Source organism: Eurosta solidaginis, chromosome 1, assembly GCF_040869045.1.
Source record: "Eurosta solidaginis isolate ZX-2024a chromosome 1, ASM4086904v1, whole genome shotgun sequence".
In the NCBI taxonomy this organism is placed as follows: Eukaryota; Metazoa; Arthropoda; class Insecta; order Diptera; family Tephritidae; genus Eurosta; species Eurosta solidaginis.
This window is the reverse complement of record NC_090319.1, coordinates 106,684,700-106,756,788: the sequence shown is the minus strand read 5'-3', so window position 1 is coordinate 106,756,788 and position 72,089 is coordinate 106,684,700. Positions and strand designations below refer to the sequence as shown.

Sequence of the window (72,089 nt, the reverse complement as noted above, 5' to 3'; positions counted from 1 at the left end):
AGCTGGGAAAACTTGAGTAATGCGGCCTCGTTGCCACAATCTGCGAGGTAATGCCGAGTCGATCAAAATAACCAAGTATCCGAATTGAAGAGGAGGCACTGCTTCCTGCCACTTTGTTCGGCAAATCAACTGAGGTAAATACTCTCTGGTCCAACGTTTCCAAAGGCGATCTTTTAAGCTCTGCGCAATTCTCCATTGTTTCTTAAGGCATATCTTCTCATCAACGGTATGAGGCCTTTGAGTTGAATTGACACAACCTATCATAAAGTGATTCGGGGTAAGTGGTTCATCCTCTTCGTGTGAATTAACAATATTTTCTGCTTCAATTAAAACACTTTGCAACGTATGTTCCTTTGGGGCTACTTGCCGGAGGGTTTTATTAAGCAGCGATTTAACAACTCGTATTAAGCGTTCCCAACAGCCACCAGAACTAGGATTTGCAAGGCAGTTAAATATCCACTCGATTTGGTGCTTAGTGGCTTCGTCTCGGATGCGGTCGGTGTCTAACAGCTGTTCATCGGATGCCAGCTCTCGTTGTGCCCCTATGAAATTGGTGCCGTTGTCGCTTCTCAGCCTTACCGGGGTACCACGTCGATTCACAAAATTACGTAGGCACAAAATGAAAGCGTCGGTGGATAGATTTTCCGCCAGCTCGATGTGGACGGCTCGTATTGTTAGGCATGTAAATATAACGCCCCATCTCTTTTCTCTGCGTATACCGATTGAGACATCAAACGGCCCAAACAAATCAACGCCAGAGTAAGTAAACGGACGTACAAACGGCGTTACCCGGTCGGGAGGCAGCTGACCCATTAGAGGAGCTTTCGGTTTCGCTTTATCGATATAGCATACAAGACAGCTACTTTGAATTTTCTTGTGAAGCGACTTCAGTTTTGGTATCCAAAATTTTGGTCTAATAGCATTGATAGTTACTGCCACATTTTGATGATGATTCTTCTCATGATAATGTTGGACGATAAGCTTTGAAACAATATGTTGGTGTGGCAATAAAATAGGACGACGTGCTTGAATTGGTAAATATGCTGCCTCATCAATGCGACCACTCAGGCGCAAGATGCCACTATGATCCAGGTGCGGTGATAATTTGTACAGTGGACTTTGTTTTTTAAGCTTACGTGACGCGGACAGCTCGGCAATTTCATTTCCAAAATGTTCATGTTGTACCGCCTTACATATTGTATATTCGGCCTTTTCGATTTCTGCTGTTGTAAGCTGTGTTGGTAAACGCACTCTTTCCATACTTGCCCAGAACAGCTTCATTGCTCTAAGAACCCAGGCTACAGTGCGTTGTAACTTCCAATAAGAGCTAAATCTTTCAAACAGTATGATTTTGCTGGCCGGCTGTATGTGTAATATGCGATTCGGAACCTCTTCCTCAAGTAGTGACGGTGACGGCTTAATTGTTATGACAGGCCAGTATTGTTCGTCCAGCTTTAAAAAATCAGGGCCCTTAGCCCATCTACTATCACAATTAAATTTCGGTGGACTATACGGGCGTGTCGCAGCGTCTGCGGGGTTTTGGCATGTTGGCACCCATCGCCGCTGATTTTGTGAAGTTGAGTCGAGTATTTCAGCGATTCGATGACCTACAAATGGATTGTACTTTCGTTCGGCCGAATTCAACCAACTCAACACTGTCTGTGAATCGCTCCAAAAAACTACCCGTTCAGCTGTGAACTCATGGGCGTTTACCACCAATTTACAGAACCTAGTACCTAATACTGCCGCTTGTAACTCTAGTCTCGGGATGGACAAGAGTTTAATAGCTGCCGTACGCGTTTTTCCCATGACAAAACTGATATCAACTACATCTTTGTGAGCTACTCTTATGTACCCAACTGCGGCAAACGCATCCTGACTCGCATCGACAAATATGTGAAGTTCAATTTTACTGTTGTTCGAGATATGTGTAGAGTAGCATCGTGGCATCTTGAACAGGCTTACTTGACTGAATTCTTTCCACCAATGTAACCACTTTCTGTTCAGTTCCGCTGGCATCGCTTCATCCCACCCGATATCAAATCTCCACATATTTTGAATGAGAAGTTTAGAAAATATCAAAAAATCAAGCAACATACCGAACGGGTCGAACACCGCCATCACTATTTGTAACAACTCCCGCTTTGTAGGTGCCCGTGTTCCCTCCAATACATTCTTGGGAACTCCATGGAACTTAGTGTGGAACTCAAATGTGTCGTCGCAGGTATTCCAGTATAGACCTAGAACTTTATCTGTCGTTCCGCTACGCTCCATGTTGATCGTTTCTTGTTCTAATGATGACGATTTATTTAGCTCAATCTGTACTTCAGGGCAGTTGGACACGAAATTCCTAAGTTGGAACCTTGCTTCCTGATGAATTTTCACAATTTGTCGGCTGACTTCTTTTGCTTGCTCTGGCGAATTAAAACTAGCAACCATATCATCGACGTAGTGTTTATTTATTATGATTGATGACGCTTCAGGATACTCCAACTTAAAGAGATCTGCTTTTTTGTTTTTCACATACTCAGCAATAGAGGGCGAACAAACGGCGCAGAAGATCATCGAGGTCATCATATACTCTTGAATGGGTTGGTTGATGTCACCATTTCTCCAAAGATAACGCTGGGCATGTTGATCGATTGGACGTACTTTTATTTGCGAAAATATTTCCCGTATATCCGCTGCAAGTCCAATACGACCTTGTCGAAATTGTAGCAAAATTCGCATTAATGGCTGTGCCTGTTCGGGACCCTTCAGTAGCGATGAGTTTAGAGATGTACTATTTGCATTAGCTGCTGCGTCGAAAACGATACGAAGTTTGCTTGGCTTGTGTGGTTTGCAGACAGCAAAATGGGGCAGGTACCAAGTTTGAGCATACAACTCGGTGCCTTCTTTTTGCGTTACTTTTCTTGCATACCCTTTTTCCACGTACTTAGCCATTTCCTCTTTGTAGCGTTCGGCGAACTTCTCGTCTTTATGCATACGCTGCTCGATCGATAACAAACGTCGTTCTGCCATTTCTCTGCTGCTTGGAAGTTGCGGCGGAAACTTTTTCCAAAGCAGTCCTCCTTCATAATGTTTATCGGGTCGGAGTATTGTTGTTGTTTCTAGTATATGACGTGCTTGTTTATCTTCGTCCGACTCCAATCGTTCCGACGTTGGATTTACGCCGAAGCTATCAGCTTCAAAATAATCTGAGACCATCTTATGTAAATTTCATTCTTTTATGACCATAACTCGAGGACTTGACCTTGTTGACGATTTAGTTGGGCCATAGGCAACCCAACCCAGTGATGTTTTGGCGGCAATGGGGCTGTCGTTATCTGCTTGTATCCAAGTTGTAGTGACACCTAGATACGCTTGATTTAAACCAATTAACAGACTAGGCTTCGTGCTACTATAATTTTGTAAGGGTACATGCCCGAAGTGTTCGAAGTTTTCTTTCGTGAATGACTGTTCAGGCAGATTCAGGTGGTTCACGGTGTACACATCCTTAAGCGTGAACTTCTTGTCGTCAAAACGGCTTCCAATTTCTACGTTGACTTTAAACGATTGTTCCGTGACCACCCGGTCATCGTACCACTGAAGAGTCAGCGGGTGACTTTGACCTCGAACCCCAATCTTTCTAGCGATATCCTCCTCCAAAATAGTAATTGCAGAGCCTTCATCGAACATTGCTAGGATTTCGTATTTACCATTTGGCCCGTAAATGTCGATAGGTAGCATATTAAACAGTTGCTTAGGCGATTCATTGGCGAGGCGGCAGTTTAACATCGGTTGCACACTTCTATCCCGCTGACCAGTTTGGTATGGCATCTTCGATAAGATCTTGTCGTTGTGTAAAAGCGAATTGTGGTACCGCTGACACCCGTCTATACCACACATCTTTGATCGGCATTTACCTGTAATGTGACCTTTTTTCAGGCAAGAAAAACATAACTTATTATTCTTTACATAGTCCCACCTGGTTTGTACATCATCGGATTGGAATGAATCGCACTTGGTGACTATATGATCACCGCTGCAACGAAGGCACGTTGGTGTTTCTGATGATATTTCTTCTTGTATGTGCATTATACGTCGGGGATTGGAAGATGTGACATTACCTCTGATGCTGTGTGAACTTGTCGGCATCAAACACACAATTCTGGCCAACTCGCTCAGCCATTTACTGAAATCTTCTATTGTGGCGAACGGTGAAATGGTTACTGAATGTTTTGCCCACTAAAACTGCTTGTTTTGTGGTAGTTTGCTTACTGCTTGTTCTACCAAAGACACGTTTGCTAGCTGTTGGTGGCAATTGGCAGATTTCAGAAATGCGACTACGTTGCGCACTCTGGAAGAAAACGGCACCACCTGCTCAAGTTTTTGATCTGGAATTGGCGGGAACTGCTGTAGTTTTTGAAGCTGATGTTGTACCAGAATATCTGGCCGACCAAATCTAAACTCTAGCTCGCTTAGAACATTGGGCACGTCGTTTGGGTATATCAGCAAGGCAGCCACTACTTCTTTTGCGGGCCCTATAAGACACTTTTGCAGCCGCATTAAGTTTTGGCGATGGCTGTATCCAAATGCCTCCGTGGTATCGTTAAGGTTGGCAAAAAACAGCGGCCATTCTTCCGCATTACCGGAAAAGGTTGGCAAGTCGTAGAGTTTTATTGTAGAATCGGTCGACGGCGTTGTGACTAGGCTTGATTCACGTTGTACTGGCTGTGTTGCTACGCTTTGCTCACCCATATCCTTCGTACGAATATTCTCGCGCAATCTTACAATGTCCCTTTGACTTTCGACAGTGCTGTTCCTCAATTGCTCAACTGATGCTCTCAAGGCGTTTAACGTGGCGATTAAAGATTGAATTTGACCATCTCTGGCAGCATCCACTTGATTTGACTCTTCCATTTCCGTACTTTCAAAAGATGATTCGTTTTCACTATTGTTTAATATTTCAGGCGCACGGCTTCTCAAAAAATATTTGTCGGACTGCGACATGCGCTTAATAATTTTAAATCATGTACGTACGATCAGACAATCGCGTTTGCAATAAATTCCCGCACAATTTCAACAATACAAATACAACCGTATACGAACAAGCAAGACGTGCCAAAAAATTATAAAAACTGTTATGGCTATTATATTAAAATGAAAACGAGACTTTTGGTGCTATTAACTTTAATACAACTTCTAGAATGTTTGTTATATAATTGTGTTGCAAATCTAATGACACGTTATCCCTATATTGTGCCTTTTATATTTTCCAATCTTATGCTCAGATTCCGTTAGTTAAATATATATCAAGTTATACAGTAAAGTATATGGTCAATACAGCGTAAATTATATGGACAAATACAATGTAAAGTAAATGAACGAATACAATATAAACAAAGAATACAAAAATCATGAAATGTCACAGGGTGACCTAACAAGGTAGTTGTAGCTTTTTTGACAGCAAATCAAATTAACTTTGAATACAAATCTGCTCAAGTAAGATAGAATTCAACCCTCCAAAGCAATTCCAATCTTTTACCAATGCCGTGCAAATAGGCAAAGAGGTTAATGGTCCTTCTCAATCACTCGGGTGATATATTTATATTCCTTCAAACACTGTCAAAACATCAGCTGTAAAAAAAGTGTAGACCGATGGACCCATTCAATCTCTTCGTGGGGAAGGAAATTAATAACCTGTGAAATGAAATTTTTTTTGTGGCACAGATGAAGGAAAACTGGGAAGGTGACTCAGGTTAATAGAAAAAGCCTGAGTCGCTGTAGAACGATGCCATGGAAATAGACATATGTTTATCGAAATTCTTGGAACTAGGAAGCTCCAACGAAATCGTCGGTAGACCTATGTACTTTGATGCATTTGAATTTGAATGACTTAAGCTCAATTATCTGTTTCTGCTATATTATCGACAAAAAATATCCAGAATTTGCTCTATTTGGTCAATGCACAATGTGTTCATTTACAAAATCCATTTTACTACAATAGCAAAATAAGTAGGACATATGGAACCATTTTGACATATAGCAAGAAAGCAATAGATTGTCTTTGCAAAGTTTCATCCAATTTCGACTACATCTTCATGTCTTTGGAATACTTTATATAATCGAGAGCCCTATGCTTTTATGTTAGCAAGTTATCCGCGAGATATACCTAAAAAGGAAACCAGTCAACTCACAAGAGCCTCAAGTTTTTTGATCTTACACGATTAATGAAAGAAAAATCAACCAAATTACGAAGTATAAAAAATCTGCTATGAAGTACTATTTCTTGTATGTCTTATGTTCGGACACCATGAAAATGATTTAAGACTTTCTAAGGTTTATAATAATTTAATATTCATTTATCATGTCTGTTTAAGAGAAACTGAAAAGAAAGAAACATTTACTGGCATATTGCAATGAATTAAGGCAACTGCAGTTTCACCGTGTAATTCGCGGTTCGAATCTCGGTGAAACCTTTGATAACACTCGAAATTGCCTAATGATGATTACGTGGCGGTTTTCGAAATGGTACCATCGCAATATGCCAGTAAATGTTTCTTTCTTTTCAAACATCATGATTGAATATTCAATTATTATAAGCCGGTGTTAAGCTCATGAATTCTTGAATATTAAACTATTTTAATAATTAGAAGGCGGTTTTGTTTCTATTGATCAATTTTACGCCTTTTTTGCACACAACTCCTAAATTGATTTAACATATCTGATGGCAATGAAAGTATACAAAAATAACCTTGGTGTAAAGGTATTTAGTACTGAATGGAAAAAAAATTGTGCATTCATTTCAAGTTTACATTCATTAAAGATTGGGAATGGTTCCTACATTCACACTCTATATTGAATTATATTTTACCATTCAATAACACAAACACTTTAGATTTGTGCTAAAGTATTTAGAGCCATTCAGTAATGGGGATTTATAATATGCAACCAAAAATTCACAATTTTTTAAAAGAATGCTGAGAAAATGCACACTCAATTGATTCAATCTTTTTACCGCTCTGGTATGTACATACATATTTATGTCTGTTGCCAAGTTAATGTAACATAAATGGTTAAGAATGCATACATCACTTGAAAAATACTCTTTCGTTAAAAATATTGAACATTTCCTTGAAATTCTTAAACAAAAGTTTTATTTTTTGGTATGTTTGCATCTACATATATGCTAATATTTGTGCACTAAGAGGAGATTTAATTCTTCAATATATTTTTTATGCTAATTTGTATGCTGATCGTAAAGACAAATTAAGTGAGTGAGTGAGAATGTTTTTTATGGCAGCCCTAAAGGAGTTATTTTAGAGAGAACAGTTAGTTTTCACGAATTTTCTTATTAAAATTTCTAATTTGTTTAAGCTATGCTAATAATTTATTTTATTTTATTTAAAATCAAAAGCGAGATTGTTCATCAATATTTTTTTATCAATATTATTGCAAAGGTAAATGGCCAATTAATGATGGCTTATAACCATAAAACCATAACCAGATAAAACAGCTGATCGAACCTACCTTATGGAAATGTCGGTTAATGGTGCCATACCATAACGCTAACGCCATAACCATACCATAGCCAACCAATTGGTTTTTGGTTTTTCGCCATATCCATAGCCTGAAAATATTTGAGTTGGTGAATTTAATAACTTTTTGTAGATTTTATTCATTGTTTTGGATACGTTATGACTAAGAGACTTATTTTCTGTAGAATATGTCTGTAATTTTTTGCGTTTTCTTTCAGTTTTATTAAATTTTCACGAGGCACCATTAAGGCAACATTAATCGATCATATTGGAGATGGTTATGGATATGGGTATGGTTACGACTATGGCGTTAGGGTTAAGGAAGTTTAATTAGCCCTTAAGTACCATACAGGGCGATTTTCTATATTAAATGGAACGGAAAGGAAAGAATAGGAAGGGAAATAAAAGGAGAGGAAATTACAGGGTAGGAAAGAAGGGAGAAGACAGGACCGGACAGCGATCGAAACGACAGGAATTGAAAGAAAAGGAAACGGAAGAAAAGGAAAGGATAGGAGAAGAGGACAAGAGCGGAGAAGAAAGGAAAGGAACTGAAAGAGGGGAAAGAAAAGAAGAAAGGAAAAGAGAAAGGGAAAAGAAAGGAAAGTAAAGGAACGGAAGGAGAGGAAATGAAAACAAATAATTAAGATAATTTTTCCTAAACTTTCATCCATGCAGTTTAATATTTTAATAATATTTTATTGTTGCGATTTCACGAGGCACCATTAAGGCAACATTAATCGATCACATTGGAGATGGTTATGGATATGGGTATGGTTACGACTATGGCGTTAGGGTTAAGGAAGTTTAATTAGCCCTTAAGTACCATACAGGGCGATTTTCTATATTATTTAGTATAATTTTTTGAAAGGACAAATAAAAGAAAAGAAAGGGAAGTATAGGCGAGGAATGGAACGGAAAGGAAAGAATAGGAAAGGACAGGAAGGGAAATAAAAGGAGAGGAAATTACAGGGTAGGAAAGAAGGCAGAAGACAGGACCGGACAGCGAACGAAAGGACAGGAAATGAAAGAAAATTACGGGAAACGAAATAAAAGGGAAGGATAGGAGAAAAGAAGAGAAATTAAAGGATAGGAAATGAAATCAAAAGAAAGGAAGGAAGGGAAGGAAAAGGAAAGAAAATAGGGAAAGCAAGGAAAGGATATGAATTATCTTTATTTTTAATTGAACCATTAATTCAAAATGCAAAAACAAATTACCATTTTCCAACATTGCAACCTATGTGAACAAGGTGCGGGTTGCTAGTAAAATTATAAAAGCAAACAATAACTTAATTGATGTTCCGATAAAGATTCGTCAGTTTTTTATGCTTGGAATTCAAGTCATATAATTATGTATTAACAAAATAAATTATGGTTTGCTAAAATGAGCATTTGTGGCCATAAATTAAAACAGGGTATATTTGTTGTTCCCGACGTGTTTCGACGTTTACCTTACGTCTTCTTCTTTTGGGGATATTAATATTAACATTAATAATTATTTGGTTCAAGTGCTAATACAATTTGTTGCACAACATTATTCACGTAGGTACATTAAATGTTGGGTCGTGAATAATGTTGTGGAGCAAATTGTATTAGTACTTGAACCAAATAATTATTAATGTTAATATTAATATCCCCAAAGAAGAAGACGTAAGGTAAACGTCGAAACGCGTCGGGAACAACAAATATACCCTGTTTTAATTTATGGCCACAAATGCTCATTTTTGCAAACCAAACATTTATAAATTGGCCCAACCAACATAACAAAATAAATTATGTTTTTAAGATTTGTTATAAAAAACAAACCAATCAAAAATAAAAAAGTGTACCCAAATAACACATTTTTTCTGAAAAATATAACTGTTGAGTTTTACTTTGCGTTATTTTAACTTTTCAATTTACATATTTAGAACGTAGCAATCGATTTTCGTATGCATATTGTATATGATTCAATTACTAGAGGTTTATTCTCTAATGATGACAAAGCTTTGACAGTTCCAAATTTAAAAATCTTTAGGGTTGCTTTTACGAAGTTAGGAAACCGGGGAATAATCAAATGCTTTCAGCGAAAATTGAAGCAGAGAAGTACATGTACCCTACAAGACAGGTACCCGTTACCTAATCGATTACTTAATCGTTACCAATGACTTGGTCACCAATTATCGCCTTAATGACTTTTACATTGCTGTCGTGAAAAAGGTAACGCATGCGCTCTCTCAAAATAGTGTACGTGTGACTCGCTTTCTCGCTCTTACCTATTGTGTATTCGACATTCCTTCTCGCTCGATGTTATTTACATTTTTAAGTTACTTCATTAGGTATGTTTTCGTTATCGCTAACCAAAACATATGCAACAACAAAAACACGGGTAACTGGCCTATCGGTTACCCGTACCGGTTACCTTCTGCCAATTCGCTTTTTATATGAATGAAACGCGGCCCTTTTGTTTAAATAATATTTAATTAAGAATTAATTATGTATACAATGGTTTTTACAAATAATTTCCTTAATTTTCTAGTAAACCTTACATATGTGCATATTTATATGTACAAACTACATATGTAAAGACATAAACTCATTCGTAGTCGTGCCCTTTCTGAAACCATTTTGAGTTTCGAAGCTCACACTGATGGTGCTCAATTTTTCCTGCGCAGTTAGTGTTGCTAGTATCAGTTTGCATAGATATGAGTGTTGTAGATATAATACCGGAATATATGCAGCCCCATTTCGTGCTATCAAAGTCGATTTGCAGGTGATGTTGAGCCTTTGAACTTGACCCTTTCCCATAATATGCGTGGTAGGGCCTTATATGTGATACTAAAAATGCCGAGGGACAGTTGTCGCAGTTTTCTTGTAGTTTGAGCAAATGTACGTTCTTCTTACAGCCACAGCTGGAATATTGCTATGCCCACATCGTCAAATCGAATTACCTAGAATGAAAAAGAAACGAATATCAGTAAGGATAGATAATAAGTTTTTAATATAACCGGAAGTGCTTAATATATACAAGATACTCAAGGGGATTTCAGATAACCAGAATCAGGACCTGTAAAGTAAATTCAAGTGAACCTCCACCATGCCAATGCATCTTCCGGTAGCGGGGGTACCCGAAGATTATAACAAGGGATAATTGATAGATGTTGGGGTAATAGATAGTAAATTAGGCGTGCTACAAAAACAAAAACGAATAAATGCAGATGACTGTTTAATCCATTATGCGAAGTTCTTTGAATGGATGTGCAAATTGAAACGGGCAAAGTACTGCTAAAACTGCTTTCCCCGAGTAACCCGGGAACGAATTGATATGACTACGTCTATTCTTCTTTAGCAGCAGTGCCGAGTACCACTTCCCTTTTGGACAGGAAAGTAAACGTTTGGTTGTCTGCAAGTTTATCATATGCCAGTACAGAACATACTCGTTTGCTGGATCTGAGCAGTACACCTAATTTTCCCAGATTTTCTGGGCTCAGCGAGGGTGTCTTCCTGAATGGTGCATGTGTACCCTGCTGCATTGCCTGGCCGCTCACCCAACAACCCCAGGCACGACGGAACTTGCCTTGCGACACCCAAAGTGCACTCACGCTTCTCATGTCTCCAGCGGGTTAGTGGGCTTAGAGTATACCCGTGGTAGCTATGCCTGTCGTAAGAGGCGACTAAAATACCAAATTGATTCAAGGGGTTTTGTAGCGCAATCCTTTTAATGGGTTGCCAGCGCAATATATAGCCTCTCCAAACCAATTATCAACGTCACCTACCCGTGGCGAATCCTGTTTCTTTAACAGCCGAGGCTCTGGCGACCTCATGTTCCTTATGGATCTACATTTGAAGGCGCTTAGTTAGCTGACATCGCTTACTTAACCGGTAGATTCTAAAGTAAAAACCAAAACACAAAATATAGGTTAGGTTGAAGTGGCCGGTTCATGAGGATCTCACATAGACTGAATGAGTCCGTAGTGTTCCCAGAAGTTTGTTTTAACGACCAAGCTGAAAACCCTATCAAGAACCAGGACCTATGTTATAAAAAAACTCAATCCTCTTGACAAATACTAGAAGCTTCCTAGGACTTAAGCCACTTGTTGCTTCTAGTTCTGACAGCTTTATCACTCCTAATAGCTGGAGGCTTAGCCTGGCAAGCGCAGGGCACGATATTTCTCAGGGGCCCGGTATTTCTCGAGGGGGCCTGCGACTTAGAGGTACTAAGACATTTTTTTTAATTCAGGAGAGTCTTTAGTTGTTCCATGTGGAAATTTTAAGCCGAATTTCAAAAGCAACGAATATTGATAATGATGTTTTACCTGGTCCCTCGAACAGTGAGGAGACAATAAAAACATCAAACAAAAATATATGTTTACATGAATCCGAAATCGTAAAGTTTTCGTGGTAACACTGATGAAGGTTCATCTTCAAAAAGCCTTCCAACAATACCACCAACTCTGTATCAAAGTCTAGATTATTTAAACGACTTCGATATCGGTACCTTGAATATAGAGTTTTTGCGATCTGAAGAAGTCAACGAAATAATTCGTTGAGGTCATCAAAAGTGCCCTGTTATTTTTCCACGTGATTGTCATGACGAGACATTTCCTACCTCGTTGTTAAACAGAATCTTGCCAAATGGAGAGAAAGTGGAGCGTCACTGGTTGGTGTGGAGTGCCAGTAGCAATGCTTTTTATTGCCTACCATGTCGTTTGTTAAGCACCAATACTTTAAATCGACCTAAAATTTGTTGTCCTGGCGAATATTCGAAATTCCAGGTATGGAAGAAGCTATACGCTAAACTGCCATCACACGAAAATACTGAAGATCACATTAAATGTTATATTCAATGGCGATCTTTACAAAACCTAATTCGAAAGGAGGCTACAATTGATACACTTATCAATGAACAGCTAATCACTGAAACTCAAAAGTGGAAAGAAATTTTATATAGAATTTTGGACACTATTTTTTTTTTTTTCAAAAAGCGAAAGGATGGACATTTTTTGGGCATCTAAGATCTCATAAGCCATTATGATCCGATACTTAGAGATCATTTGGAGAAAGTTAGGATTTCACAATAGCAGCACAAACGTTTACAAGTTCACTATCTTTCCCCAGACATTCAGAACGAGTTTATAGAAATTTGTGCAAAGCATGTGAGGGAAACTATATTAGATCAAGGCAAGAAAGCTAAGTATTTTGCTATTATCGTTGATGCTATGCTTGATGCTAGTCACGTCGACTACGTTCATTTTGCGCTCACTCCATTTCAATTCGAAAGCAACAAATTTACAATTCCAGAACAGATTTTGGCTTTCGTGAATTGTAACCAAAAAAACTGCTCACAAAATCGCTGATCTAATTTGCCATACATGATTGAAGATTGTTGTGCACAAGGGTACGATAACGGCGCCAATATGAAAGGAGCTTACAACGGAGCACTACGTCACATTCTCGACAAAAACTCGAATGCTGATTACTCGCCTTGTGCAACCCGCAGCTATGATAGCGTTTTCTTTTCTGGATAAAGTGTTACGCAAGCGTTGTTGTTCTATTCTAAAAAACAGGCAACGCCTTTACGGGGTATTTCGTTCTTTTGTGAAAATTCTTGCCTGCTCGCAACGCAAAAGCGTTACACTTTTACCCTGTATAAAATGGCGGTGTGGCAGTGCAACTTTGTGAAACTCTCAATTCGCTCTTAAGTTCCACATATACTCTGTTAATATGAGTGAATTTGGTGAGTTGAAATGTTCTTTGTATGCACTATAAATGTTGACCATTTTCTGGGGTAGGAGTAACTCTATTGTTGTTGTTGTAGCGATAAGGTTGCTCCCCGAAGGCTTTGAGGAGTATTATCGATGTGATAGGTCCTTTGCCGGATACAGATCCGGTACGCTCCGGCACCACAGCACCATTAAGGTGCTATCCCGACCATCTCGGGAACGAATTATGTGACCACATTAAACCTTCAGGCCATCCCCTCCCTCCCCATCCCAAGTTCCATGAGGAGCTTGGGGTCGCCAGAGCCTCGTCTGTTAGTGAAACAGGATTCGCCGCGGATAGGTGAGGTTGACAATTAGGTTTGGGGAAGCTATATATTGCGCTGGCAACCTGCAGGGTTGCGCTACACAGCCCCTGGAATCTGATATTTTAGTCCCCTCTTACGCATACGACAGGCATACCTACCGCGGGTATATTCTGACCCCCTAACCCGATGGGGTAGAGTATTACCATTTACTTAGGCAACAATTTATTTCAGAAAAGAAAACGCTATCAATTTATGTGGTGTTGATGCTGCAGAATGTTGTACGGCTGCAATTATTTTCTTCGGCAGCACTCCACAACGATGTTACATCCTCAAAAAAATGTACCTAGCTCTCTTCATAGTCTTTCAGCCAAAAGCCAAATTTGACTGCGCAAGCATACGGCGATGTTACCGGCATTATCAAGTACATCAACAAGTTCGAATGTATCTTACTGTCCTCAATTTGGTTCAAAACCCTACCATTAATGAAAGAAGCGTGGTCCTCCAAGCGAGAGACGCCACCACAGATGTTGAGGTCCGACATCTAGATGCCTTATTAGCTGATTTGAAGTTGATCAGGAACCAATGGGAAACAATTTTAAACGAATGCAAAACAGTTGCTATTCAATTGAACATCTCGCCAAAGTTTCCGGACATTCGAAAGAGAAAACCCAAAAGGCGTTCTGAAGATAATTTAAATGAGATGATTACGGATGATTCAGAGTCTGATTTCAAAAACAATACATTCTTGGTGATCGTTGATTCGGTAATCACTGGCATTACTGAACGATTTGCTGCTATGAGAAATTTGAACGAAAAGTTTTCCTTTTTGTGGCAATTTAAGACTTGGATGAAACTACGGTTCGGGCGAGCGCAGCAAAATTTGTCGAAAAATACAAGTCGGATATTTCTCAAAGCTTAGAATGTGAAATAGTTCACTTGAAACACATTTACGAAGCAAATTTTGATAAAGGTCTGTCACCATTGGAATTGCTAAATGCCGTCTATTTTCAAAATATGTATACAACTTTTGTATTGGTTTACGTACCTTTTGCACTTTACCTGTCACTGTATCTAGTGCAGAACGTTCCTTCAGCGTCCTTTCAAGAATGAAAGACTTTCATAGATCGTTTTCATCTAAAGAGCGAGTTTTAGGCCTTGCCACGCTTTGTGTTGCATCCGTTTTGGCAAGACAGTTAAATTTTGATATTATTATAAAAAAATTTGCAGCGAAAAAAGCAAGTAAAGCCACTCTTTGATATCCGAACATTCTATATTGAATAATTAAAATTTATAATCATCATTAAATTTATCAGAAATGTATGAAAATGTTACCAAATAACTAGAAAAGATTATTTGAAATAATATGTGGCTGTTAAAAGAGAATTTTATTTCTACGTTACAATAAAATAAAACAAATAATAAATTTTCTGTGTTAATTTTATTGTCAGCTCTTAGCCAAAAATCATTTAGTTGATGTGGCAAACATTTTTTGTTTGTAATCCATCAATAATGATTTATGAATGAAACGTCATTAATTCACGTTAATCAAATGTATTAGTGGATTTTTTATAGGGGGCCCGTAAATTTTTTTAGTCCCGGGCCCGGATTTTCTCTCTACGGCCCTGGTTCGAAGACGCCAGAGGGGATTGAAGCCAGAGTCTCCGGACCCAGAGCCAAAATATCAGTACCTCTAAAAGCACATACGAGCAGCTTTCAAGCGGAAGTATTCGCCATATGTTGGTGCGCTAAGCTGATACTCCAATGAAACAATTGCCATACTCAGTCAGACAGTCAGGCCCCACTAAAGGCAATTGTGGCGTTCGAAATAAAGTCAGCACTGGTCCTTGGGTACACATCGTAGTACTGTTGCACTGGGTCCCAGGCCACAGGGGAGTACAGGGTAATGAGAAGGCGGACTCTACTGTTTAGTTTGTTGCGTCCCCCCCACAAATTATCATCCTCCCAGCATATCCATGCAGCGGGTCTGCGCCATACTCTCCTCCTCCGGGAAGGTATCGAACCCAATCCGTGTCCTTCTCCTGACCCCGGTCATGAGAAATGGTTTTGCTGCGTTTGCCGGAAAATAATCTTTTTAGGACGGTCATACTCTTGTCAGTGTGTCACGTGCAAGGGATGGTTGCATCGGACAGGTTGCTCTGGGCTTGATCCCAAAACCCGACGTCCTCGTAACTTTTACAAATCTTTTGTGGCTTCTTTTTGTTCACGCCCTCATTACATTATGAGAAAATACGGCACCTGAGAACACAGCCGGTTGAAGCTGAAAAACACAAGCAGGTCCTGAGTGAACTCCACAAACAGGCGTCGGACCTCTATGCCAGGAATTGCCCGGTGAATCCTGTACTCAAAGAAAAAAACTAGCAGAGTAGGAACGCACTCTCCCTAAGGAAACGGGAGTCACTCTAGCCGAACTTCGATTTGGATACTGTAACAGGTTAAACTCTTACCTATCCAGAATCAACCCCGACATACAAAACATATGTCCTGCTTATAATTTGTCCCCACATGACACCAACCATCTCTTTAGCTGTATTGCGGAATCAACGCCTCTAACACTCCTCTCATTATGGTCCACCCCTGTTGAAACTTTCTGTTTCCTTGGACTCCCGTTAGAGGACATTGATGACAATTTGTGATCTGTAGTACCTATTGGATGGGTCGAAGCACTGCTACAACAAGAGCAGGCGGATAACCCGGAAAGAGAGGCAGGAACTGCATGACCCATCGATCCCGAGCCGTTCCTGTCAGTTGGCTCACAGGGGCATTTATTAGGGAAAGGGGGGGGGGGGGGGGGGGTTTGGGGGGTTAGGTAGGAAGTTATAGCACAAGTCGCTACAGGGCAATAATAGACCTATCGAAAGATAACCGAAGAATCCCAAGGGCTATTCTTACAGGGCATTATAGGCCGAGCAGCCGTATGCAGAAAGTGGGCATACTATCGAATAACACATGCCGATTTTGTGATCGATCAGCAGACGGCGGACCATATCCTCCAAGAATGCGAAGCACTCAAAACGTAGGGCTAAGTTTATGGGCTCACCATGGCCAGTGCATTCCCACATTTAATCCCTCAAGCCAAGAACTCTGCTAGGGTTCATCAAAGAAGTCGGCTACGATAAGGTGCTGTGAAGGAGATGTGCAAGTCAGTGTGCAACCCTCAATAAATTATCTATCTACGTTCCGGTAACAAGCACCATTGAGGGACTAACCCGACCATCTCCGGACCTATTGATATGACTACATTGAACCTTCTAGGGATTGAATATTAATAATGAACGCAAAGCGAAAGTCTGCTAAAATTTACCATTATCCATGTAATGCTACATATATAATTTCCCACGTTTGGAATCAGTAATGAAAAGAGCAAAATTTACTAAAATTTTAACTGGTTGTGGGTAAGGTGTTGATGTCCTCTCTTAACGCAATGTAATGACAACGGCGACGCAGGGAAATTATCACTAACAAATTCATACATGTTGTTTATATATTTAATATGGTAGGCAATTTACTTACCCTTCGATGCGATGATCCTGGACAATCGGGCCTGGCTAGACGAGATTTATTTTGCTTTAACATAGCGTGCTTAACGCGAACCATATCATGTTAGGGCACAATTTCGATTATGCAACCAATCAAAGAAATGTCGTGCTTGTAATACTGCTATGATAGCAGCAGCAGCTCCCGGTGGCGACACATAAACAACAGTTGCATGCGGATCAGTTGCATTTTTTGCTTCGGCTACCTATTCAATTTTAATTCACATTACATTATCTACTATTGCAATTTTTAATCAATACAAATCAATATAAATTACCGAAGCAAATACTGGCAAACCAAGATGCGTAGTTCCACCCTTTTTTGGGAAAATATATCCAACCAATTTTGTACCGTATTGCAAAGCATGTTGGTTGTGGAAAGTACCTGGTTTACCGGTAAATCCTTGGCAAATGACACGTGAATCTGCATTTAATTGTAGGTTTCTTGTTGTTTTGGCATATCCTGAGCTGAATCGCCACCCCGGCAGAGATGATATATATTAGAATAATATAAAATTTTTTTTATTATTTAAAAATACACATACGTATGAATGAAAAGCAGAGAGTAAATAATGTTGCTTTGGTTGTAGCGATAAGGACACTCCCCGGGAGCGATTTAGTATGACCACCTGAAACCTTCTAGGCCATCCCGTCGATTCTATACAATTTTCAGATTCTAAAAACGGATCTCGACACGCGTCTTTTGATACCACCTTTGTTTAGGTTGTGCACTGTCTTGAAAACGTTACCTTTTTTGGTTTTGGAAATCGAATCTTCCAATTTCAATTGGTGGCAAGAGGACTTGGCTGCTTTAGGGTTATATTTATATTCAACTTTAAATGTACCTACTTTAAATAAATTGAATTTTTTTATTCTTGTTAATTTTTATTTTTCAATTGTAAAATATTGTCTTTCAAAAATTTTCATTCGGTTGAAATATTTAAAAACGTTTTGTAACATACTTTTAGGAGCGGTTAAATAAAAATATTTTATAAAAATAGATAGTGCTTATTATTAAATAGTGATTTATATATTAAATACCACATTGGCGATCTAGCCAGCCAAACATAAAAACCGTCCTTCAAAAACAACGAATCAAATTTTAATTCTTGTATGCTGTATGAAATAATAACGCCACCAGTTGATGTTCAGCAAAAATCGATTTATTCTCTTCCTAGTTATATATTATGCGAGTGGAAACCATATTGACTTCCGAAAACGATACCATAGTTCTGTTTACTATATCCAACTTATTACGTTTTTATCAGCAAATTCTTAAACAAATTGTTAAAGGTGGTGCACTTGAACAAACTTTAATTGATTTACAAAAGACCAGCGAAAAGATTTATTTAAATTCACTTTCAAATAAAGTGCGTAACATCTTGCAACGTCCAGCTCTAACTCGCTAAAAGTTTTGTAATTCGTACCTTTAAACTAGTGTGAAGTGTCCTCACTACTCGAAGAATTATCTGAAAAACAAGTTGAAAATATATACCAAATATATCGTGAACATCAAAAGAGCCCTCTCTAACGCGTATTTGACGTAGACGTGGTGGTCCAAAAACTAGATTCACTTCTATAAAATTAGTTTATTTTCAACTGCACGACGTCGTCTTCGTCCTATTTTTGGATTGTCATTATTTCAGACGTTACCGCTGCATCATTAACATCAACCTTTCAATCAAACATTGCAAGAGCAACAACAACAAAAGCTACAAATACAAAACAATTAAAGCCATTGCACAATACCTTGTCTAATTTCATCAATCAATTTTAAAGCCATTGCACATACATTATCCAATTTTATCACTAGTATGAATATTATTTATATGTATCTGTATATGTATCGAAATAGATTAATAATTTGGGTTTTGTAAACGCTCCTTTCCGGACATTTTTATTTCTTCCTATAATATAATTCTTGTAGTTATTTCTATTAACAAAGTTTCATTCACCATCAAATAATATACGTACATCTACACCACGAAATCAAGTAAGCGATTCACTTATTGATTTGGATAATGAAAATTATCAAAATGATTTACCAAATCCATATGTGAATCAAAATAATGAAATTTTTGCTACATCGGTAAAACTTCCTCAATTTTGGACTAATTGCCCTGAAGCATGGTTCATCCATGCTGAAATGCAATTTAGTCGAAAGAACATTACTCAGGAAGGGACAAAATATGAATATGTCATAACTGCACTTCCACAGGATGTAATTATGACAATTCTTGATTTTATTCAAAATCCTCCTGAAAATGACAAATTTTCTGCATTAAAGAAAATTTTAATTGAACGGCACTCATTAAGTGAGAATGCCAAATTAGATCGAGTGTTATCCGATTCAGAAATGGGAGATCGTAAACCTTCTGAGTTTTATCGGTCTCTAGTGCTACTCTCTGGAAACAATTTTAGCAAAGAAATTCTTAAAAAGCTTTGGATAAGGAAGTTGCCCAAAAATTTAAGTATTATTCTTACTAGTTCGAAATTGAATGAAATAAGTGAATTAGTTAAATTAGCCGATAATATTTGGGAAGTTTATAATAAAAATGAAATAGCCTCAGTTAGTAATTTTCCAAATTCTAAAAGCGAAAATGCAATTATTTCAAATTTGGTTCAAACAACTAACATGATGTGCAAAAATTTTGAAAAATTGTCATTAGAGATCAGTGAAATTAAAAATCAGATGAGTCAAAATTATTCAAGGTCCCGATCTTTTAGTAGGAATCGTTTTAGAAGTCCTTCTAGATATCGATCAAAGTCTCGTGACAACCCAAATTGGCTCTGTAGGTATCATTATAAGTTTGGTAATCAGGCTTTGAAGTGCGAACAACCATGCGCTTTTAAAAATAATAGTTCGTCAAACTAAAGTTATCCGTTGTTACGGCGACAAACAACGGACATTTAGACACCTTTACACGTCGCTTATTTATTTTTGATAAAACAAACAAACTTAATTTTTTAATAGATAGTGGAGCAGAAATTTCAGTGCTTCCGGTTTCAAAATCTTCAAGTTCGAAAAAGTCATCAGATATTATTTTAACTGCAGCTAACGGTTCAACGATTTCGACATACGGTAAAAAACTTTTAAATATTAATTTAGGACTGCGTCGCGAACTTCCGTTCACGTTTTTAATAGCGGATATAGCTAAACCAATTATCGGTGCTGATTTTTTGTGTAAATATGGTCTCTTAGTTGATGTTAAACGCAAATGCTTAGTAGATCCGATAACAAGTCTTTCAGTTAACACAATTTCATGTGTTTGTAATGTTTCGCTACCAAAAGTTTTCGCTGTTGATAACAAATTTACAAAGTTACTAAAAGAATTTCCTTCTTTATTTTCTAAACCAGATTATTCACAACCAGTTAGACATACAACAGTTCACAGATTAGTCACTGAAGGAAATTTGCCATTTTCTAAACCAAGACGTTTAGACCCCATTAAATTCAAAGTAGCTAAAACTGAATTCGATTTTTTAGTAAAGACAGGGATATGTAGACCTTCTAATTCAGCAGTAGCATCTCCTTTACATCTTGTACCCAAGAAGGTGTCAGGGGTGGGTGTTCCCCGCGTTGGGCTGACAGGTCGGTTTCTTCCCCGCAAAAATTAGGTGGACCGCTCTTGGGTGTGCCCATGAAGTATCAGATATGCCGGGATGCTGCCGATCAAACCCACGTATACAAATTAGGAGCTTTCTCAAAGGGAATATTCCCATGGAGTGCAAAAGATTCTCATTTAAAGTATCATAATCAATTGATAAGACCTGTAGTGATCTACACTTTTGCCATAAGGAAGTTTCGATGGTAAATATAGGGTAATACTAGGGTCAAATTTTATTGAAGCCAATGTCAGTTGCTGCAATGTTTCTGGTTTGTTTAGAGCTTTGAAAACATCTAAGCCATAATAGGTTAAAGCTTCGATTGCACCCAAATCTAAGATCAGGCATGGAAACTTTTTGCGATCTAAAAAACATCTTCCATGGCTCCACAAAACATTGTTCAATATCGATAAGATTATCTTCGCTTATATCGCCTGGTGGGACTAAGCTGACACTGTTAGTGTAAAAATGGAGCCCCTGCAAATTATCACAACGTGCAATCCTATAGAGATTACGTTTTATTTGTTTTGATATAAAAAAAAACATTAAGAAAATCAAAAATTAGTATAACTTCACTTGCCAGATTACAAAACGTTTGACAAAAAAATGTGCACTGTCGATCATTGTTTATATGCAATTTAAACTTGAAATTGTTGAAAAATCTCTCTTGGAAAGCACCCCACGCCAATGACGACATGTCTGCGATGCATTTAATCGATCCCGTGGCTCGAGATATTCATGAATATTACCCAAGATGAGAGTGGGCAGCTGTTCCTTGCTTAAATCGTGGTATTGTGTTTTTTTTTACTTGGTTTGTTTTGATTGTGTGCTCAAATGTCAAAATGATGGCGGACAACAAAACAAACAGAACTTAACGAAAGATAGAGCTTTTGATAGAGTTGCCGGACATAGCATAAAGAATGGTATAGAGACAGATTGCAGCAACAAAAAAATTGCTGCACTGGAATCGCCAACGATTAGCGGATAAGGAATAGAGTGATTAACGTTAGGCGAGTAGGGCGAAGAAAGAAGATATAAAAGGGGGTGACACAGGTTAAAACTAAGACAGTTTGAAGTGTTAAAGTTCTGGCATACGACTGCCTCCGCGCCACTGTGCTATAAAGTTTTTTTTTATTGTGAAACTTGTGTTGTGCGTTGTTTTTAAATAACTAATTTAAAAAAATAAATTTTTGTGGTTCCGGAGAACAAGGAGGTTCCGGCAAGGAGACAAGGATCGGAGTTCCAGGGCAGCGGTTAAAGGGAGCCGAGTTAGGTAGCTTGGAGAAGTAGGAGTATGTGCGTATATATGTGGATACATATATGAGTACATATAGGTGAATGTAGGGCTAATAGTAATTTTATAATAATTTCTTTTGCTTGGATGGGGGTAATTGGTAAATTTTTTTGTGCATAAATTTTGTTTATAGTTTTGTCGCGGTTTTAAGCGAAATTTTTGCGTAAAAAGTTAAAATAATTTTTATCCAAGAAAAGTTGTATGCCTGTAGCCTGTAGATTCAAATCGTCCTGCGTGTGATAGATTTTTTCTTATTTGAATCTTTAATCTCCTGAAAATTTATTGTAATTATTAGTAATTTATTTATTAGCTAAATTAAAAGCTCTGGTGGATTAGTTAAATTAAATAAACAGGGATACTGTAGATAGGACGTTGGGAATAATTGGGTTAAAATTTTGATATGCGCACATATCGGTACGTACATATATACGCACGTAGGAAGTTAGTTACTGTAATTTACGAAATCCTGAAATTTTAACTAAATCCTGTGTGTCATAGGAAAGAGGATTAGTGGCGATTTAGGAAAAGTGACTGGAGTGAGAATTGTGGTGGCGTAAAACGAACAGTGCGGCGACGTGTAAGTCCCAAAATAAATATTTTTTTGAAGTAATCGGTTTTGTGATAAAATCTTATTGTGTTATAGTGTGCCCGGAAATTTTGGCGTGGAGGGATTAGGCACAACTCGCCGTAAGTCTTTAGTTCCAAATTATCGTTTTTATGTATATACGTATGTCCAGTTATCTAATTTTGATGCACCCGATGAGAACAACAACAAAATAGGGAAACTGGGGAAGACGTCCCGTTTATATACATATGCGTGGTTACATACACATTTTTGTTTAATGCGCTAAGGTAGGAGAATACCGTTAATGGTGTGCTTCGTGATTATGCCAGAAAACCAAAGCGATCTTTGGTTTTAACAATCTCTCGGAGCACCTATTTTGTTATGTGGTGTACACTCGACACAGAGATCAAAATTTGAATTTTTCTACATATACCATTTTGCTGTAGTAGCCAATCACCAAAATCGAAAACTAATAATTTCGTGCATATCCAGTTTCCCGTAAGACTCCAATACAAGGCACAAAGGCCAGTAAGAAGCAGCACAAAATCACCCAAGAAGTGGTTTCGGATTTTACATATATTTACTCCTTATATGCATATATAAATTTTGTAGTTTTAATTTTTTTTTGTGTTTTTACGTTTTTTTTTTGTTGCGTACACGCATGCACACACGCATATATCAAAAAAAGAAATTATTAAATTTTTCTAAATTTTCATGATATACATATTTTTGGTACAATTAAGATTTTTTTTTGTACATTTTGTACACACCCTATTGAGGGTATGGTAACGAACCAAAAGCTTTTTATGTTTGTTTTATAGTGTGCGGGTTGTTGGACTTGCCAATTAAAGTGTAGCTATCTGCGTGTTTGCAAGCGAGCAAAGCAGTCACATTAGAGTGACCCAATTTCTTGTTTTTTGTTAAGCTGAAATTAATTGTTAAGAAAGTTATTGTGATCAGGTTAGGTGTATTGTATCGTTGTCCTATATATGGTAAGCGATTCTGCCCATAAGTAACATTAATATCGAACACTTTTTTTGAGAAATTCTTAAAATCTCATACATATCTACATACGTAGGTAGGGGTAAAACCAACTAAGAGAGCTCGATTAGGTAGGATCCATTACCCTTAACCGAGTAAAATTTTAAAATTAAATTTTTTTTGTTCTCGTTTTCTTATTGCATTGAATGATCGGCAGGACGTTTCATCATAGTGAAACATTTTTTGTTTAGCCTAAATAATAAGACTAGTTTTTTTATTATGATTCATTGTAATTCTTTTTATGATTTCAATATATTTTGAGTTTGGTGTTAAGAGTTGAAATGCGGAGTTAAGCACTTTTTGGGCGGGAGGTGAAGATGGCGTGGTGAAGAGGTAAGTGGAGGGGACGGAGCATGGCTAGAGGGAGACCGCTAAAGTTAGGGTGCATGAAACGAGCGGTCCAAGGTAGGGCGGGCTTCCTGAGGTGAGATGTGTGTGAGGCTGATAGGATGGATGATGAAGGGAATAAATATGCGTCCGTACGACTCCTTGGTGTTAGGGTTGAGGACCACTGCCCCTCTTATACTGAGCTAGTCCGGGTACCCCAAGGAGCCAAACAATACGTGTACGTGACATATTTATATGGCGCATAAATCTAAAATACAAGAAATGTACATATATTCGTATAGTTATATGCAGGTATATTGTACATAAAATTATAAAGTAACATCAGCGCAACAAACAAAAACAAAAAAAAATAAAAAGGTTTAAATTGGCGCCCATACAGCTTGTTTCAAAAAAAAAAACAATGAAACATTTTCATCTTTTTCGTTTTATTTTACAAATTTATTTAAACCTTTTTGATTTATATCGTTCATCGAAAAAGGGTTTGATGACCGCTGTCAGCCGTGCGGCTTAGTTGGCTTACTTATAAAGTTTTTTTTTGTAGTTTAATTGCACTAAGGCGTTAGGTGGTAGGACATCAATCCCCAAACAATAGCCAAACGGTGACATAGTTACCGAACATTAGGGTGATCTATCTGCACCGCCACAGTACAATGCAAAGATAATGTTCAAATTTCTTTTTTTTGGTATAACTTTTTTTACAGTTTTCTTTTTTGGATTAACAATATAAATCAGTTTAGTTTCTATGTATGGAGACCGAAATTGAAAGTTTAAATTTTGATGTTCCACGCATACATACATACATACATATTTACATAGAGTAGTTAGTGGCCGCAACATTCGTTTGGATACAAAGGTTGTGAAGCATAACTTTTTTCTGGATATACGCATTTATATTTTTTTTATTATTAAATAGTCAGTCCGCACACGAACTCATACAGGAACGATAAACTATGCTCCAAACCCTCTGTTTGGAAAAACCTCTTCGGGAGTCATGCCATCTGCACTCCCGCAAATTAGCACATTGGTAGAGTTTGAAGTTACAATAAGGATTTGTTTTACACAAGCATATTTGAAGATTTGTAAAAAAAAATTGGAAATTACAATAAGGGAAATTTTTTTAATTTGAAATTTTTTTTATTTGAAAATAATTTGGCGCTTAACATATATGCATACATACTAGGTATTTTAGGTGGTATACGAGTCTTTGAGTAAAATACAAGGGGGCCGAAAGACATTGCGTTTTTGATTAATTTTTTTGTGTGATACACGGAAACTAATTTTTTTATGAATAGTACACCACCTGCATTGAACACCAGAGCCAAAAAGAAGATTGCAGCCATGGCATCTAATGATCCAAACGGGAACGCATCGGTCGAACAGGATGCTTCGTTCATTGATTTATCGGAGCGTTTTGGAGGGACAAAGAGTAGTGGGGACAAAACGGGGGAAAACATTGAGAAAGAAGGTGCCAGTAGTGCGACACCTACGGCAGGCAGTAAAACAGGGACGTTGCCCAAGCAGGACACAGGTGCACAGGTAACGCAGTCCGTGCTCTTACGGCCACCCTCGTTATCTTTCCCGCGCCCTCCACCGTTCCACAATTTTTCCAATCAGGCCACAGCCCAGCGACCTAGAACCCATCAGATGCGAGACGAAATAGCACCTATGATCAAGGAAATGATGGGTGAAGCGAAAGAGGCGGTTTTATGTGAAATGAGAACAAATTTGCAGGAAATAATGAATGGTCTGCGAAGCTCAAACGGCGAGATGGGAGCGGGTGGTAGAGGAAATAGAGCGCGTACTCCATACAAGCGAAGGAGGCACGATATCAGCAGTGAATCCATGGAGTCGGGGCGGTCGATTCCCCAAAATGAATTTGTCAGTGAAAATGTTAATCGCAACGGCAATAGCAATGTAATAAGAGATGTCAACAGAAACAACCGTAACCCTATGAGGCCTTCAGCGGGTAACGTGCCGGCGTTCACGGCGCAAGTACATCAGCGCCACATCCAAACAGCACAACCAGCGGGGCACAATTCGTACTCGGAAAGCGTCCCAATTGAAAATCAAGGTAGAAATTCGGGTATGAGACCTGAACTTAATATAGAAAAGTGGGGAATTAGTTTCCAAGGATTCCGAGATTCCATGACCATTGAAGATTTTTTGTTTAGATTGGAATATTTAAAGGAGAAGTACGGTTGTTCATGGGGAGATATTTTAAGGGATTTTCATCGTCTTCTGGGTGGCGAAGCACGCGAGTGGTACTGGTTGTACATTCGCACGAACCGAAATGTAGACTGGCCAACCTTGCAGTTTGCACTACAAAGGCAGTTCGCCTCCCAGTTGACAGATTTCGAACTGATGAGGGAGATAAATGAACGTAAGCAGAAACCCGGGGAAAGCATTGATGAATACTTCCATGCTATTGGCATACTACGATCTCGTTTAAGGAACCCCATACCCGAATATGAAATGGTTCGACTAGTGAAAGGAAACTTGCGGGAATCGTTGGCAAAATTGGTTTATCCCATCGCGGTATACTCTGTCGAGCAGCTTAGGATGGAATGTAAGGAGGTGGAAAGATGTTTCCCTCGACGAGACCGTGTGCAGCAAAGTGGATTCGCGCCTCGTGCTTATCAGGTGCATGAGATCACGCCCACACCGACACATGAGCAGAAATCTCCCAGAGATGAGGGTCAAGTCTCTGTGGAAGAGGTCCGCTATCAACGCGTAACGAAGCATCCACCATCGCGCGATCAGACAAGCCGGAAAAACACATGCTGGAATTGCGGACTCGAGGGCCATCTTTTCACCGACTGCATGTCATTGCATAGGCGCATTTTCTGCTTTAAATGTGGAAAGCCGGAGGTCATCACGCCCAAGTGTCCCGTATGTAACCCGACGGGAAACGCCAATCGGAACGCGATGACAGCGGGGGTGTCGCGCTCCACTCAGTTCCCGCAAGAGCAGATGCATCAACCAGCACAACTTTAGATCTGGATATAAGATGTCGAACAGCCCGGATTAAAACCAAAAATCATTTTTGGAAGCCAATCACAATCAAAGGCTAACAAAAAAACTATTCTACACCGACCAGTTACCCTTTCTTTTGAAGAACGCATGATGAGATACCGCGAAGCCAGAGAACGAATTTTTGCCGACAGTGTGCTGCTAGGTCGTCGTATGGTATCAGTTAGGATACAAAAGGCAAGGGAGCGTTTTCGACGACGAAAGCTGCTTCGTCGAGAAGTTGTGGCAGCAGTAAAAAGGGCAGATAGAAGTGACCCGCGGGTATTCGCGGATATAGAGTTGAATGGGATTCAGACACGCGGACTATTAGACACGGGGGCATCGGTTAGTATTTTGGGGCGAGGCGGTCGTGAGTTAGTACAGGAATTAGGGTTACCAATAGAACGATTTATTTCATCCGTTACTACTGCCGGAGGTGGAGCGCATACGGTGTTAGGAAAAATCAAAATACCTGTGAAATACAAAAAATTAGTTAACGTTATAACTTTTTATCTATGTCCATACCTGGAGCAAAACCTATATCTAGGAATAGATTTTTGGCGCGCATTTGAGCTGGCTCCAAGCGTTGTAGGTTGTGGGGAAATTGACCTATCTAAGCTAGAACAGCAGATGGTGAAAGAAGAAGATAGGCACGAGCGTCGCCTGTTGCACGATCTGACGCCAGAGCAACAGCAAAGATTAGAGCAGGTCAAAAATAGCTTTAAAACATTTGAACAAGACGGTTTAGGTCGTACTCCACTGGAGAAACACTCCATTAAGTTAGTAGATGATGCCGTGCCAGTAAAAGATAGGCATTATCCCTTGTCTCCGGCAACGCAAGCCGTAGTGTATTCTGAAATAGACAAAATGTTAGAATTAGGAGTTATCGAAGAAAGCGAAAGCCCCTGGAGTAATAGAACCACGGTAGTTAGAAAACCCGGTAAAAACAGATTTTGCTTAGACGCGCGGAAATTGAATGCTCTGACCATCAAGGATGCATATCCCTTACAAAATATGGAAGGCATAATCAGTCGCATCGATGATACGCATTATATAAGTAGCGTGGATCTAAAATTCGCGTTCTGGCAAATAGAGCTGGAAGAAAGCAGCAAACCGTACACGGCTTTCACCGTCCCGGGGCGTCCCTTGTATCAATTTGCAGTCGTGCCATTCGGCTTATGCAATGCGGCACAACGGTTGTGTCGACTAATGGACCGCGTCATACCGCAGAGGTTAAAGTCAAACGTTTTTATATATCTTGATGATTTGCTCATCATTGCTCCAGATTTCGATACGCATCTGAAAATATTGGAAGAGGTGGCTATGTGTTTAAAAGAAGCAGGGTTAACGATCGGGTTAAAAAAATCAATGTTTTGCTTCAAGGAATTACCATATTTGGGTTATATTGTAGGCGGTGGGATGTTAAAGACGGATCCCGAAAAGGTGAAGGCTATTCTAAATATCCCCTTACCAAAAACAATGAAACAAGTAAGGAGTTTTCTGGGAACAGCTGGGTGGTACCGGCGATTCATAAAGGATTTTGCAACGGTGGCTGCACCACTTACAGAGACCTTAAAAAAATCAAGCAAGTTTGAAATGACACCTCAAGCTATTGAAGCCTTTAATAATTTAAAAAAAGCGCTTACCAGCGCACCTGTATTAAAACACCCGGATTTTTCGAAGCGTTTTTGGGTCCAATGTGACGCCTCTGACTATGGTGTTGGCGCGGTGCTATATCAAAGGACGGATGATAATGCGGAAAACCCTATCGCGTACTTCTCTCAGAAACTGAATGATTGTCAACGCAAATATACCACAACCGAAAAGGAATGTCTCGCGGCTGTGATGGCAGTGCAAAGATTCCGTCCATATATTGAACTTATGCCATTTACCGTAGTGACTGATCATGCAAGTCTAAAATGGCTTATGTCACTTAAAGATTTAAGCGGGAGACTAGCGAGATGGTCACTGCATCTTCAAGCATTCAATTTCCAAATCGAACATCGAAAAGGGTCCGAAAATATAGTTGCCGATACGTTATCTCGTTGTATCGACGACATAACACAATCTTTAATACCGGGCATAGATACTCTAGAGTTCGAATCTGAGGAATACGTAGGGTTGATAGGTACAATCGAGTCAAATGGGGAACGATTGCCGGATTTAAAGGTAGAGGATGGTTTTGTATATAAGAAAATGTTGGCAAGGGATGTCGAGTTAGAAGAGTCTGAATGGAAATTATGGGTACCGGCGGCATTGACATCAACGTTAATTGAAAATGCGCATTGTTCTGAGACAGCTGCACATGGGGGAATGACGAAAACATTGCATCGGTTACGGCGGATGTATTATTGGCCTAATATGGTTGTACAAGTCCGAAACTTCGTTCGTGATTGCCAAGTGTGCAAGGAAAATAAGCCAAGTAATGCCATTTTGTAACCGGGTATAGGATCAGAAGTTATCACTGAAAGACCTTTTCAAAAAATTTATATAGATTTTTTAGGCAAGTATCCCAGGTCTAAGAAAGGGAATACGGTTATATTTGTGGTGGTGGATCATTTTTCAAAATTTACCTTTTTAAAAGCAATGCGTGAAGCAACTGCAACCAATGTCGTGAAATTTCTAATAGAAGAATTTTTTTTGAAGTTTGGCGTACCGGAAATAATACATTCCGACAATGGGAAGCAGTTCACGTCAAAACAATTTGCCCATATGATGCAAACGTACCGCATTAAACACCTAAAAACCGCCTTTTATTCTCCTCAGTCAAATGCAGCGGAGAGGGTAAATCAATCGGTTTTGGCTGCCATCCGCTCGTATTTAAGAACCGACCACCGGGATTGGGATTTGTACTTGCCGGAAATCGAATGCGCATTGCGAAACGCCGTACATTCTGCCACAGGTGTATCGCCCTACTTTGCCCTATTCGGGATGAACATGTTTACCAGTGGCGCTGACTATGCTTTGGCCAGAAAACTAAGCGCCTTGGATGATAGCGAAACTCTTTTGCTGAGCAATAGTGACCGAATGAGAGTTATGAGGGAAAGGATTAAGGAGAATTTACATAACGCGTATAAAACGAATGCAACACGTTACAACAAAAGGATCCGCGAAGTGCGATTCGTACCCGGACAGGAAATTTACAAACGTAATTTTGTGCTAAGCGATTTCAAAAATAATATCAACGCGAAGTTTTGCAAAAAATTTACTAAGTGTAGGGTAACGAAAGCGTTGGGTAATAATATGTACCTGCTAGAAACTCTTTCTGGGCGTAGTTTGGGTGCTTGGCATGCAAAAGTCCTCAAGCAATAATTTACCATACACGTTGATGTGTCTCCGGCGATGAGGGTCAAGTCGTCCGGAGATGCACGTATGCCTCGTTGTCAGCGAACCTGTAAAAACAAATAGAAGAAACCAAAAAGTAAAATTCTCACATGGATATGACCTAATTATACTTCCCGTAAACTCACTGATTTTGCAAATTTTCCATCGGACATAGTTGACAAATTTTGCCCGGCGTAACTCGTGAAGCAGGAGACTGTGTCAGGGGTGGGTGTTCCCCGCGTTGGGCTGACAGGTCGGTTTCTTCCCCGCAAAAATTAGGTGGACCGCTCTTGGGTGTGCCCATGAAGTATCAGATATGCCGGGATGCTGCCGATCAAACCCACGTATACAGATTAGGAGCTTTCTCAAAGGGAATATTCCCATGGAGTGCAAAAGATTCTCATTTAAAGTATCATAATCAATTGATAAGACCTGTAGTGATCTACACTTTTGCCATAAGGAAGTTTCGATGGTAAATATAGGGTAATACTAGGGTCAAATTTTATTGAAGCCAATGTCAGTTGCTGCAATGTTTCTGGTTTGTTTAGAGCTTTGAAAACATCTAAGCCATAATAGGTTAAAGCTTCGATTGCACCCAAATCTAAGATCAGGCATGGAAACTTTTTGCGATCTAAAAAACATCTTCCATGGCTCCACAAAACATTGTTCAATATCGATAAGATTATCTTCGCTTATATCGCCTGGTGGGACTAAGCTGACACTGTTAGTGTAAAAATGGAGCCCCTGCAAATTATCACAACGTGCAATCCTATAGAGATTACGTTTTATTTGTTTTGATATAAAAAAAAACATTAAGAAAATCAAAAATTAGTGTAACTTCACTTGCCAGATTACAAAACGTTTGACAAAAAAATGTGCACTGTCGATCATTGTTTATATGCAATTTAAACTTGAAATTGTTGAAAAATCTCTTTTGGAAAGCACCCCACGCCAATGACGACATGTCTGCGATGCATTTAATCGATCCCGTGGCTCGAGATATTCATGAATATTACCCAAGATGAGAGTGGGCAGCTGTTCCTTGCTTAAATCGTGGTATTGTGTTTTTTTTACTTGGTTTGTTTTGATTGTGTGCTCAAATGTCAAAATGATGGCGGACAACAAAACAAACAGAACTTAACGAAAGATAGAGCTTTTGATAGAGTTGCCGGACATAGCATAAAGAATGGTATAGAGACAGATTGCAGCAACAAAAAAATTGCTGCACTGGAATCGCCAACGATTAGCGGATAAGGAATAGAGTGATTAACGTTAGGCGAGTAGGGCGAAGAAAGAAGATATAAAAGGGGGTGACACAGGTTAAAACTAAGACAGTTTGAAGTGTTAAAGTTCTGGCATACGACTGCCTCCGCGCCACTGTGCTATAAAGTTTTTTTTAATTGTGAAACTTGCGTTGTGCGTTGTTTTTAAATAACTAATTTAAAAAAATAATTTTTTGTGGTTCCGGAGAACAAGGAGGTTCCGGCAAGGAGACGAGGATCGGAGTTCCAGGGCAGCGGATTAAAGGTGAGCCGAGTTAGGTAGCTTAGAGAAGTAGGAGTATGTGCGTATATATGTGGATACATATATGAGTACATATAGGTGAATGTAGGGCTAATAGTAATTTTATAATAATTTCTTTTGCTTGGATGGGGGTAATTGGTAAATTTTTTTGTGCATAAATTTTGTTTATAGTTTTGTCGCGGTTTTAAGCGAAATTTTTGCGTAAAAAGTTAAAATAATTTTTATCCAAGAAAAGTTGTATGCCTGTAGCCTGTAGATTCAAATCGTCCTGCGTGTGATAGATTTTTTCTTATTTGAATCTTTAATCTCCTGAAAATTTATTGTAATTATTAGTAATTTATTTATTAGCTAAATTAAAAGCTCTGGTGGATTAGTTAAATTAAATAAACAGGGATACTGTAGATAGGACGTTGGGAATAATTGGGTTAAAATTTTGATATGCGCACATATCGGTACGTACATATATACGCACGTAGGAAGTTAGTTACTGTAATTTACGAAATCCTGAAATTTTAACTAAATCCTGTGTGTCATAGGAAAGAGGATTAGTGGCGATTTAGGAAAAGTGACTGGAGTGAGAATTGTGGTGGTAAAACGAACAGTGCGGCGACGTGTAAGTCCCAAAATAAATATTTTTTTGAAGTAATCGGTTTTGTGATAAAATCTTATTGTGTTATAGTGTGCCCGGAAATTTTGGCGTGGAGGGATTAGGCACAACTCGCCGTAAGTCTTTAGTTCCAAATTATCGTTTTTATGTATATACGTATGTCCAGTTATCTAATTTTGATGCACCCGATGAGAACAACAACAAAATAGGGAAACTGGGGAAGACGTCCCGTTTATATACATATGCGTGGTTACATACACATTTTTGTTTAATGCGCTAAGGTAGGAGAATACCGTTAATGGTGTGCTTCGTGATTATGCCAGAAAACCAAAGCGATCTTTGGTTTTAACAATCTCTCGGAGCACCTATTTTGTTATGTGGTGTACACTCGACACAGAGATCAAAATTTGAATTTTTCTACATATACCATTTTGCTGTAGTAGCCAATCACCAAAATCGAAAACTAATAATTTCGTGCATATCCAGTTTCCCGTAAGACTCCAATACAAGGCACAAAGGCCAGTAAGAAGCAGCACAAAATCACCCAAGAAGTGGTTTCGGATTTTACATATATTTACTCCTTATATGCATATATAAATTTTGTAGTTTTAATTTTTTTTTGTGTTTTTACGTTTTTTTTTTGTTGCGTACACGCATGCACACACGCATATATCAAAAAAAGAAATTATTAAATTTTTCTAAATTTTCATGATATACATATTTTTGGTACAATTAAGATTTTTTTTTGTACATTTTGTACACACCCTATTGAGGGTATGGTAACGAACCAAAAGCTTTTTATGTTTGTTTTATAGTGTGCGGGTTGTTGGACTTGCCAATTAAAGTGTAGCTATCTGCGTGTTTGCAAGCGAGCAAAGCAGTCACATTAGAGTGACCCAATTTCCTGTTTTTTGTTAAGCTGAAATTAATTGTTAAGAAAGTTATTGTGATCAGGTTAGGTGTATTGTATCGTTGTCCTATATATGGTAAGCGATTCTGCCCATAAGTAACATTAATATCGAACACTTTTTTGAGAAATTCTTAAAATCTCATACATATCTACATACGTAGGTAGGGGTAAAACCAACTAAGAGAGCTCGATTAGGTAGGATCCATTACCCTTAACCGAGTAAAATTTTAAAATTAAATTTTTTTTGTTCTCGTTTTCTTATTGCATTGAATGATCGGCAGGACGTTTCATCATAGTGAAACATTTTTTGTTTAGCCTAAATAATAAGACTAGTTTTTTTATTATGATTCATTGTAATTCTTTTTATGATTTCAATATATTTTGAGTTTGGTGTTAAGAGTTGAAATGCGGAGTTAAGCACTTTTTGGGCGGGAGGTGAAGATGGCGTGGTGAAGAGGTAAGTGGAGGGGACGGAGCATGGCTAGAGGGAGACCGCTAAAGTTAGGGTGCATGAAACGAGCGGTCCAAGGTAGGGCGGGCTTCCTGAGGTGAGATGTGTGTGAGGCTGATAGGATGGATGATGAAGGGAATAAATATGCGTCCGTACGACTCCTTGGTGTTAGGGTTGAGGACCACTGCCCCTCTTATACTGAGCTAGTCCGGGTACCCCAAGGAGCCAAACAATACGTGTACGTGACAAAGGAGTTAAATGACTGGCGTCCTTGTGGAGATTTTAGAAGATTAAATGTCGTAACAGTTCCTGATCGTTATCCTTTGCCCCATGTTCATGACTTTAACATGAATCTAAGAAATAAGAAAATATTTTCAAAATTAGATTTGGTAAGAGCTTATCACCAAATTCCAATGGCAGAAGAGGATATCTATAAAACTGCAATCACTACGCCTTTTGGCATGTTTGAATTTGTACGAATGCCTTTCGGGCTTAGGAACTCCGCGCAAACTTTTCAACGATTTATTAATGAAGTAGTCAATGATTTAGACTTTGTTTTTACATATATTGATGATCTCTTAGTGGCGAGCGAAAATGAGGAACAACATTTCAAAGATCTTCGCGTACTATTTCATCGTCTAACGGAGTACGGTTTAAATATAAAACCAAGTAAATGTACTTTTGGCGTAACAAATGTTGACTTTTTAGGACATAATATTTCTGAAACGGGAATTAGACCCTCAGAAGAAAAAGTTTTAGCCATTCGAAATTTTGATCGTCCAAAATCTATTAAGCAGGCACAAAAATTTATTGGTATGGTTAATTATTACCATCGATATATACCAAAATTAGCAGAGTTTACGACAGTTATCTATGATTTAATTAATAGAACAAATAAGAAGCGAGACAAGATTTTAATTTGGGACGATACATCTAATAAAGCTTTCGAATGCATTAAAGAAAAGTTTGCATCTGCGATATTGTTAAATCATTTTAACAAAGATGCAAACTTTCTTTAAATGTAGATGCATCCAATACGGCAATAGGTGGTGTCATACATCAAACGTTTAATAATAAGTCAGAACCACTTGCATTCTTTTCAAAGAAATTGTCTCCATCCGAAATTAAATATAGTGCATTTGATAGGGAACTATTAGCTATTTATTTGAACATTAAACATTTTCGTTACCTTATAGAAGGACGTGAATTTACAGTTTTCACAGATCACAAGCCTCTTGTATTTGCTTTAAATTCAAAAACAGAACGCAGTCCAAGACAGACTAGACATATGGAATTCATTGCTCAGTTTACAAATGACATTAGGTATATTAAAGGACAAGAAAATGTTGTAGCTGATACATTATCTCGTGCGTTTGAAGTACAAGCGATTAATAATTCGGACATTAATTTAAAAATTTTACAAAGTGAACAACTACAAGACAGTGAATTAAGCAAGCTTACCTCAGAGCAAACATTTTTAAATTTGAAACTAATAAAAATTCCTGTTCTTAATTTTAATATATGGTGCGAAGTGTCAGGAGAAAATCCTAGGCCTTTCATTCCAAACAATTTAAGAAAAATAATATTTTATATGTTACATGGGAGTTCACATCCTGGTAGTAGAGCTACACGTCGTTTGATAGTTAAGAAATATTTTTGGCGTAAAATGAATAAAGACATTAATACTTGGTCTAAATAATGTATAAGTTGTCAAAAATCGAAAGTACATCGTCATACAAAATCTCCAGTTATGAAAATTCCAATTCGAAAATCTAGATTTGAACACATTCACTTAGATATTGTTGGACCCTTACCTGTTTCAAAAGGATATCGTTACATATTAACTATAATTGATAGATTTACACGTTGGCCAGAGGCATTCGCACTAAGAGATATTTCTGCAGTTACGCTTGTAAATAAATTTTTTAAAGAATATATTTCACGTTTTGGAGTTCCATTAGAAATAACAACAGATCAGGGATCTCAATTTACTTCAAACTTGTTTTCAGAATTAACGAAACTTCTTGGAAGTCATCAAATAACATCTTCTCCTTATCATCCCCAAGCTAATGGAATGATAGAACGTTTTCATAGACAGCTTAAATCTTCAATAATGGCTAGGAATGGATCCAGAGATTGGTATGAAGAGTTACCAATAGTACTTATGGGTTTGCGATCAATTTTTAAAGAAGATATTTCAGCAACACCGGCTGAAATGGTTTATGGACAAAATTTAAGATTACCTGGTGAATTATTTGTTTCAACTACAGAGAATATAACTTCAACGGATGTTTTAAGTAGTTTGCGTGAACATTTTAAAAATTTTAAATCAAATTTGGAACATCATCAAAATTCTAGTGGTATTTTTGTTCCAAAAGATTTAAAAGATTGTCATTTTGTTTTTGTACGTGTAATAAACAAACATTCCTTGTAACATCCGTATGAAGGTCCTTATAGAGTTATTGAAAAAGATATTAAAAACTTTAAAATTGAAATAAACAATAAAATTAAATCTATTCCTATTGATCGTTTAAAGCCAGCAATGATTGATAAAATACAGATACCTAACACAAAAACAAAAAAGAAAGTTACTTTTAATTTATTTAACATTAAATCTCCGGAAGGGGGAGTATTTTAGGGTTATATTTATATTCAACTTTAAATGTACCTACTATAAATAAATTGAATTTTTTTGTTCTTGTTAATTTTTATTTTTCAATTGTAAAATATTGTCTTTCAAAAATTTTCATTCGGTTGAAATATTTAAAAACGTTTTGTAACATACTTTTAGGAGCGGTTAAATAAAAATATTTTATAAAAATAGATAGTGCTTATTATTAAATAGTGATTTATATATTAAATACCACAGCTGCCTCTAGTTAATGCGCCAGGTCAATTTAGAAGTGCCTAAACAGCTAACACACGTCACACTTAAAAGCTCGTAGCACAAGCACTTTTTTAGTTTAATTACCACAATTATATTTTTTCATCGTTTTAAAATGTTTCGCGGAATAATTAATAAATTGTCGTATTAAGATGACGCTGTCATTTCGATGACAGCAAGAAACGTCGATGTGTTAGTGGAGAGCGAAAAAAGCTTTGAATGTGTGGGCGAACTAGTTACCTCCGTCTTGTAGGGTAGTAGTATATTAGTAGTGATAATAAATTTGTAAATGCCAACAGGTTTTGGGGGAAATAATTCATTTTCTACTAAATATTTCGTGAATTGATAAAGAGTTATGTTGGTTTGGTTATTCTTTCAGAATTTGTTTGAAGAATGCAAAAACTTCCTATCTGCGCATAAGTTAAATGCATTTTGACATAAAAGGTAGTTAATGCTAATTAATCTGATATAGGGATTTTTCATGAAAAATCCTGAAATGGGAAATTTTTTAAAAGTATTTTGGCATAGGATGATTTCGAGCTAGCAGCCAACATGGGGTGATACTCTACTCAGCAACTGCAATGAACCGACAAAAAAAATTTAAGAAAATGGCTTATTGTCTTAGAATTTCACATTCCGGCCTGGACTTTGACAGAATAGATAAGCTTTTAGCGGTCCTGCTTCACAGGGAGTATTCATATTTTTATTTTGAAAATTTGGACGTTTTTCCATTTAAGTATTCATGGAAGTGTTCCAGATAAACCTCTAATTTAGATTATTCGGAACACGTTCGTTTTTTACTACCTTACGAGGAATATTCCAAATATAAAACGATTCCACAAATTCTTAAATGGAAACGAAAGTTTCGAACATATGGAATGAATAAGTTAACATGCTCAATGGGTAGGTAGTACATGTCGTTATGGCATATCCATTATTTACTAATTACTTTTATACGTGAAACGATTTACTAGTCGAGTTTTTGACGTTGAACAATGAATTTTAAATTGGTTTATTTTTTGTATGTTCATAGGTTTACGGAAGCGCACGATTCCTTGTTGTCCGTACTTTTCATAAAATTACCTATGTCAGCCACACTAATAGATCATGGCATAGTTAATAAATTCAACATATTCTAAGGAATTATTCAGTTAAGTACTTATCGGGTATTTTTAACCTGATTGCTTCCTATTTCTACTACTAATATTTTTCGAAAAGTCGCAAAGAAACAACACATCTAACGGATGTCAATCCTATATGGGAGCAAAATTGCTGCAATTGTCAAAAAATTTGTCAGCCGAGCAAACCTCTTCTGATTGAATCATGATTTTTCAAATGGAATTCCTCAATTCAAAGGAACTGGTTTTGATGAATGGCAGTTTTGAGTTAAAGTGGTTTTGATGAATGGCAAGTTCGAGTTAAAATTCAATTGGACTGGCTGAATGTTGGCCACGTCTTAACGAGCGATCCACCAACAGCGGAGGAGGCAGAATACGGGATAGGAAAGCTATGGAAGGACTGATGGCGTTTTTGCATAATGACTGTCGCAGCTACATAAGGGTGAAAAAATCAGCTAAACAAATGTGGCATGGTCTCAAGGAAACTTTGGCAAGAAGTCCGTTGTAGCATTGCGTAGAATTCACCTCACAAACACGCTTAACATTACAAATATACGTTCATATCTAGTTGACTCTGATAACTACCATGAGTTCATTTGCAGTTGCCAAGTCGCCCAATATATTGATGCGTCATACCAAACTGCTCAAGCGGGAATCATATTGACAATATGTAGGTCAATATAATAATTTGCTGACAAACCATTCCTCACTATTGAGTCATGCACCTTTAATATGTAAATATTAATGTAAGTATGTATATACCTATAGGTTAAGAACTTTTGTATAAATAGTAATGAATTTCGTCAATAAAGAACAATTGCTATCCAACACTACTCGTCAGCATTCGTCTCTTAATCATTTTTGTTTAACATTTATTATTACATGGCGATTCTGCCAGCCTAGATCAGAATTAGCAAAACTGCTAAAGATCTAGATCGTCAGAACAGCCTGTCGCGTTAATAACCAAGAAGGATTCGCCTTATTACATGGCGATCCTGCCAGTCTACATCAGAATTAGCAAAACTGCCAAAGATCTAGCTGGAGGAAGATCCTGCCATGCTAGATTTAAAATTGGCAAAACTGCTAAAAAATCTAGTTGGAGGAAAATCCTGCCAGTTCGACCCTTAAAACATAAAATTTGCCTAACAAGCGAAAATTGTTTGAAGAATCTGACTGATCAGAGATCCTGCAAAGCTTTTTTGTTTGTATAAAAAACGGAAAAAGTGAGACAAGTGAGAAAAGTGAAACTTTACTTTTAAGGCGCGTTGTAGCATTGTTGCGTTGTAAAATTGTAACGTTGTAGTGTTTTAACCTCGTAACGTTTTTACATGTAACGTGTACAGCAGTAGAGCTACAAAAATTTAACGCGTCCAGTGGAACTAGTATACTGCATTCCTCTCATCAATTCAGCAACTTCAAAAAGGTTGAATCAGGATTCAGACAATGATTTAGTTGCGCAGAACAATCAAATGCAGACAGTGTAGGACAGCCAAATACCATTGAAAAAAAAACTTAAGCAACAGCAATGGTCACGTATGATCGAAGCATAATCAATTGGAATATTACCAAGGATGAATAAAGCATAATCAAGTGGAATATTACCAAGGATGAATAAAGCATAATCAAGGATGAATAAAGCGTAACCAAATTTTATCGCAGAATGACAACACCAACAAACCGTGGATGATTGGGCAACAGAAAAAAAAAACATTCTGACTGGCAGCAATTAATATAAGTATATAAAAATTTAGAATAAATTGAGCGGCCTCGAGACGCTTAACCATTAGCAAAAATTCTATTTTTGCTTAGGAGTTTTTTTATGAACAAATTCTTTACAAAAAGTTTGATGTCAGCTTTGAAAATGGCACAAACTTAAACTAAAAATAGAGAAAAAGATTAAAGCCCAAAGTGGCGTAGAAAAAATAATGATAATAGCATAAAATTTAATTTTAAACCATACTTTGAAAAACATTTTTTTCTCACTTTTAAGAAAACTAAAAATGTTAAAAATATTAACTTTAGACATTTTTTTTAAGAAAATCAAACAAATTTTAAACAGTAGTAAAAGTAACAAAATTATTCTTAGATCTTTATAATGTCAAATAAATAAGGCAAAATGGCATAAAAATTAATTTCTAAAATATTTTGTAAATTGAAAAAAAAAAAACATTAAATTAAACAAATTTTGTCTATAAGAATAACATTTTTTATACTTTAATAATGTTAACTAAATAAACACGTAAAATGGAATGCATAGGATAAAAGAATAAAATCGAAATATTTTTTTCATTACTCATAGAAGCAGGAAGATAATTATATTTCAAAATGTCGTGGTGGACAAAGATAGCACACGGCATAATGATAGCATTAGCCGGTTATTAATTAGGAAAAGAAAATTCAGAAACAGAAAACAATATAGTTAAATACGATTCACCAGATGAAGTAGAAACAAAAAATACCCCAAACATTCCATATGTTTGGCTAGCAGTTTTAATCTGCGTAATCAGGATATTGATCAAATATAAATATAGGCAATTAAAACCCGTTCAAGCTCGTATCTAAGGAATTCTATTTTTAGTACCCTATTACTTATACTCTCACCCTACTATCTAAAACCAAACCCAAAGCTGAGGAAGAGCAACAAATAATTCTTAAAATGTTGCAACCAACAGTAAAGACAGACCCATTAACCCTGCCAAAATATAATAGCAAATCAAAATTTGCATAATAATGCTCCTGACAAAGATGGTCACGAAGCAATAGGAAATTCTAGGAAGTGGAAGTAAGCAAAACCTAACGGAAAAAATTACAAAAATTTTACAGCCAGCCAATAAGAACAACAAAAAAAAGAATGAAGAAAAGTCAAAAACAGAACATATAATAAATAATAGTTTAAAAAAAAAACTAAAAAAACACGTTTTTTTAGCTAACCTAACTAAAAAATATAAAATAATTTTCAATTAAAAAGAGTTTATATAACAGTAGTAGAAGGTCAAACAATCATTTATAGTTAATCCCCTCAAAATGAAATTATAATAAAATTTAAGTTATTAACGGAATAATTTAATTCAGATTAAAAAGCGTGGGGTGCATTTGACTACATTTCATATCTTTCCTCTCAGATAGTTGCCAATAGAATGATTGTAACATTCAATATCAAGCACCCCACGCTTTTTACTGTGAATTAAATTATTCTGTTATTAACTTAAATTTTATTATAATTTCATTTTGAGGTGATTAACTATAAATGATTGTTTGACCTTCTACTACTGTTATATAAACTCTTTTTAATTAAAAATTATTTCAAGATCGCGGGTTCGAATCGAGCTCAAGGCCTAACAATAATTTTTTATCATTATTATTGTTATGATAAATTTTTTCTTAATTGAAAAAATTTTTAAATTAGAATAGAAGAAAGAAAAAATTTTAAGACAACTGCCAAAGCTCGTTGTATAGATCCATTTCGGGAACTGCTAAATTCCTTCATCGGCAACGTTTAGGCGCCGCTGCTATAACCATTCAGCCACCACAGCGGTTTTTTGTTTGTCTTCATTAATCCTACTTCTATTCTGGTTCGTGCCAATTGATATTCACAACACTGCGACATCTGTTGCAGAATAGCTGTGAAAATTGGACTTGTTTGTTGGCAATGCTGCCATAGTGTCATATTTTATTGACACTTTTTTCCCCGTGCTCTGGGATGTATTAACAATTTTTGTTGTTATATCGGCCTACTGATTTTAAGATCGCGGGTTCGAATCGAGCTCAAGGCCTAACAATAATTTTTTATCATTATTATTGTTATGATAAATTTTTTCTTAATTGAAAAAATTTTTAAATTAGAATAGAAGAAAGAAAAAATTTTAAGACAACTGCCAAAGCTCGTTGTATAGATCCATTTCGGGAACTGCTAAATTCCTTCATCGGCAACGTTTAGGCGCCGCTGCTATAACCATTCAACCACCACAGCGGTTTTTTGTTTGTCTTCATTAATCCTACTTCTATTCTGGTTCGTGCCAATTGATATTCACAACACTGCGACATCTGTTGCAGAATAGCTGTGAAAATTGGACTTGTTTGTTGGCAATGCTGCCATAGTGTCATATTTTATTGACACTTTTTTCCCCGTGCTCTGGGATGTATTAACAATTTTTGTTGTTATATCGGCCTACTGATTTTAAGATCGCGGGTTCGAATCGAGCTCAAGGCCTAACAATAATTTTTTATCATTATTATTGTTATGATAAATTTTTTCTTAATTGAAAAAATTTTTAAATTAGAATAGAAGAAAGAAAAAATTTTAAGACAACTGCCAAAGCTCGTTGTATAGATCCATTTCGGGAACTGCTAAATTCCTTCATCGGCAACGTTTAGGCGCCGCTGCTATAACCATTCAGCCACCACAGCGGTTTTTTGTTTGTCTTAATTAATCCTACTTCTATTCTGGTTCGTGCCAATTGATATTCACAACACTGCGACATCTGTTGCAGAATAGCTGTGAAAATTGGACTTGTTTGTTGGCAATGCTGCCATAGTGTCATATTTTATTGACACTTTTTTCCCCGTGCTCTGGGATGTATTAACAATTTTTGTTGTTATATCGGCCTACTGATTTTAAGATCGCGGGTTCGAATCGAGCTCAAGGCCTAACAATAATTTTTTATCATTATTATTGTTATGATAAATTTTTTCTTAATTGAAAAAATTTTTAAATTAGAATAGAAGAAAGAAAAAATTTTAAGACAACTGCCAAAGCTCGTTGTATAGATCCATTTCGGGAACTGCTAAATTCCTTCATCGGCAACGTTTAGGCGCCGCTGCTATAACCATTCAGCCACCACAGCGGTTTTTTGTTTGTCTTCATTAATCCTACTTCTATTCTGGTTCGTGCCAATTGATATTCACAACACTGCGACATCTGTTGCAGAATAGCTGTGAAAATTGGACTTGTTTGGTGGCAATGCTGCCATAGTGTCATATTTTATTGACACTTTTTTCCCCGTGCTCTGGGATGTATTAACAATTTTTGTTGTTATATCGGCCTACTGATTTTAAGATCGCGGGTTCGAATCGAGCTCAAGGCCTAACAATAATTTTTTATCATTATTATTGTTATGATAAATTTTTTCTTAATTGAAAAAATTTTTAAATTAGAATAGAAGAAAGAAAAAATTTTAAGACAACTGCCAAAGCTCGTTGTATAGATCCATTTCGGGAACTGCTAAATTCCTTCATCGGCAACATTTAGGCGCCGCTGCTATAACCATTCAGCCACCACAGCGGTTTTTTGTTTGTCTTCATTAATCCTACTTCTATTCTGGTTCGTGCCAATTGATATTCACAACACTGCGACATCTGTTGCAGAATAGCTGTGAAAATTGGACTTGTTTGTTGGCAATGCTGCCATAGTGTCATATTTTATTGACACTTTTTTCCCCGTGCTCTGGGATGTATTAACAATTTTTGCTGTTATATCGGCCTACTGATTTTAAGATCGCGGGTTCGAATCGAGCTCAAGGCCTAACAATAATTTTTTTTATCATTATTATTGTTATGATAAATTGTTTCTTAATTGAAAAAATTTTTAAATTAGAATAGAAGAAAGAAAAAATTTTAAGACAACTGCCAAAGCTCGTTGTATAGATCCATTTCGGGAACTGCTAAATTCCTTCATCGGCAACGTTTAGGCGCCGCTGCTATAACCATTCAGCCACCACAGCGGTTTTTTGTTTGTCTTCATTAATCCTACTTCTATTCTGGTTCGTGCCAATTGATATTCACAACACTGCGACATCTGTTGCAGAATAGCTGTGAAAATTGGACTTGTTTGTTGGCAATGCTGCCATAGTGTCATATTTTATTGACACTTTTTTCCCCGTGCTCTGGGATGTATTAACAATTTTTGTTGTTATATCGGCCTACTGATTTTAAGATCGCGGGTTCGAATCGAGCTCAAGGCCTAACAATAATTTTTTATCATTATTATTGTTATGATAAATTTTTTCTTAATTGAAAAAATTTTTAAATTAGAATAGAAGAAAGAAAATATTTTAAGACAACTGCCAAAGCTCGTTGTATAGATCCATTTCGGGAACTGCTAAATTCCTTCATCGGCAATGTTTAGGCGCCGCTGCTATAACCATTCAGCCACCACAGCGGTTTTTTGTTTGTCTTCATTAATCCTACTTCTATTCTGGTTCGTGCCAATTGATATTCACAACACTGCGACATCTGTTGCAGAATAGCTGTGAAAATTGGACTTGTTTGTTGGCAATGCTGCCATAGTGTCATATTTTATTGACACTTTTTTCCCCGTGCTCTGGGATGTATTAACAATTTTTGTTGTTATATCGGCCTACTGATTTTAAGATCGCGGGTTCGAATCGAGCTCAAGGCCTAACAATAATTTTTTATCATTATTATTGTTATGATAAATTTTGTCTTAATTGAAAAAATTTTTAAATTAGAATAGAAGAAAGAAAAAATTTTTAAGACAACTGCCAAAGCTCGTTGTATAGATCCATTTCCAAGTCCAATTTTCACAGCTATTCTGCAACAGATGTCGCAGTGTTGTGAATATCAATTGGCACGAACCAGAATAGAAGTAGGATTAATGAAGACAAACAAAAAACCGCTGTGGTGGCTGAATGGTTATAGCAGCGGCGCCTAAACGTTGCCGATGAAGGAATTTAGCAGTTCCCGAAATGGATCTATACAACGAGCTTTGGCAGTTGTCTTAAAATTTTTTCTTTCTTCTATTCTAATTTAAAAATTTTTTCAATTAAGAAAAAATTTATCATAACAATAATAATGATAAAAAATTATTGTTAGGCCTTGAGCTCGATTCGAACCCGCGATCTTAAAATCAGTAGGCCGATATAACAACAAAAATTGTTAATACATCCCAGAGCACGGGGAAAAAAGTGTCAATAAAATATGACACTATGGCAGCATTGCCAACAAACAAGTCCAATTTTCACAGCTATTCTGCAACAGATGTCGCAGTGTTGTGAATATCAATTGGCACGAACCAGAATAGAAGTAGGATTAATGAAGACAAACAAAAAACCGCTGTGGTGGCTGAATGGTTATAGCAGCGGCGCCTAAACGTTGCCGATGAAGGAATTTAGCAGTTCCCGAAATGGATCTATACAACGAGCTTTGGCAGTTGTCTTAAAATTTTTTCTTTCTTCTATTCTAATTTAAAAATTTTTTCAATTAAGAAAAAATTTATCATAACAATAATAATGATAAAAAATTATTGTTAGGCCTTGAGCTCGATTCGAACCCGCGATCTTAAAATCAGTAGGCCGATATAACAACAAAAATTGTTAATACATCCCAGAGCACGGGGAAAAAAGTGTCAATAAAATATGACACTATGGCAGCATTGCCAACAAACAAGTCCAATTTTCACAGCTATTCTGCAACAGATGTCGCAGTGTTGTGAATATCAATTGGCACGAACCAGAATAGAAGTAGGATTAATGAAGACAAACAAAAAACCGCTGTGGTGGCTGAATGGTTATAGCAGCGGCGCCTAAACGTTGCCGATGAAGGAATTTAGCAGTTCCCGAAATGGATCTATACAACGAGCTTTGGCAGTTGTCTTAAAATTTTTTCTTTCTTCTATTCTAATTTAAAAATTTTTTCAATTAAGAAAAAATTTATCATAACAATAATAATGATAAAAAATTATTGTTAGGCCTTGAGCTCGATTCGAACCCGCGATCTTAAAATCAGTAGGCCGATATAACAACAAAAATTGTTAATACATCCCAGAGCACGGGGAAAAAAGTGTCAATAAAATATGACACTATGGCAGCATTGCCAACAAACAAGTCCAATTTTCACAGCTATTCTGCAACAGATGTCGCAGTGTTGTGAATATCAATTGGCACGAACCAGAATAGAAGTAGGATTAATGAAGACAAACAAAAAACCGCTGTGGTGGCTGAATGGTTATAGCAGCGGCGCCTAAACGTTGCCGATGAAGGAATTTAGCAGTTCCCGAAATGGATCTATACAACGAGCTTTGGCAGTTGTCTTAAAATTTTTTCTTTCTTCTATTCTAATTTAAACATTTTTTCAATTAAGAAAAAATTTATCATAACAATAATAATGATAAAAAATTATTGTTAGGCCTTGAGCTCGATTCGAACCCGCGATCTTAAAATCAGTAGGCCGATATAACAACAAAAATTGTTAATACATCCCAGAGCACGGGGAAAAAAGTGTCAATAAAATATGACACTATGGCAGCATTGCCAACAAACAAGTCCAATTTTCACAGCTATTCTGCAACAGATGTCGCAGTGTTGTGAATATCAATTGGCACGAACCAGAATAGAAGTAGGATTAATGAAGACAAACAAAAAACCGCTGTGGTGGCTGAATGGTTATAGCAGCGGCGCCTAAACGTTGCCGATGAAGGAATTTAGCAGTTCCCGAAATGGATCTATACAACGAGCTTTGGCAGTGGTCTTAAAATTTTTTCTTTCTTCTATTCTAATTTAAAAATTTTTTCAATTAAGAAAAAATTTATCATAACAATAATAATGATAAAAAATTATTGTTAGGCCTTGAGCTCGATTCGAACCCGCGATCTTAAAATCAGTAGGCCGATATAACAACAAAAATTGTTAATACATCCCAGAGCACGGGGAAAAAAGTGTCAATAAAATATGACACTATGGCAGCATTGCCAACAAACAAGTCCAATTTTCACAGCTATTCTGCAACAGATGTCGCAGTGTTGTGAATATCAATTGGCACGAACCAGAATAGAAGTAGGATTAATGAAGACAAACAAAAAACCGCTGTGGTGGCTGAATGGTTATAGCAGCGGCGCCTAAACGTTGCCGATGAAGGAATTTAGCAGTTCCCGAAATGGATCTATACAACGAGCTTTGGCAGTTGTCTTAAAATTTTTTCTTTCTTCTATTCTAATTTAAAAATTGTTTCAATTAAGAAAAAATTTATCATAACAATAATAATGATAAAAAATTATTGTTAGGCCTTGAGCTCGATTCGAACCCGCGATCTTAAAATCAGTAGGCCGATATAACAACAAAAATTGTTAATACATCCCAGAGCACGGGGAAAAAAGTGTCAATAAAATATGACACTATGGCAGCATTGCCAACAAACAAGTCCAATTTTCACAGCTATTCTGCAACAGATGTCGCAGTGTTGTGAATATCAATTGGCACGAACCAGAATAGAAGTAGGATTAATGAAGACAAACAAAAAACCGCTGTGGTGGCTGAATGGTTATAGCAGCGGCGCCTAAACGTTGCCGATGAAGGAATTTAGCAGTTCCCGAAATGGATCTATACAACGAGCTTTGGCAGTTGTCTTAAAATTTTTTCTTTCTTCTATTCTAATTTAAAAATTTTTTCAATTAAGAAAAAATTTATCATAACAATAATAATGATAAAAAATTATTGTTAGGCCTTGAGCTCGATTCGAACCCGCGATCTTAAAATCAGTAGGCCGATATAACAACAAAAATTGTTAAAAATTATTTCATATTTTTTAGTTCGGTTACCTATAAAAGCGTGTTTTTTTAGTTTTTTTAAACTATTATTTATTTTTAATTTTTTAGTTAAAGTAATTTTAAAAGTTTTAGTCGGGAGTGATGAAACCTTGAAACGCCAGCGGTCCATGGATGAATCCAACCCCACGGCACCAAAAAAGGCCAAGACGCAGGGAGGCGGACGCGGTCTTTCGCCGAAATTGCCAAGGGTCGGCAGATCATTGGCATTATATACGAGAGCAGCGAAGATGGCAGGATCCCGAAACAACAGTGGAAGTGGATCGAGGCCGCGCTCGCTACGGTGGCCGTTAAGGTTAAGAAAGACAACCCTGGTCCACCGCCATCTTACACCGATGCAGGGTGGTTTCTGGGCAATGTCAAGCTAATTGCCTGTGACGACGCCAGGTAGGTAAACCTCTATAGGGCCGCCGTCACGCTGATTGGGGTGGTATATCCGGGCGCCCGCCCCAAGGTAGTGGAGGCGCGTGATATCCCCTCACGACCAAGGGCTAGAGCCTGGGTTCCAGTGACGCGAACGGACCCAGCTGATATCCTGGAGCTGCTCCAGGAGACAACCCGCCACAGGTTTTGTTTAAGCGACTTAAACTATGAACATTTTTCGTTCGTTTGTTTCAGTAGCCATTGAGTGTGCTTGTAATTCTCAACTGGTTAGTGAAATATTCTAAAGACATAGTTTGAGTTTTTTAATTAAAAGGGAGGTTCTTCGGATGGTGTGCTAATACATCAGAGCCCAGTGCTCGCCTCCATATCACACTTTGAAGGGGTTCTTCAAATAGAAGATGAGGTGGCTCATTAGAGCGAAACCTCAGAGTGCCCAACTCTCGCCCCAAATTAAATAAATAGAGGTTTTTCTTGTAGAAAATGGGGTACCAATACCTCAGAGCCGTCCCGTGCTCGCCTCCATATCACATTTTAAAGGGTTCTTCAAATAGAGGATGAGGTGGCTCAGTAGAGCGAAGCCTCAGAGCCCCCCAGTGCTCGCCCCCAAATTAAATAAATAAAGGTGTACTGATGCTATGCACCCTCCCATGACTTAAATACACCAATAACACTAAAACTACCCAACTCAATAAATGGAATACATTAAATCAAAAACCCCATAAACTCAATACAGTCCATTAATAATAATAATTTATAAATTTAAAAAAAGGAATGCTTGGTGGGAGTTGAACCCGCAACCCCGGGCGTTTGGTCGGGTACGTCAGCCACTGTGCCACGACTCATACGCTTACAAGCACATAAAATTACTCATTTATAACTCTTATTAAACTGCTCGCCCTCAATTGCCCAAAGCTTAGACAGGTTTAGAAGTCAACCCGGATAAAACCGAGCTTGGCCTCTTCACGAGGAGGTACAAAGTACCAAATCTTACACCGCCAAGAATTGGGGGTACGCTCTTAGCGTTTAGCGATCAAGTAAAGTATTTGGGAGTCATTCTGGATAGGAAGCTGTTATGGAGTGCCCATATAGTGGAGCGATCCAAGAAGGCAGCAGCAGAGCTGTTCACCTGCAAGAGGGTAATTGGCACCTCCTGGGGATTCTCCCCTAAGGTGACCTACTGGATTTACACAGCCATTGTGCGCCCGATTCTTCTTTATGGTGCCTTGGTCTGGTGGCCTGCACTAGCTAAAAGTACCTATCTTAAAATGCTTCAAAAGGTGCAACGGAGTTCGGAGCTCTGCATTACCGGGGCTCTCGGCTCCACTTCCGATTCCGTTACATACATACATGGATACATAGATACATTAGATAGATACAGGCCAAGCTAATAAAATCGTGTTAAAAAGGGCTCCAGTATGCTCTTTCGTAGATGTGCCATGCATCCACTTCTATCACTAATAAAGGAATGCGTTTTTCGCATTATGTGCAAGGTTTCAAATCTATGGCCATTTTGGGTGGTCATAAGTTCAATTGACTTTATGTCCGTTAACCTTATGTCACCCCACCATCACATTATTGCATTGTCGTCGAGCCTTGATACGTGTGCAAAGTTTCAATCAAACTTATGGCCATTCAAAGTGGTAATAAGGCCAATTGACCTTATGGCCGTTGACTTTATGTCACCACACCATCACATTAATGCATAGTCATCGAGCCTTGATACGTGTGCAAAGTTTCAATCAAACTTATGGCCGTTCACCTTATGTCAGCACACCATCACATTAATGCATTGTCATCGGTCCTTGATACGTATGCAAAGTTTCAAATTAATCAGACTTCTAGAAACCGGTGAAAATTAAGCTCAAAAATTGCGTTACATAGATACAGGCCAAGCTAATAAACGCGTGTTAATAAAGGAATGTGTTTTTCGCATTATGTGCAAGGTTTCAAATCTTTGGCCATTTGGGGTGGTCATAAGTTCAATTGACCTTATGTCCCTTAACCTTATGTCCCTTAACCTTATGTCACCCCACCATCACATTATTGCATTGTTATCGAGCCTTGATACGTGTGCAATGTTTCAATCAAACTTATGGCCATTCAAAGTGGTAACAAGGCCAATTGACCTTATGGCCGTTGACCTTATGTCACCACACCATCACATTAATGCATTGTCATTGAGCCTTGATACGTGTGCAAAGTTTCAATCAAACTTATGGCCATTCAAAGTGGTAATAAGGCCAATTGACCTTATGGCCGTTGACCTTATGTCACCGCACCATCACATTAATGCATTGTCATCGAGCCTTGATACGTGTGGAAAGTTTCAATCAAACTTATGGCCATTCAAAGTGGTAATAAGGCCAATTGACTTTATGGCCGTTGACCTTATGTCACCACACCATCACATTAATGCATTGTCATCGGTCCTTGATACGTATGCAAAGTTTCAAATTAATCAAACTTCTAGAAACCGGTAAAAATTAAGCTCAAAAATTCCGTTACATAGATACAGGTCAAGCTAATAAAAGCGTGTTAAAAATATATGTGAAGCGCTATATAAATTTGCAGCAATAAGACATGTCGCGCTCCTAAAATGGTAGCGTAAGAAATACAACCAACCTGATTGTAGATGATAAAATTGACTTACGACAATTACTTATCGGGCTGTACACACGTTGTACAAATGCCGCCAATCCAGGACTTGAAATTTATAAGGAAAAAACAGTTTGTCCAGGGACAAATTGGTGAAAAATAATTGAATATTTACTCGAGTAGGTGTAGGCAAACTTGTGTTGTTTTCTTCACCGTATTTAATTTAATAATCACCTTTTTTCACAAAACTGACAATTCAACAAAATATTTCTATGCATACTTATATTCTAAATTTCAAGTAACAATCTATAAAGTATGTATATAAATGTACAAATAATAATATAACAACAAATATCTTGTATTCCTACACACTACTACAATTCGTCCATCCTGACAAAGAGATCACCTGATCTCTCCTCAATTCCTAAACATAATTTCCATTTTCCATTCTACTACTTGGTGCATTGCGTCTGTAGAGGGATACGAGCTATTGAAGTTAGGAGCTTTTGAATAACATTAAGCCAACATTTATTTGAACATTAACAATTACACTTCATGAAAGTCACATTAAACTATTAAACTGAACAATTAAAATGACGTGTTTTTTATTTCCAAATGTTATGCACAGTGCAGGTTCCAAATTGTATGCAAGGTTATGCAGTTTCCAAATTGTATTTTCTGGTCGGCTGCTGCTCTTGACGATAATGATTTTGCCTCTGATTCGTTGTTATAATGCAAGAAGAAATCGTACCCAAAATGTCTATCAAAGTATGTATGTATTTGTGCTATGTGCGAGCCAGCAAACTTGTCTTTTGTTTTGGTATAAAATGACATTGCAGAAATTCAGGAATGCAGCGATGTGAAACTCAAAACATAGAGGTACAGGGTGCCTCTACACCCCGCCCCACCGTGAATCATCTCGGGATTCACCATCCAATCTAAAAACTGCCAGTTTCGAACATTGTACAGGTCTACAAGTAGGATATGTAGCAGCACGCACATACACAGCCACGCTCACCTGATAAAATGCTTGTTCTTGTTCGTTTTTTTTGTGGATGCTATTTGGCACTGTTGTACTTCTTAGGACCAAACAAAGTTTAGTAGCTGCTATCGAAAACTGCTTAAAAAATTTTTTTTTTTTCTTATATTACAAAGAAATATACTTATTTACTTTCAAACGAGCACTTAATTACATCTCTCTTTAATAACCATATATTTTGGACAATTTTAATTAACAAATTGTGATACTTTTTTACGGGGACGATTGCTAAAACACGACCAAAACCGTCGGGGGAGGTATTAATAGACGCGTTTTTGCCTCGCTTCCAATAATTCAAATACTTTTTCTCTTCGGACTATTGACAACAGGACAAAACGTGTCTATTCATTTTTCTTTCCGCTTTTTTGGACGGGTTATTGCAGTCGACCTCGGTTTCGAACTGTTTTTCGCGGAGAACTTTTGAACGGGTAGAAAAACTTAACTCCCGTGTTTGTATTCTTAATACTGAAATAACTACGCGTTCTCAGATACCCCAATTGAAGACTTTTTTATAATTTTCTGAAGGACCCACATGGGTGCACTTAAAATTTCCTACTAAATTCGTTAAAAGAAATTTACCATCACAGCAACCCATATCTGATATTCCGATCCCTTTTTTGCTTTCCTGTGTCGCTTTCGACGAAGCAACCCCGGTAATTTTGACACTTCGTTCAGTGTCAAAACTCATGTTCCACGCAGGTTCCACTGGGTTCCACGCTAGTTTGACACTGACCGAAGTGTCAAACTGCCGTGTGTTAGAAAGGGAAAGAAATTGTTTCCCTCTCATACATATCATACTTGTAAACCTGTACAATGGTTTCGAAGCTGGACGACGCAGTACTCCGCCCACTGTTTTAACGTCAGCGAAACTTACTTGACCATCTTTGGCTGGAAACACTCGTGTAATTCGCCCTTTCTGCCACTGGCTACGCGGCTGCATTGCGTCACATATTAACACCAAGTCATTCACCTTTAAAGGCTCAACTTCTTCCTGCCATTTTTGACGCAAAATAAACTGTGGTAAATAGTGCCGTGTCATTGTTTCCAAAATCGATCTTTGAGACTTTGAGCTATGCACCACTGCTTTTTCAAACATAGTTTTTCGTCTACTGGTTGTGGCGTTTGCGTCGAATTGGGACACCCCAAAAGATAGTGATTTGGTGTAATTGGAGAATCTTCTTCTGATTACAAGGGTACTTCGGTTAATGGTCTTGAGCTCAATATGTTTTCGATCTCTATAAGTACGCTGCGTAGCGTCTCCTCTCTTGGCACCTCTTCGCATATGATTTTAAGCAAAAGTCTTTTTACAATCTGTATGAGGCGCTCCCAGCAGCCACCAGAGCTAGGATTAGAAGGGCAATTGAATTTCCAGTCTATTCCGCGTTGGGCAACGTCGTTAGAAATGCGTTCAAAATCTAAGATGCGTTCGGATTCTTTCAGCTTTCTCTGGGCGCCTATAAAATTCGTACCATTGTCACTGCGGACTCGTACTGGCGTTCCGCGGCGGTTGATAAAATTACGTAAGGTTAAAAGAAAGGCATCTGTTGACAAGTCGTGCGCAAGTTCTAAATGAGCAGCCCTGGTGGTGAGGCACGTGAATATGACTGCCCATCTCTTCTCTCTGCGGCGACCTATCGCCACATTAAATGGGCCGAATAGATCAACCCTGTGTATGTAAAGGGCCTGACGTAAGGCCTGACTCGGTCTTCATACACAACTTTCAATAACGATTTAGCGCGAGGAAACCAATAGGTTTGACCAACCTCATTCAAAATTACTGAGGCATTCTGGTGATGATATTTTTCGTCGTACTGACGCATTATAAGATGTGAGACGATGTGTTTGGACGGCATCAAAATCGGTCTCCTAGCTTTTTCTGGCATAACGGTAGCCTCATCTATGCGCCCGCGTAACCTCATAACACCCTCGTCGTCTATGTATGGTGACAATGCATATATGGTGCTTTGTTTAGAAAAGCGTTTGGATTTTTCTAGCTGAGTAAACTCTTTGGCGTAAACCTCGCGTTGGACTTCTTTGACGATGTATTTTTCGGCTTTCTCCAGTTCGGAGGCTGTCAATGCTGAACTCAGCTGAGCAGTGTCGTTGTTTTCATGCTTGCGACGTGTAAATTTACTTGCAGCCCGATACACCCATGTCATCACCCGCTTTAACCTGAGAAAAGAAGAAAAACGATTAAACTGCAATAAGTACTCTTTTACCTCCACAAGTGTTACGAGGCACGGCTGCAATTCTTCTTCCAGTTGAGCGGACATGGGGCTACATGTTGTACGTGGCCAAAGATCAGCTGAATCCCGCAGAAAACTTGGACCTCTCAACCATGGACTACTTTGTTCTACCTTAGGTGGCCATTTCGGACGAGTTGCTGTATCAGTTGTGTTCTTGTCTGTAGGTATCCAACGCCATTGAGAAGGCTTGGACGACGATATTATTTCTGCTATACGATGGCTTACGTAAGGCTTAAACTTTATTTCCTTTGAATTGACCCATTGCAGTACCGTTTGCGAATCTGACCAGAATGTGACCAGATCTGGCTGAATGCTATGGCCTTGACATATGAGCTGGGCGAGTCGGAAGCCTAGCACAGCTACTTGCAATTCCATTCTTGGCACCGATAGAAGCTTTTGAGGTGCGCCCCTGGTTTTACCGGCAATAAAAGTAACGTCGCAATCTTGCGAGCTCGCTACTCGAAACAACCCAGCTGCAGCAAATGCAACTTGACTGGCGTCTACTATTATATGGAGCTGAACGGATGTCGGTGACTGCAGCAAAGATGAGTAACAACGGCCAACCTTGACCTCGTCGATGCGTTTGAACTCACCCCACAAAGCAAACCATTTATGGTGAAGTTCATGTGGCAGTAGCTCATCCCACTCGATGCGAGTCTTCCAAACTTCTTGGATCAGTATTTTGGCGAATAATAAGAAATCGGCGAGAAGGCCGAAAGGGTCAAAAACTGACATTACAATGCTCAAAAGTTCGCGTTTTGTCGGGGCACGTTCTTCATCTAGTACTGCTTTTGAAATGCGATGAAACTTGAATGTAAACTCGAATGAATCAGTTGCCGTATTCCAATACATCCCCAGAACCTTTTAAGTTTGGTTTCAAGTTCTCTAATATTAGAAACAAACGATCGAAGTTGAAACCCGGCTTGAGCGTGGATAAACTTGACCTCTTTGCATATGCGATCTGCATCCTCTATGTTGAGAAAGCTGGATACGAAATCGTCTACGTAGTGGCTATCAATGATTGCTGCAGCTGCGTCTGGGTATTGTAGGCGAAAATCCTCGGCGTTTTTGTTCTTCACGTACTCTGCTATGCACGGTGAGCAAATCGCACCAAAACCATTGACTTCATAACGTAGTGCTGCACTGGCTGATGGGAATCGCCATTACGCCATAAAAATCTCTGGGCATATTGGTCTGGCTGCTTTATTACCACCTGCGAAAACATGTCGCGTATGTCTGCCGCTACAGCTACTGCGCTTTCTCGAAACTTGAATAATATGTCCAGCAACGGCTTCGCTTGTTCCGGGCCCTTTAGTAGCGTACAATTTAGGGATATACCATCCACCTTTGCAGCTGCATCGAAAACGATCCTCATTTTGTGGGGGCTATGAACTGCAAAATGAGGCAAATACCAATTAAAACATGTATGCATACCTACTTCGTCCTTGGAAAGTGGCCTGGCGTAACCATTTCGTATATATTTGGCTATCTCTTCTCTGTATCTGGTGACGAACTCTTTATCCAAACACATTTTCTTCTCGATGCCCAAGATACGACTGTATGCCATAGCGTAGCTATTTGGTAGTGCTGTCGGAACGCATTTCCACAGCAAACCGCTTTTGAAACGCTTACCAATGCGCCGCGTGTTGTCTTCCAGCATATGACGTGCTTGTTCATTATCTTCGGACTCGAGTAGCTTAGCTGATTCGTTTTGGACACCAAAATTGTCAGCGGCGAAATATTCAGTAACCATTTCATGTAGCTATGCTTTTCACGTATATGCAGCACCACAGGCATTGTAGTTGGTGCTCGGGTTGAACCGTATGCTATCCACCCCAGTTTCGTGTTAATGGCTACTGGGCTTCGGCTGTTGGCTTGCACGGTTGTAGATGGCACACTTAAATATGTATTGTCTAGGCCAAAAAGTAATGATGGTTTAGCTTGATGGTAATCTTCTAATGGCAAAAATTTTAAATGGCTATACTCCGCTTTGCTAAAGGATTGCGTTGGCAAATCGAGATTCCGAATAGTACGTATATTTTGGAGGCTGTACGTCGCAGGTGCACCTATTGCCCGTATATTGAAGCTCACTTTCGAAGATTCTTCAGTCGTACACTTTTGATCATGCCATTGTAACGTTAATGGCTGCTTACGGCCCTTGAGGCCCAATTTCGTGGCTACGCTGTCTTCTAGTAAGGATATGGCTGATCCTTCGTCTATCATGGCATAAGTGTCTACTTCACCATTCGGCCCAAACAACGACACTGGTACATATTTGAAAAATTTGCTATTTTTGTACATGGCTTCCCTACAATTAAGTAGCGGCTGAGGTGCACCACTGTTTTGAACTGTTGGCGGAGTAGAGCTTGAGATCGGAGATTCATGCAGACTATTGTGATGATATCGGCGGCATGCGTTCACACCACAAGGCTTTTTGGAACGGCAATTAGATGTGTTATGTCCCTTAAGCAAGCACGAGAAACAATGCTGTAAGGTTTTTACCTTTTCCCAACGATCACGTGCACTCATTAAGCGCCGCGAGGACTGTGGATGCGGTGGTGGTTGTTGACTTCTCGTAGCAATGGTTGATTGTGGCATTAGGCAAACCAATCCGTCAAGATCACTCAGCCATTGTCTGGTCCACTCGTATTGCTTGCTAGGTGGCAGCTTGGTAACAAGTTGCTCTAAGAGTGTGGTGTTATTCAGGTGGTGCTCACATTTAGCTGAGGTTAGAAACGCTACGACATTACGTGTCTTTGTTGAAAACAAAAAAATTTGTTCAACCTTATTTTCAGCAATGTTCGGAAACTGTTGGATTTTGGTGAGCTGGCTTCTTACTAGGAGGTCTGGACGACCAAATTGAAACTCAAGTTCGGCAATGCCATTTGGCACATCCTCTGGATATATCAACATTGAAGCTACCGTTTCTTTTGCTTGGCCAACTAAACACTTGTGTAGCCGCATCAAGTTCTGTCTATCAGTTGTATCTTTAAAATTAGCCAAGAAAAGAGGCCACTCTTCCGTGGTGCCCGAAAATATAGGCAAGTCGTATAACTTTGTTGTCGATTCACTAGCTTCTACTAATATATTTTGGGTGGGTCGTTCTAGCAAAGATTCAGTTGGTGTTCCACTCACCTGGTGCATTGGTGCTGCTGGTTGCAGTTCTGACGTGATGTTATTTCGAAGGCGCTCTATGTCACGCTGACTCTCCTCTGTGGCTGCTCTTAACTGGGTCACAGCATCCGTTAATGCCTTAACACTGGCAACAACCGCGGAAAATTGTGCAATTGGTACACTATCCATGCTCTCAGCATCTGCATCCACCTGGTTACCTTGCAATCTTAAGTTGTAACCACTGCCACCCACTGTCGCCATAATCAGCAAATCGTACCAAAAATCAAATTTCAGCTAATTTCCGCAAAACGTAAAATTCTCAAATTTTCGTCAATCTTCACTCGCCCATATAGCGTGATCAAGCCTATGGCAAAAACTTTTTCATGTAACTGTTCAACTTACTTACGGCTTTTTACAACAACTCCAACTTCTATGCTTTTGTTTTACAGCTAGCCGACATAGATAATTTGAAGAACAGCAAATTTGGAAAGAACTTTGTAGAGGCATACGAGCTATTGAAGTTAGGAGCTTTTGTATAACATTAAGTCAACATTTATTTGAACATTAACAATTACACTTCATGAAAGTCACATTCAACTATTAAACTGAACAATTAAAATGACGTGTTTTTATTTCCAAATGTTATGCACAGTGCAGGTTCCAAATTGTATGCAGGGTTATGCAGTTTCCAAATTGTATTTGCTGGTCGGCTGCTGTTCTTGATGATAATGATTTTGCCTCTGATTTGTTGTTATAATGCAAAAAGAAATCGTACCCAAAATGTCTATCAAAGTACTTATGTATTTGTGCTATGTGCGAGCCATGGCAGAACGATACAAGGTGGCAGCATGGTGACATACCTACAAACATAAATAAAAATTCCATGTACTTTGTTTTTGTAAATTCGATGGACAAATGTCAAAATCGCACTGCGCCGGAAGTTGATGTATCAAATCAAATAAAAAATGGTTATAATCAGCTTTCCCATGCTGCCACCTTGTATCGTTCCGCCATGGTGCGAGCCAGCAAACTTGTCTTTTGTTTTGGTATAAAATGACATTGCAGAAATGCAGGAATGCAGCGATGTGAAACTCAAAACATAGAGGAACAGGGTGCCTCTACAGCGTCCTTTGAACCATGGTCGAATGTTCCCAACAGCCCATACACCTTTATATGGTAATCGAGTAAGCTGAAAACCTTCAACGTCTTCAAGAAAATATCTATCGTTTTCTAATACTTTCGTTACCTTATAAGGTCCTTTGAATTTCGGAATAAGTTTTTTTTGGTGCCAATATTTGTGTCGAAATTTTTTACCATAACATAATCACCTTCTTTATAATTAGTTGGCTTCTGTCGTCTTTTATTAGCATAATCTGTATTATATTGTTGCACTTTTCTTTGAATTTCAGCAGCTCGCTCTCGAACGTTTTTAACGTTTTTCCGATTTTCTGATACTAATTTTTGTTCAATGCTTTCTTTAAAATCGTCAATTATTTCTCCTGTTTGTCTAATTCCAAACAACATCACACTTGGGTGCTCATTTATAGTTCGATGTACCGTATTATTGGGAATATATTCAGCTTTATCTATTACATTATCCCAATAAATACCCTTTTCCGTATCATCAAGTTTAGCTATTAACGGACCCAATGACCTATTAATTATTTCTACTTTACCATTTGCTTGTGGTGATCCCGTCGCTACTTTAATGTGCTTAACAAAATGATTGTCTAAAAACTTCTCAAACTCATTTGACGTAAAACAACTTCCACGATCTGATATAATACATTTCGGTCTGCTATATGCTCGAAAATAATCAGAAAGTCCCTTTATAACTTCTTTTGTGCTGGTAGTTTTTGTGGGGTATAACCGTACAAACTTTGTACATGAATCTACTATAACTAAAACATGTTTCAGAGCTCGCGCATTATCAATTGGACCATAAAAATCAATAAAAAAATCAAATGGCAAATTACTTTTCTGAATATTATGAAGAAACCCTTCCTCTTTTCCGGATTTCGAGGAATACACAATACACTTGAAACAGTTTTGTATGTGCGTTTTTATCTTTTCCCTTAAATTTGGAAAGTAATAAGTTCTTGAAACTAACTCAGCTACCTTATCTATCCCAAGATGTCCCAACTCATCGTGATACTTGTAAATTATATGATCTTCCATACTCTCAGGTACATAAAACAAAGTTAATCCATCTTGTTTTTTTCTATAAATAATTCGATTCCACATTTCATATAAACTATTTTCTGTAGATTCTAATGTTTTAAATAATTCCTTTAATTTTGTATCCCTCCCTTGGGAAATTATCAAATTTTCCTCAAATGTATTTGTGTCTAAAATACATATATTAGTGCAACGACTCAGTGCATCTACATGTTGCATACGAGTACCTGACCGGTGTTGTAACGAATAATCAAAGTTCTGTAACTCCAATGCCCATCTTGCAATACGAGGATTAAAAACTTTCTTATTTAATGTGGCAGTCAAAGAGTTACAATCCGTAATAATCTTAAAGTGTTTTCCTTGTAAATATACCCGAAATCGCTTTAAATCATATATTATTGCTAGCGTTTCTAACTCAAAACTGTGGTACTTCGATTCTACCTCAGTTGTCTTTTTAGAAAAATAAAACACTGGATGCAATTTTTCATCATCTTTATTTTGTAACAAAATTGCTCCAAACCCTATAGTACTTGCATCACAATGTAATTCTGTTTCATCCTTTGGGTCATACAACGCAAGTACCGGCGATTCTATCAGTTTTTGCTTAAGAGTTTCAAACGCCTTAAATTCCAATTCTCCAAATTTAAACTTCGATCCTTTCCTAGTCAAATCCGATAAGGGTTTCGCTATAATCGAAAAATCCTTTACAAATCTCCTGAAATAAGAACACAGGCCCAGAAAACTTTGAACAGCGATTTTTGTGGTACGGGAAAATCTCTTATGCTAGATAAACCCTTCTCATCAGCTTTTATTCCATCTTTTGAAATATTATAACCTAAATACTTTACGCTTGACTGTAAAAACTCGCATTTATCCAATCGCAATTCCAAATTATTTTCAATTAAATTTTTAAATACTTCTGTCAAAATTATAAAATGTTCTTCTTTAGTTTGAGTTGCAATCAATATATCGTCTAAGTAAATAACAACTTTATCTTCCCTGACCATACTGGCAAAAACTTTGTTAACGAACCTCTGAAGTGTCGATGGGGCATTTTGAAGACCAAAAGGCATTCGAAGGAATTCAAACTGCCATAATGGTGTAAAAAAAGACGTAAATTTGACTGATTCATCACTCATAAACACACAAAAAAAAATGCATTTTTAAGATCTAACTTTGTAAAATATTGTTTTTTCGCTAATCTATCCAGTAAATCATCAATAAGAGGATAGTCTGCGATAATCTACACACATTCTTAAGTCACCAGTCTTTTTCTTAACTAACACTATCGGCGATACATACTCGGACTCACTCGGCACAATATAAGCCAAACGTAACTTTTGGTTCAGAAAGACGTTCAACATTCAAATAGTAGTCGCAAAAAATTACATTCAACCGGTTTTTTTGAGTTAAATTTATTTATTTTCCAACTTTTGAATTTAACTGACCTTAGAATTCCAAATCAGTTACTAATAACGGATTTTCATTTCCGTCGTTTACGTCAAAACTAGTTAAAAGCTCATTAGGCAATTTACACATATCAGCATTTGAATCATCTTTCATTTTAAAAAAATTATTTTCGTTTACAATTTTTTCATTCGTTTGTTTAGTCTCAAAATCTTTTCTTTCAACTTCGCTTATCTTGTTATATTTCTTATACCCTTTTTCATTGTCTTTATTTTCATTATTGTCAACTACTAATTTTAATCCAGCAGCTTGCATGAAATTCCTGCCTAACACAACATCATAACAAATTGATTCATTTGTCACAACAAACAGATTAATTTCAATTTCTTTATTTTGAAACAATAAAAACGCATTAACTCTACCAATTACATTTAATTTGCTTTTATTTATTCCAAAAAAACAAAAATGTTCGCTCAAATTTGTATTGACATATACATACATTCTTCGGCAAGCAGGAATTTTTCACAAAACTGATTGGACTTCCCGTGTCTAACAAGCACTCTAAAAATATATTTATAAAATCAGTTTCGCGTTTAAAATTAAACTAAACCAACGTACATAATTACTATTCTCAAGAAATTGTATTGTCTTCTTCTTCTCTGGACAATTTACTACTCGATACTGTTGACTACCGCATGCTTAACAAGCACCCCGTTCTCTTTTCGGTTTTTGACACTCCGACGCGTAATGGCCAAGACTACTTACTGTCACCCACACCAAAAGCATTCAACATATCATCCAAAATATTATCTACGCTCTCAGAGGCCAAATTTAACTTTGCGTGTAACCATACCTGAACTTTTCCCTTAAGTTTACATATTAAAAGTGCTTGGAGCATCTTCTCATCAGGATTGTATACAGATTTAATCGTACGAAACTGCATAACCCAAATGTTTGGATTTTCCCCGCCTATAATATAAAATTCATCCATCAACTCTTTTAATGTATCGAAACTAAAGTCACGAACCGTAGCAACAGATTCAAAGTTTATGGAACTTGATTGTCTCAACATCTCATTTTCTCTAACAAGAAGTGCCTTTTCACGTTTCAAAAATTCAATTTCACGATTAAAGTAATATGTAGCACTTGCTGTTGGCTCTGTTGACATAATTTGTTCGGGTTCTATACGGATGTCGCTTTTAATTTCAATAGGAAATAAGACACTAGCTTGTTCTTCTTCATCTACTCCATCACTTACAGAATTTTCTCTAGTGAGAATATCAGGACAGTTACCACGTTCATTTAAAAGCACTTCGTTAAGGCGAACCGCTAATTCACCTTTCGTTCCACTAGTATGCAATCCAGGCGTTCGTAGCCACGAACGTAACTGCAAAACTTAATACTGATTTGCATCAATAGAATCCTTCATTTTCAATAAATTTTAGTTATCACTCAATTTTTCGTTCTTAAACTTTCAAATTTTTTTTTATCGTATCTGCTTTCAAATTTTAGTTATCACTCAATTTTTCGTTCTTAAACTGTTTTTTTTTTTTACAAATCCGACGGATGCCTTTCAATTTGATAATCTTTTCGATTCTTTAAAAATTAATTCTGGTGAGAAAAGATTTAAAAAATTTTTTTTTTTTCGAATCCTGCTTCTGATTAATTGTAGGCAAACTTGTGTTGTTTTCTTCACCGTATTTATTTTAATAATCCTCTTTTTTCATTTCATCGTGTTCATTTCTATGCATACTTATATTCTAAATTTCAAGTAACAATCTATAAAGTATATAAATGCAAAAATAATAATATAACAACAAATATCTTGTATTCCTACACACTACTACAGTAGGCAAATTTAAAATAATAAATGGTACCCAAGTTCTCAAAGATCAAATAATTGCACAAACCCAAGAGGTTATGCATGTGACAATCCCGGAAAAATAAAAACAATTCTTCATAAAAGTCATGACGATTCTGTCTTGGTGGCCGCCGCAGAAATCGCATGACATATGAGATCAAAGATATTGCTGGAAAATAGGAAAAATAAGAAAAATTAATTAAAAGATAGAAGAATTTTCGCATCCACTGTACATTCCTTTCGCTAAAGCATATATGACAATACTTTACTTTTTGCTTGGATTCCAAGCTAAAAAAACTGACGAAACTTTATCGGAACTTCAAAACACAAAAACAATTGCTATCATGAAAAATCGAGACCACTTTTCCCCCCAAATTAGTGAGCTTGACATGTTTTTGTTTATGTTTTACATTTTATTTTTACATTAACACTTTTAACAATAAAAACAATGCAAATAACACGCGAAAATTACTTCGGTCTCTAATGGTTCACTTTTTTCACAAGAAATTTGATTTTAATTGTGTTTTTGTGCACCAAATTTTCAAAATAGAAACAAAATTTTCATGTGTCAGAAAAAAATAAAGAAAAAACGGCCGAATGTCAAAAAAACCTATCGAAATACAAACTGGCTCGTTTGTTTTTAATGAACTAGATTGTATTTTCCTTGTATTTCGTTAGTTTTTTCAAATATAGTTTACACACTTACACCAGTACTGAAGCCGTATTAGGAGGGAATGCTACAAAAAATTGGAGATAAAATACAAGAAAAAATACATGAAAATAAAGTAGTGTCATATAGGTATAACTAGCTGAACTACTACTACTAATATAAACTACCTTGGTCTTCCGTCAATCACAGCTCCTAAATTTCTGCATAATTAGTTACATATTTCATACTATAAATTTCCGTATAATTAGCTACAGATTTTTTTTTGTACTAATGTTACGGGCTGCTGCTACGGTCTACGGTTACGGTTCACTTGGGAGCGTGTTCGCGCAAACACACCTAGTGATGGGGCGAAAGTTGCGATATCAAAAGTATCGAAAGCAAGGGAAACACAGAACGGCGATCACTAGCGAAAATTGTCACGAGTTTCCGGCAAAAAAAAAGGAGGAAGGTTGGTAAATTGCGTGAGCAAAATTTTTGGCGGCCCTACAATTATATAAAAGGGATTATATAACATCTAGGGGCACAACTTCAACAGCAAAGGCGTCAAGCTCAGTTAATATACTGCTTCAGTAACCTTATTGCTCACTTCAACTGCACATCCCCACTTATATTCAGACGAGTTTCCGGCAAGAAAAAAAGAAGGAAGGTTGGTAAATTGCGTGAGCAAAATTTTTGGCGGCCCTACAATTATATAAAAGGGATTATATAACATCTAGGGGCACAACTTCAACAGCAAAGGCGTCAAGCTCAGTTAATATACTGCTTCAGTAACCTTATTGCTCACTTCAACTGCACATCCCCACTTATATTCAGATGAGTTTCCGGCCGCAAGTAAAACGAAGACGTGGAAAAATTTAGAAAAAAAGCAGCAAAAAGATAGCCACGTTTTTCCGGCCGGGAAAAAAAGCAATAGTTTTGCCCAGTTAATCGGAAAATGTTATAAACCAAAAGGTTTATTGTAAAATTATTCATTTAAAGCTGTTATACAAACGAGGAGATTTGTGATTTGCTTCATCCTAATTTTTGGCGGCCTTGCGATTATACAAAAGGATCGTATAACATCTATTGACGCTACTTCAACAGCAAAGGCGTCAAGCACAGCTCCTGCTTCATTAACATTATTGCTTACATCAACTGCGCATCCCCAACTATATTCAACTCATCGCAAAACACCCCCGTCGTGCTGTGCACATATTCAAGCGAGTATTGTTGATGAACCAAAAGACTGCAACGAGGAAAGAATATCCAGTTGAAGTAGGTCAGCGTTTCACAGTCACACCTAGTGAGGAAAGTACTAGTGATTCCGATTCGGATTCAGACGGCACTAAACTAATTGTGATGAGAACCCTTGGTATCCGAAGATAAACCCCTTTCTCTACGTCTACGAAGTACACTACCACCTTTGGATAAGCGTCCAACACCACCTCTGCCTCCAGGGCCAGCAGTACACTGCAGCGTAATACAACGAACGCCAAAGTTAGCACCAAGTCATCCAGATCGTAAAGGTCAACACGAAGTTTTATTGCCACCAGGTTCACTTGATCACCTCGGACCAGAGCGCAACAACCACCAACAGTACCAACACAGCGCGCCCAAGACCGCGCGCCATAACCAACAACAGCGACAACTTCACCAGCAACAACAACATCACCAGTAACCACGCCGGCAGAGGCCCACGGTACGTACTCTGGCGGCCATGTAAGTACCAGCCATGTATGAACTTCAAAATAATTACCCTACAAAAAAATTTGGTCATAAAACTTACCCACGCCCATGCAAATGTGACTAGGAATATAACCTATGACTGTATAATAGCTAGTCAAATGACGTGGAATGACGAGAGCGTTTTTGCAGGGTAGTTAAAGAAACTTCTAAGTGGTACTTAGAGGGTTTTATACAGTCCGGTTGAACCATTTAACAAGGGTCGATTTTTTTTCGTCAAATTGTATTATTGAATACTCGAATTGTTAGCTTTACAACAAAGGGCATACATATTTTATATCATTTTAATAATATATTTTGTTTCTTTAAAATGATTGAAGTTAGCTCTGTAAATTTTATTCATAATAAGCCGTCTTCATCACGTGAAACGTTTTAGCGATCCATTTTTGGAGCTCAACCATAAATTGTTAGAAAAAAAAATTTGCGACCGCAGCCATTGGTCGATTATGCACGAATTGGCTAAAAGATTTAAACTTTTTTTTTTATATCATACAAATACAATATATATATATATATATATATATATATATATATATGCATACATATGAATCAATATTGCTAGCAATATCGTTCGAACAACCAGAAGAAAATAATATGCGTGCATATACTACGTAGTACTATCACAATTTGATCTTTATTGCTTTTATAACAAATTTTCTTAGCACATATTACATATTATTCTCATCGTACTATGCGCATTATACCAAATTGATATTTAGTTACACTCAAAAGTAAGTTCTACTACGACCACATAATAATTTTGTAAGAGAGCCCCAAATATCGAAATTTGTATCCAAACTTTATAGTCTTAAAATATGTTTTGTGAATGTGAATGAAAAAGAAAAAAAATTCAATCAAATTCTTACTTTGTAGGTAGTATATTTACAATACATAAGTACATTTAATTAAATATTTTTCACACACATAGCGTTTATAACGATTATCAAAAAAAAAGGGGAGACATAAATAATTGTATAATTTAAAATATTGCGAGCAAAAGTAAGAGAAAAGAACCCCCAGCAGAACAAGCTTAGTCAGACTTAAGTATTCATATTAGATTTCGTTTCGATTTCGGCCCAATAAAGTGTGATCTGTTGGATAATTTTATTTTTTTTCTCTCACTTATGCACTACACACACTTACCTACATTTTCATAGTGTAATTAGCTATTCGTAGTTCAACAATGCTGTAGCCCTGGTTAAGAAACCTGCACTATCGCAATTTTTTTTGTAGCATATATACGTTAATAATAATGAAATTTGAATAAACTTTGTAATTAAAATGGGAATGCTGGTGTTCTGGCTCATTTAGAAGGCACGTAGGGTTACCAGGTAAGGGACCACCGAAAAATTAGGTGCGTCGGTGGCCATGGATTTGAGGGTGGGATAAGCACCGGGCGTCGCAACACCACCCGCGGTGCCCCTATATATATTCGGCCCTTTTCTGTTTTCATTTTAATTTTCAGCTTTTTTTTGCAATTTTATTTTACAGCAGTTTTCTTTGAATTTCAGCGTTAGTAACCGGCCATGTCCGGATCGGTAAATTTTTTTTTGTGTTTGATTTTTTTTTTTTTTGATTTAATTTTTGGAATGTTAACGGTCTGTCCGTGACATCCGGTTCGGCCGGATGTTGTTTTAGTTTGAATTTGTAAGCGTTTTGAGTCGGTCTCTGCGCTTCTGTCAGTTTATTTTAAATTTGACAGCTTAGTTTTGATAGGCATGATATGATTATGGCGGAGGAACAGTAAGGTTGGCAAGGACCCGCCCACCCGACAATGACTAGCCACTGTGCACCACCACATCATGCCGACCGCCTTCCTTACTGCTCCCTTAGTAAATGCGATTCCATAACACTAAGTTTAATATAACCGTAATGAAATGAAATAACAATGAAAAGCTGTTATTTAATAGAAATAATTAAAGTAAGAAATATCAAAAAAAAAACAGAAATAGATATAAGTATGGGCAGCTTCAGTTAGGAAACCTCGTTTTTAGAGAGGTCATAATTTTAGGAAAAATATTTTTACTTTAGCCACCGGTAGAATAGGCTATACTAACAGGGAAAAATCTTTTATTCTAAGTCCAAAATAGATTAGAAAATAGTAATAGGAAATATTTCTACTTTAACCAATATACAAAATAAGGAAACAATAGTCCATAAGAATATGCAAAAACAAAATAAAACACCTGCTAGTAACTCAAATAACCAAACACCAACAAAAAAGGAACCGTTTCAACAATAGAATTCCAATTTACTCGTCAATAAAAATTAGAAAACAAACAATTCATATTGGTATCCAGTTACCATTAATTCACAAACGTTAATTTGTAAACACATGCGATTTTTAAGTGAGTCGACGCTCTTAAGGGTCGGCTGTGTAATCATAGTAAACATACGAAAACCAAAAAAAAATAATAGCAAAAGTCAGCATATTATGAAGCGAGAGTAAGCATAACGGGCGCTGTATGTAAAGCAAATGCAAACGAATAAAAACAAAAAAGACAACCCATAAACTCTTAATATCAAGTTACCACGATGATATAACTACAACTGAATTCACATTTTTTTTTTGGTAACACCAAGCAAGTCGACTGGGTCATTCAACGTAAAATGAAACAGCACGGCACACTTATCACAGTGACATTAAAGTGACAGTCTATAATTAAGCATAAAATTATATACGTCAATTAAAAGGCCGATGGTGTAGCATTGCGTTGAATTCACCTCACTTCAAACACGCTTAACATTACAAATATACGTTAATATCTAATTGACCCAGATAACTACCATGAGTTCATTCGCATTTGCCAAGTCGCCCAATATATTGATGCGTCATACCAAACTGCTCAAGCGGGAATCATATTGACAATATGTAGGTCAATATAATTTGCTGACAAACCATTCCTCACTATTGAGTCATGCACCTTAAGTATGTAAATATTAATGTAAGTATCTATATACGTATAGGTTAAGAACTTTTGTATAAATAGTAATGAATTTCGTCAATAAAGAACAATTGCTATCCAACGCTACTCATCAGCGTTCGTCTCTTAATCATTTTGTTTAACTTTCTTTACACCGTTCTCACACAACTATTGATATGTACGTACGTAAGCAGCTCACAATGATACGTATGCGCTAGGATGAATCATTGGCAGGACACTTGGCAAATTTCGAAGGATTGGTTCGGCAGCTGAATCTATCTGGAGCAGTGCTGGCAAATACAGATGTTTTAGCGAAATTATTTCTCAACTTTCAGATAAGTTTGATCTTCTGGTAACAGTTCTTGAAAATCTTGATGGTAAGCTAGATTGTAACATGACGAAGGTACGCCTGATTTCGGAAGAGACCAAGCTTAACGATAGGGGTGTTTGGGCTATCCAAGATCAAAATGATTTCTCTATTAAGAGAAAGAGCCAATTCCAGTTCCGAGGAGAATATTTTCGGTGCCGAAAAATCGGCCATAACGCCATAGAGTACACTTACACAGCCACCGATTTTGATCGCCAGATGCCGGTCGTAATCGTCCGATAAAAATAAACACCTGTATTTAGATGAGGTTGTGTACATTTCAACCGATTACCGAATTGTTGTCGGCCGTTGTCGGTTTTCACTGCAGATAAATTCGCGCGTGTTGGATTTTATCGTCCGAGAAATTGCGTGCATTTGCTGTGAAAAATTAATCATTTGTGCGATGGACTGAAAAATTGATTAATTGTGTGCAAAATAGGCGCCCTTTGTGGGATATGCACATAAAAGCATAAACGCAAGCGTATTTTTGCGAAAAAGTAAAATGTAAGAAAAAAAGCAGCCGGCCGATAATCGGTTGCAATTTTAACACCAGCCCGGCCGATTTCATCCGCTGATTGCAATTTTTAGATTTATCTGTGGCTGTGTAAGCGTACCCATAAATTGCCGTAAGGGAAATGTTCAGGCCGCACAATCAAAGGTTAAAAGTGAAAACAAAAATGTCTTCTTCATGGTTGGACAAAACATCGAGAAGCAATCGGAGTCAAAATTTGTTTTTAAATTTGATTTTGGTGCAAGCGATCATTTGGTTCTAGATTTGAACCAACCTACTGTAATAAATGTAGATAAGGACATCGTGAATGAAACTAAGTGTGATATCTTATCTGTCAACTGCCTGACAGGATGTTCAATATGGCTACTTTTTAGCGTTGTGACAGGGTGTTCAATATGGCGGCGCATATGCACACAGACAAATCACGCACAGAAGATTGCGCATTGCGCATGTAAACAAAAGATGAGTTGTTTTTTATGGGCAATTTTTACGTAATTTTCCTTTAGCTCTTGTTTTTTTCTCTCTTTCTTTCATTCGCTCAAGCAAGAATTACCCCGCAAGATCAAGGAAGAGGGAAAATTTGGAAAAAGCTTGTGGCGTTAGCTTCCCTAAAATGGCTTAACTTTTTCGCTCCATTTTCAGGCCTGTGACCTTATTGTGGGAGCTCAGAGAGTAAATTTGATGCCCAACTCCACTCCATCGCTATATTTACCGCCTTTGATGTAAATATTGTTTCCCGAATGTTGTAAGATAAAAAATATAATATAATTTTATGTATGACTTAGCAGAGAAATGGCTTATTTGGAGAAATATGAAAGAAATACCGCATATCCGCATTTATTTACCTTTTGTTAAAATAGGTAAAAACTTGCACAATATTGAATTTTAAAAGCAGGTAGTATACGGAGTTTATTTATTTTTGGCATTCCTTTTGTGCTTTTCGCATTTTTCACGTTTCGTTAGGCTGTGTTGCCACCTTTCTACTATTAAAACGAAATTTAAATGTCAACTATTTCGAGTCGTTAAAATTAAGTTACTGCAAACTAAAATCGATAAGGCAGGCGACAAAATCTTTAATTCAAATCTCGACAAATCGCATAATTATAAGTTAGTGAATTCCACTACTGGGGCCCTATTCGCTAACTGTGAGTTTTAAAGTGTACACAAGAAATTGTGGAAATTCTGATTCTGTAAAGCAAAACTGTTATCAAAAAAACTCACTGATAAAAACTTCGTGAGTTTTCTTCGCAGCCAGTGTACACTATTGTGACATTCACAACTCATACGCACTGTTGCAGAATGACTTTTTTGTTTTCATGGCGTTTGATGAATATTTTCTCACTGAGATAGGACTTTTACATTCAGCAAAACAATGTGCACAATAATTTACAGAACCGCATGAAAATTTAAAGTGTAAATTGTGTGTGCAAATGAGTTTTCAATGAGTGTACATTTTTCAGATTTTGACAGTTAGGGAATTGACCCCCTGGTACCGTATTTTAAAAGCCCCATCACATAAACAGTTTTTCATATAGATGCGTTAAAAGCAATCTTATGCATGATGAGTAGACTGTACGTATTTTTATGGATAACGGCAAATCGAGTGACACTGGCACCATCTGACACAAAAAAATAGCCACTTTCCTACTTTTGATGCAAGCAAAGCAAAAAAGAAGAATTCGACATTTGCTATGGATGAGACCATGTTTAAACATACCTTAATCTGCAATAAATCGTCAAAAGATAACCTACGCGTTTACATACATATGTTCCATCCAAGGGAACTAGATATTTTCTGTAAAATATTTACGTCTCTCTTCTATTTTGTGCTTCCAATTACAGATTACACTCTAGATGAGGAATTTCTGTTGTTCGTAACTGTCGATTATCGAGGGGAAACATTTATATGCGAAATCTAGTTATATAAGCTCTGTTTTTTACATCTATAGACGTTTACGCTTAAACGTTATATGGACTGCTAAACGTCAAACTTTAAATACACCTCTGAAATTGCTGCGCACAAAATTAGTACTACTAGGGGGACTCATGAAAGCATATAAACTTATAAGGTGTAAAATTATATCCATTTACACACGCTGTTATATGAACGCACCTAGTAATACTCTTGATAAACTTGATTGTTTATCAGCTGTATTATTGCCAAACAAAATTTTTTTGATTGTTATACAAATTAAAAAATGCCAAGATTAAGTGAAAAATCCAAACTAAAACGTCTTTACTTGCTGATGTTGGAGATTTCTGATGAAAATGCCTGGTGTAATGTCTGCAAGGTTGCATTCCTTTGATTTTACCGCGTTTACACAATGAAATATGCGCGTAAATTTATACAAATTGTTTAAATGATTTTTTATTCAAAATTTGACAGCTCGTTTACGCACTAGATAAATTTAATTAAATATTAAGACTAAGATTAGAAAATCACGTTATATGTAAACTAGGTCTTGAGACGCTATCACATTTTGCAAGTGAAAATCTTTTTCCCACTTGTTGGTACTTTTCACAAATTTTTTCCAGTTAAAAACTGAAATTTAACATATGAATAGGACATAAAATATGCTAGCAAATGTATTTCTTGTACAGTGAGAATGTGTTTAACAGTGCTTTGCGAAATTTTATATGTGAATGGGCAAGGCGAAATGCTTGCTTGATAATGGCTATGTTACTGGCATTGTGAATGAAACTAAGTGTGATATCTTCTGCATAGACGTCAAAATTCCAAAGTGATTGGATCACCTGATTTGTAATTGACTATCGCTGTCTCATTCTGTACCTCTTTCTATCACCCGCTGAAGATAGGCGGCACTATGCGCCACCATATTGAACACCCTGTCAAAACGCTAAAAAGTAGCCATATTGAACATCCTGTCAGGCAGTTGACAGAAAGATTTTTAAATTAATTTAAAAAGCTTATGATTTTTTAGCAGCATTGTGTTTGTCCGAAAACGGAAATTGAAAATTTTATTTCTTTCCAGATATATTTACAAAGTTCAAAATTTCCATGTGGCTGTTGTAATTTTGATGGGGTTGGTTACCCACAAAAAAAAACTGTGGGTAAAAGTATTTTGCGTGGATATAGATTTGGTCTCCCATGGTAATTTTTTATAAGCGCGGCCAAAGGCCGCCAACGCAGAAAGGTGTTCTGCGCAAAATTACTATGGATCCCACCACCGGTTTCGGAGGTACCCGCGGGTCTTTTTTTGGTTTTTCGTTAATATTTTTTGAACGAATTAAAATTTTTATTTTCCGCCTTCGGATTATTACTATTATTACTATGGATTCCACTCCCGGTTTCGGAGCGGTCCGGTGCCATTTTTCAGTTTTTTGGGAATATTTTTTGACAGAAATAATATTTTTAATTTTCGCTTTCGGATTCGTCGTCCTGAGTCCAAAACGCATTTTTTGGACACCTCCCGATATTTTTGCACGAGTTTTTGCAGTTGTGAGCTAAAGTAAAGAATTACCCCGCAAGATCAAGGAAGAGGGAAAATTTGGAAAAAGCTTGTGGCATTAGCTTCCCTAAAATGGCTTAACTTTTTCGCTACATTTTCAGGCCTGTGACCTTATTGTGGGAGCTCAGAGAGTAAATTTGATGCCCAACTCCACTCCATCGCTATATTTAACGCCTTTGATGTAAATATTGTTTCCCGAATGTTGTAAGATAACAAATATAATATAATTTTATGTATGACTTAGCAGTGCTAATCAAGAGTTTGCAAAAAACGGAAGTTGTCTCAT

The 72,089-nt window shown here is 37.4% G+C and overlaps 1 long non-coding RNA gene and 2 pseudogenes across 2 annotated transcripts; all 3 read right to left on the bottom strand.

The window, feature by feature from the left end:
* Positions 1-10,010: 10,010 nt before the first annotated feature.
* Positions 10,011-17,917, bottom strand: LOC137237220 (uncharacterized). Of its 2 annotated transcripts, XR_010948871.1 has the most exons (5): positions 17,624-17,917; positions 17,357-17,546; positions 17,056-17,284; positions 10,224-10,447; positions 10,011-10,163 (listed from the first exon to the last, which is right to left on the bottom strand). It is a non-coding gene; the product is annotated as an uncharacterized lncRNA (long non-coding RNA). The 2 variants fall into 2 exon arrangements; XR_010948869.1 differs by having other exon boundaries at positions 10,011-10,447.
* A 2,719-nt stretch (positions 17,918-20,636) lies between these two features.
* On the bottom strand, positions 20,637-21,473 carry LOC137237501 (uncharacterized; annotated as a pseudogene).
* An 8,723-nt stretch (positions 21,474-30,196) lies between these two features.
* LOC137237492 (uncharacterized) lies at positions 30,197-52,429 on the bottom strand (annotated as a pseudogene).
* Between the last annotated feature and the right edge of the window lie 19,660 nt (positions 52,430-72,089).